The sequence below is a fragment of the Passer montanus genome, unplaced genomic scaffold (assembly GCF_014805655.1).
Source record: "Passer montanus isolate IOZ18808 unplaced genomic scaffold, ASM1480565v1 scaffold7, whole genome shotgun sequence".
Classification (NCBI taxonomy): Eukaryota; Metazoa; Chordata; class Aves; order Passeriformes; family Passeridae; genus Passer; species Passer montanus.
The window spans coordinates 1476886-1548974 of NW_024372147.1; the positions used below are offsets into that span (position 1 = coordinate 1476886).

Consider the following 72089-nt stretch of genomic DNA (forward strand, 5'->3'; position numbering starts at 1 on the left):
TTTTCTCATTACTGAAGAGGATGATTAAATTATTAAATATTAAATTCTTATTTTAACTTTTTCATTACATAAGCAATAGTAAGTCAAACTTTACACTTTTAAGTGACATCCTACCACTTCTATTTCTTTTAGTAAAGTGAAATTTACAAAGATAATTCCTTAATATATTCAGAAATGTTTCAAGAGAAATACTACAGTTTAGACCAAGCTAAAAATAGACTGCACAGTCTAAGAATGAAGTAAGAGACTGCACATTCTCTTCTGTACAGTTTACAAAGAATCAGAGAGAGGAATGGCACTGAATTCAGGTATTTCTGATGTTATAAATTTTCACTGGTTTCTCATCTGCCTAAGGTTTGACATAGAAGACTATCAAATAGCAAATTACCCAGTTACAATTTGAAAGAACCATGCAATTCTAAACCACTAAATTATTCTATGTTTCCAAGGTTCAAACAGCAGTATGCCAAATATTAAGATAAAATACCTAATATTTCTTTAGCGTCAGGCATAAAATACTTATTTCATAATCTTAGTTTCTTGAACTCTATGCTAGAATTTTATTATATTGTATAATTCTAATTTATATATACATAGGTATGTATACTACATAATATACAGTACATAAATAAGTACATATATATTAAATATATATCATCTACCTCTAATGATTAGGGCACATAGTAATGTACAGAAAATGTCCATTACAAAGAACACAGGTTCTTTTTTTTTCTAAATAGTGCAGAGTGACTGCATCAGAAGGAGAACAGGACCTCAATATTTTACTAATGAGGAGATATTCCTCAAGACTCCCTCCAAGTGTGAGACTCTTAAATTAGAATTAGCATATTGTAATTACAGCAATATATATAACCACAACTACAAAACAGTGAGGGCAGAGAGGTAAGATAAGCATAAATGCCTCTAGTTATGATATTACAGTATACATATATTGAGGGACCAAGCCAAGCTAATCTTTGAGTCTGCTGTGGAGGGGAAGAGACAAAAGCACAAAAGAGATGTTTTAAGAGAACAGCCTCCTCAGGGGTAATTAAATTTCATTTCCAATCAGACCACAGTATGAATGTTTTCTTTGCTGCAGAATTATGTATCAGAACAAGCAGAAACTGTCACAGAAGTTCCATCATAGTCTGAATCATGGAGAGGCAAGTGCTGATGACAGTTGTGAGCAATTACCTCAAGCAATATAAACAAACATATGGTATTTACTTTTAAAGTACGTAGCATAGAATAATTTTCAGGATGATACAGTAGATCATGCTTACTTGAGCATTCACATGATGGAAACAACTCAATACAAAGGGAAATAAAACCTCTCTAGTATAAACAGTTCTGTTGAACAAAAAACAGATTCACTCTGAGGTTAGCTGATACTTGTTTAGCATCCCAGATATCCCCACTGATAAGTCACTGTCTTCACCGGGTACAGTGTTAAGGACTGAGAATGCTGCTATTAAATATACAAATAACATTCAGCCATAGTGACATGCTCCAATGTAGTGAATTGTAACATAATTAAACTGTCTCTGCATATTTTCAGAAAACAATGCTTTACTGCAACTGGGCCTGCTTATGCTCCAGCTTGTGCAAGTTGTGTGTACAGTCTCAATTCAGTCATACTGTGTGTTGACACAGACAGTAGATCAGGTTCTGACCACTCAATTCCATCCTCTCAGCTCTCGAAAACCTCAGAGAACTAGAACAATCTGTCCTCAAGTATCATGCATATACGTCATGCTTACATTCAATTACATCTTTTGTTTCAGAGCACAGTCTTCACTTGGTCATTGAAAAGGAAATTCAGCTTTTGATGCCAACTAAACGAAGGCTGGTATGCCACGCAAACAAATCTGAAGTCCTCCTAAATCATCTGTTTAGATACATTTTCTTCCTCTTTCAGAATTAGCTGCCAGAATTACACACTTGTCCTTGTGAGATACAGACTCACAAGGACATTGCTATGATCCACATATGATCTACAGGACAAGAGGTATGTCTCTTAAATGCTCTGAATCACTGCCTACCTCTCTCATCTGCAATCTAGACATCCAGTTTCAACAGCAGAAATTGCATCTCCTTAGCCACCCCTAGCCAATTATCTACTTTTCAGGTACCCTCATAAGGAGGGTAGATTCTGACATGTTATCTACCTAAGTGGTCATTACCCTTTTTTTATAGAATGGACCAAGTCAAGATGTACTGAATCGGGGAATGCACAAACACAAGGAGAGAATATTTGTAACAGTATTACATCATTTGTTGCATAAGCTGGAAGGTATGCAGTGAGATACGCAGGACACTGCAGGAATAGAAAAATACATAACAGCAAAGGCAGTTAAATGCTTCCTTGGAAGAACAAAATCTGCAGTTAAGATATCTAAGGAAGTAACTTAAGTAATTTTTTCTTACATAGTAACTGTATTATCACCCTTGAATTACCCTGTGATACTCTGATTATGTTATTACTATTCACCCTTTCCTCTTTGTAATGCTGGTTTTTACTCCCTGTACTGAAGCCATGGCACTGGCACCAATCTGCCTTCTGGTGCTCAGTCATGACCTGCTAAAGCTAAGCAAATGTATCCTTTCAAGCTGTCTGAATATGTTGACAAATGTTTGCATCCACAGCCTGACCTTCTCAAACATATTACCTGAAATTTTCCAGTCTCCCTCCCCAGATCAAATACGGAACCACAGTACCACACAGCTACTGTCAAATACAGCTCTAAGTATAGCCTCAGTTGCAAAACAACTTACGATCCAAACTACACTGCAAATCAGACTCAGAACACACAGCGTCTTTAACTGGGTCTAGTAAGGTTGTTGTTGGGACAGCTGCATTTGTTAGTATAGTCAGGGCCAATTTTTTTACTATTTCACTGGCAACCTGGTTTTCTTTCCGGTCAAAGAATTCCTATTGAAGGCAATACTGGAAGTACTGGTACCAAATGCAAGGTCAGGGACCCACAGCCAAACCAAAATATTTTACTGACAGATCCCTAGGGCACTAAGTTGCAATATTTTTGGCTTAGGTGATATTTCCTTGTAAAATACATCAGATTTGCAGAGTGACATAAATCTTACCTCAAGACATGTTCCCATAGCTCAATTCAATTGCATATAACAAATAGATTTCCACAAATATACTGTCAGTATTACATGTGAATGTAATGTCAGGCATACATGTGAATGAAACATGCACATTTATGGAAGTTTTGATTTATGCATATCATCACCTTGTAAGAGAAACATAATCTCCTGATTACTTCAGGAAAATGACGACAGCGTTGTACTTGGTCATCAATACAAATTTTACCTACCCAAATCAGATTTTGCTCTATCTAGCACCTACTGATTCACAGCATGACCAACAAACATGGTGCTATGGTGAAGCCTTCCTTCAGTACACCAGTATCAGCTGAAATGAAACAAGGTTATCTAGCCCCTTCTGGCCCTCAGGTGGAGATTATCAATCCCTCCTTCTGGCCTAAAACAAGGACAGTTTTATCCATGCAATTTTAGCATATACTTTTCTCTCCTACTTCTGATTATGTCAAATACTGGCTCTACACAACCTATTAACTCCCTACAGGGGTTCTTTCTCTATTATCTGTTGGTGCAATTTAAGCCACTTACCTCCTCTTTTTGCTGTAGACACAATGGGGTTATTCCCTTCCTGTTCTTTAACGTATTTGATGACGACAGTTTTTATTCCACCAAACTTTCTAACCTAAGAAGCAGTTTGCCTCTCTAAGATAAGAACACTACCTGTAAAGAAAATCAATATTGATGCCATGAACAAAAGGCCTTAATTTATCTCATATTTATTAACATCAATGAGGGTGTAGATATTACCTAGCTGAGGCTGACTTTCTTTAGCTGTACATTATTCCAATGTACCAATGTGTAAGAGCGTACAGCTTCTCCTTTTACTTTCTTAGTTCATACTTCTTGAAAAGCTATTCCAACTGACCATTATACCATTTGGTATAATAAAGTGGTAACAGCATAGACTCAGAGTAAGAAAAGTTAGGGAACACATTAATCTTACTTATGTTAGCTACCTGTAAAACCCAAAGCTTTTATTACTTAACATTTATATTAAATACACAGCTCCCTGTTTCAGGTAGTTAAGTCAGATTTCACAATCAGGATTTCAGATGGTTTCCACTTATAATATGTGCACAATGGTTACCACAAAGACAGAGTATAGTCCACAACACCTTCCCATGATCTAAAGTAGAAGCTGCCCCAGATCAAATTTAAGCTTATTTTCCAGTGGGCAGTCTTCCAGACCACAAAAACTACCACAATTCACAGACTGCTGCTGTGCAGGTTCAGTGTCCAGGGTTTCAAAATTTTGTAACATTTACCCTTCACATAAAACAATTTATAAAGTATATTGAATGCAAACCTGTATACTAATGCTTACAAAAATCAAAAATTAGGGTTAAGGTTTCCAGAGCAACATGAAACTCTGGTATCTTCTAGTTATGTGTTACAAGGTACTCTTCACATGGTCCCGTAGCACTGAAAAATGTGACATACTACTTGGCAAATGAGATATGACACTGAGTATCTTACATCCTTCCAATCTGTGCAGTATAGTTTTCATCTGGAAGTTCTATTACTTCCAGTATTCTACATGTAAGATGATAACCTGTCAAAATGTTGAAATTCCTTACCACATATACACTGTACTGCGCATTTCCAACACATATACTGTGCTGCATATTCCCTGACAAAGACATGACAGAAGTCTACAGAAAAAGGGAAATGAAAGTGTAATGAGACGAAATTTGACACCTAACATGACTTAATGAGAAAGATCAAATAAAAAAACTTGGTGGTTCTTTACATCAACCAAGCTGAGAAACTCACTTATATAGGATACTGTGAAGATTTCAAAGGTCCACAGCTTCAGAGACTGAGCAAAATCACGGAGGATGGGAATCCATCAAAAGCTACTAGACATTAAGACATCATCCCTTTCTCAGGAAGTCCTCCAGTCTCCAGCACTTCAGAAAATATATGCAGTATCATTGTCAAATCCTGTTATCTCTAAATTGTGTTGAGATGACTGCTGATGTCCAAATTTTACTAAAGGGAAAAAATTACTTAGTACTTCTGTTGAGCCTAGGAATATAATCAGAATTAAAGAAAGTAGAGTGCACTCAAAAATTCTAAAAAATTTTAATATAAAATCATTATATACCACAGGTTACAACATACAGTACATATGCATGACTATGCACATATGTACTATACACTGCATATGAAATTGCATACATATTCACTTGTAAATAACTACAAGTAAATAATTACTTGTATAATGTAATTCTGTATCACTATAAATATAAAATCATCATTTTACCTTTAATTTCATGGAATTACCATATTTTGTGGCAAAACGCTGTCAAAGTTCAAATAAAACAGTTATAGTGCAAGTTGCATAGAAAACTTTCATCTTACTACACTACAATATTTAGCAGTGATGGTTCATCTCAATCATCTGCACTGTATTTTTTCCACAAAAAAGTTTCATTTCTTTTCCAAAGAGAACTTTCACACACTTCTCTCTCTTCTGTCACCGTGGAATGAGGGGCTCTTTCACAAAGCTTCTCTATGACTGCTATATCTGTGAGCTTTCTGAGGCTGTCCTCATTCTGTTCATTCAGCATATCCCAGAAATCTTTTGGTCTCCCCTTTGATTTTTCTGCTTGTCCTGAAGAGAATCTCCTTGGTGATCCTGCAGACCCATTTCCATCATTTCTGAAGATTTCATTGAGAATAGAGGTATCTCCAAGTAAGTCCACAAAAGAATTTTCTTTGCAAATCTGAGCTTTTTTGTCTCCATTTTCTGACTGAGACATGGATCTTTGCTTTGGCATCTGCGTTTCTTCTGAATCTTGCTGTCCTTCACAACCTTTGACAGGCAGCACCTCAATTATTTCTGATTTACTGCTTAATGAACCAGATGCCATAAAATCCTTGAATGCCAGACTGTTTCTTTTTTGGATATGTTGAGCAGCAATAGCGGGTGCTTGTTTATATTTTGCATCAACAAACATATCTTGCAAGTAGGAGTCCTTGTGAAGCTGTTCTGCTTCTCCTTTATGGCCCTCCTGAGTCTGTGTTTCTGTAGCTCCACTCAGAAGTAGTCCTTTAGCTGATGATGGTCTAGACTCAGATCTTCCAAAATTAACAATGGATTTTCTTTTTCTGGAGCGTGTTGTACCTAGCTGACTTTCCTCACAGTTATGTGAAGCTTCTGCTGGTATTTCAAGTGAGAAGAAAGACTCCATCTCTGGATGCTTGGAAACATAGAATTCCTTCAACATTTTCTGCCTGGTTTCTGATGTAGCTTTTACAATGTGTTCTGCAAGGTCCTTCACTGATCCCATATTAAAGTGAGATACCATTTGCTCAAATTGTCTCCTGTAATTATCAAGAAGAAATATGTGTTATGCTGACACCCTTAATACGGGGGTGGGGAAAATGGGAAGAAATAGTTGTTCCAAGTCCTTTAAAAGAAGACTTGCTAAACAAAAACTGGATAAATGCATGTGGAGGAGACACTGTCCACATCATCCTACCCAGTGAATTATGGAATATTTGTTTCTGCTAAAAAGCCAAGTTCTAATTGAAATCGATCACTCTAGTTGAGTGATCAACAATCCCAAGTTGGAGAAAAGATACGAAACATGTCGCCTTTCCTGTTATGAGGTCTCTGAAAGGCAGTAAGATTTAACCCTGTTTGCCTCAAATACCACTTGACTGGATAGCTCCAATCACTTGAGTGTGGTGACTGCAGGCACCTTCCCACTCTGCCCTACAACTACAACAAACTGAGGCATGTAATCATCCTCATTCACTTTGTGGCACATCCACATGTACTACAAAGTCTAACTGCATGCCAGGTGCTAACAAACAACCTGCTCAATGCTCAGGAGTGAATTGTTTCAGCTTTTTGCTGGATATGGCTTTAGGATCTTGGAATAACAGCCTTAGTCACTTCACTGCCTTTGAAAATTTTACCTCAATAGGTTTTTCATAACTAATTACAATTTTGAACATTTTTAGAATGAAAGATTCTCCTTTACCTGCATAATAAATATTTATAATTTTCAGTGTCTATAATAGTAAAAAAACCTGAAAATTATTGGCACTTTGACAATAACAGTAAGGATAACTGAAGCTAGCTAGCAGATATGACAGCTTCTGAATGCTTACAGGTATTACCTAGATACCAACTTTCATATAGTAATTTACTTGTCTCAAGGCAAATTGAAAATATATAACAAACACCTGTTCTGTAGGTTTGCTTAGCTAGCTACAGCTTTCCACTTTCTATTTCCACAAACCACCAGGCTATTTTTATGGAATTTCTATCTACGTAACAATGGAAATTAATATTCATATTAATAACAGCAATCATTTGGGAAAACAGAAAACAAGGAAACAAAAAATTATTATCCCTCCAAAAATACCAGGGGGGGAAGCATTAAAAGAGATATTGAAAAATACTGAGCCCCATGCTAAAAAAGAAATATGAAGCCCATTTTTTTAAACAGCCATTCAATGCAAGTGATGAGATCTGGGCAAAATCAGTAGGCAGTCAGAAGCTAACGTTATAAAATGCCTCCCTTCTATACAGTTCAAACAGTGTTTTGCAGTAGCCCATGATGCACGTAATATGAACGCTCATAGTGATGACATCTACAGAGTTATGTAATATATGACCACTGAATCAACACATTCAAGTAATTTGTGGATTCAATTAATTTTATCAATCAATTACAGTACTCATGGAGTAGTGTGAGTCGAAGTTTCCCATTAATTCCACTCTTGCCATAGAAAATAACAATACTGCCTGAGCAGGGTTGAAACAAAGCCAAATGCAACTATTCAAAAAGTTTGTTTCAACCTTAGAATTTTACTTCCAACTCACCAAAACAGTCTCACCTGCGTATTCCTTTGGGTGTCCTTCCAATCAAGAATGTGGCTGAACCTACTCTGTGTACTTTTTTGCTTCTCTGGGTCACAGGATGTGTAACATACAGATGATGCTTACTGTTCTTCAACATTTCTTGCCTTTCCTTAACAAATTTCTTCTCTGAAGTATTGTCTTCTGGAACTTCATAATTTTTCTAATAAAAGGAGACATTGAAGTCATTAGAACAGCTGTGCCTCTGATGTAACAATGCACCCAACTGAACCCAATTCTGCCCCTTGTAACTAACATTACTAGACTGAACACTAGGATTGGGATTTAGAGCTGAAATGCAGATTCCCTGCTCAGTCACAAAATTCCAGGGACATTGAAGGGAAGTCTTGGTTCTCTGATATCTTGCAAAAAATATGATCCTATTTAAACCTGAGTTATGTTTCTGAAATTCTCAAAAATTCTCACCAAAATTTCCCCTTTGCCAAAACACAGCTGCTTAGTGATATCCTCAGTCTCCCTACAAGCACTGCTTTAGAGATTAAATCACAAATTGCATTCACACCTTGTTATCTGCTGTTCAAAGTCTGGTTTCAGATCTACACTGTTTCTTCTCAATGTTTTTCTATGCGATCCATGTCCATTTCCTTTATTTTCATGGGCTGTTCACAATGTTCTTGTGCTTTAGGATCTTACATGTGTTCTCACTCCACTACTTTGGTAACTAAACTCAAACTAGCATACAGAGAGAGATGTTAATATTACAGAACCTACAGGCATACATTTTCACTGTAAGACAAATGTACAGCTCCAAAGACCAAAATTTTACTTCACCATTATGTTACTCCACACAACACTGAAATCCTACCTCAATTAAGATAAAAACCCTATTCTCCCAACAATAGTATAACTAGTAACAAAATTAAGAATTAGTAGATGTTATCTACAGCATAACTATTCTACAGTTCTCTTGTTGGTTCTGTATACATTTGTTAACTTTTTTACTTGGAAAATGTACTGTCAGAGAAGAAAGCAACCACAGTTTAAAAAATACTTATTTTGATGGATTTTTTGCATGAAAAATACTTACAGTATTCTGACCTCACTATGATAAGACAGCCCATTTTTCACTCTGTTAGGAAACCAGGGCTGTATAATTTAATTCAAGAAAGTATAACTTGAATTGAATACAAGACAAACCATGTAAATGCCTGCCTTTAAGTTATGTTAAACCCCCATAAATGTGCATCAATCTACCTCTCATTAAACAAGACTGAAGTATATAAGGCAGTGATACTTTGGTTAACACATCTGTTCAAACACAGAAGATTTTTAATATCTTTGGGAAAAAAGCCAAATGTTGTAAACACACTGAAAGTCGTAAAATTGCTTGTCTTTGCAAAGAACCACATTTAGTGTTAGAAGTATTACTAATTGCATATAAATGCACAAAAGGCAATATTTAGTTCTGGAAGCATAAAATTTTAGGAACATTGCACCACCCAAAATAACATAATCAAAATACCACCAAATACATACAAAGAGCATGTCTTCTTCTACTTAAATAAGTTGTTTAAAGGTGGGGTTTTTTTTAACTCATGGCAGAAAAAGTTACTCTAAAAAAAAGTTATTGCAAGAACTGCAGGAGCGAATTCCAGTGAAAGTCTGCAGCCATTGTGAGTTATTCCCAAAAAACTTGCCAGCTCCCTAGAGCAAAGGCAATTGGTTACATGATACCCAGCAAGGCTGAAACACAACAACTTACTGCTGAACAGGCAAACGTTTCAGAAAGCCTAATACCGAGCTCCTAAATCCAGGAACTTATTGAAAAAAAAAATAAACATTTTTAAAATAAACCTAAAACACATAGGTTTTTTTTACATGTCTCCATGTTTGTTAATGGTGAAATCTGATGTTTATTACTCTTAATGACACAATGTGTGACAGGGTCTATGTATAAGCAAGATTTGAAAAATGAGATGAAAATATTCTCTCCTTCTATTAGCATTACTATCAAAAAGTGAAAGCTTCAGTCAATATTGCAGTACTGTCAATATTCTACACTATTTTGCTTTCTTTTGAATTTGACTTCCTATATTGCCCTCCTAAATTCATTCATCTCATGGCCAGTATCTTTTCAATTATCTTTCAATATTTGCCCTCTGAATCACTGACCTCATAATGAACATTTCAACAGCTTTCTGTATTTTTCTGTTCCTCAAGCCCTTTCATTGACAAATTACTGTGTCTACACTCCTCGCTTCTACATGAAACGTCATGTATAGTGCTTGTCATGTTCACACAAATTATCAAGCTTATCACATGCGTAAGACAATCTCACAAAGCAAGACTGAAATCAAGACAACTTGATTCAACTAGAAGCCTCTGACTCTTGCTCTTCTACAGACACTAGCACATTTAATCTGTTTCTACTATTGAATGTAGAAACTCTGTATGACATTCAATATGTCATATTTGGATTCTGTATGATGGAATAATAAAGGAAACAAAAATCCTTCTCCATGCTGAATGTTAAAAGAATACTGACAGAGAAAATGACAGCAGTTAGGGAAGTACTTACTAAATATTTAAATACATTAAACACAATATGCCTTTGCAGTGCATGTTATAAAATTTCTATGGATCAAAGTGGAAAATTTCACTTGAACTTGACCAATACTTGTTTGTCATCTGACAAATTATGTTTGTCTATATTGAATTATCTGTAACACCATTATATATTTCTGTTTTCACAAACGTGAGGGGGAGGGACACGAGATGCAGCAAAATAATTACACGGACATCAATGATAAAATATTTTGATTGAATTACTGAATGCACTATTTTTACTACTTTATTAAACTTTGTGCACTTCCATTATATCAGGAAAACCTCCACAGAAAGTTCAAAAGAAATGCACACTTTATTTACTTTCAAAGGCATATATATAAGACAAAGACCATGCAAGTGGTTTAGTAGAAGGCAGTGGTTTTTAATTGAAAAAACAAAATGAGAAAAAGATAAACTCCAGAAATATCCAACTAAACGCAATGACAACGTTAATGAAAGTACAATAAAATGAAATTATGAAGTGCTACTGTGAACTATGGAAAAACCTACAAAACTGTAGTCAGTCCTTCCTGTCTTATCCTTGTTTTCTTCTCCTATTCCCCCTTGATCTACTGCACTTAAGACACTTTTTATATATTGCAATGGGAAAGAAGATTAAGTAGTTGTTCAGAAAATGGTTTCTAAAGTCTTCAAAAAACCCAGGGATTCTTACTACAATGGTAAAATACTTTGAAGAAAGCATATATTGACCCTTTTCATGTTCCATTAGTCTATGATTGTTTTGATCCCTTCTTCTTCTTAGTTGTGTAATTCTCTTATTCTTGAAATTATATATCAAGTTTTGGATACCAATAATAAGTTTTTGATTCCCTTAAATTATATACTACCTAATGCAGCAAAGAAGAGTGTAGCAAAAATGCTAGACTATCTGCACATTAAGTGTCACACAACCCAGTTAAGGGTAACACTCTTCAAGAAGCAAGAACACAGGCATCAAACAAAAAATTTAAGTGCTACAATGCAGCAGTAATACCTATTTCAAGTTTCCATCTTAATCTACAGCTCTTGGACCTGTTAGCTCTGTATGGCAATCTGTCTCCCGCTGCCTATTTACAGCAGTTATTTAAAAACAGTATGCACCTACCAAATCAAGTTCTGGTAAAAAATTTCAGTATCTGTCCTTCTGTCCTTCTTGTAACATGAATAAAGAGGCAGCTCTATACTCTGGAGCAATGAATGCTAGTCCATGTATAAGCATCATCTGACAGGACTGAGATAATTGGCACCTTAAGTAAATTCCTTTTCTTTAGTCCCTTCAAGCAAGGCCAAGGACAACAATGTTTCACTTTTTAAAATACAGCAAGATGAAAAGGCATGGTAGAGTAAGTGGGCAGAAGCCGGGAGTAAAATCAAGTAGAGAAAAAAAGAGAAACAGAGATACTTGTTTTTTAAACTGTCTCATGCCTGTGGAAATTTGTTAAGAAATCTGACTTGGAGGACAATGAACATCCTTCAGAAGCCTGAAGCTGAAAATGTTTGCATCATTATTCTTTAGGCATAGTTGTACCATGTTCAAGTACCTTCCTCTCTTTTAATGCCTTACTACCCAAAGTAACCCTGCAGTAACTATTTTGCTAGATACTGACTTCCAGTAATCAATAAACCCTCTGACTTGCCCCCAGTGTTATAAGACTTTTCTCCTTAGGTGTGCATGAAACCACTGCTGCCAGATATCTGGGACACTTATCACTGCAGCTTCATTATTTACATTTCTATAATAAACAAGAATAGCCTTCTAAAATGTCTAGTTGCAGTCACCAAAAAACAGAAAAGAAACAGTAAATTCAGTATGACCAACCTCTTCAAATACATCTTATGACAAATAACAAACCATTATGCCACATCTTAATTTACATTTTCCCACTTCCCTTAAAACTTGGGAAAACACATGACTTTCCCAATACATTGTGAGTTTAAGTTGGTTTTGGATAATTGCTATTAATTTGATGATTTGATACTGCATTCCAGTGACTCTATCTACACAAACTACAATTCTAAATTATTTCAACTAATCTGCTTCCCCTCTGCAGTTCTTCTTTCTGGTTTTTTGGTCTGGTTTGGAGGTTTTTGTTGGTTTGGGGTTTTTCCCCCTGGCAGTTTTTCTGATTATATGTGTATATATATATGTATGTGTGTGTGTGTGTATATATATAAACACACACATATATAATATATTAATAATTAATACAGATACAGATCATTTTATATGCTTTTACTGAACATATGCTATTGCTACATATTATTTTTATTTCACCAAGGTCTCTCTGCTGTCAGGACATACACAAAGTACCAAGAAATGTTTGATACCTGACTGTCCATTCTTGGTCTTTTTTCCTTCTCTCTTCTACACAGGCTGATAGATTAGTCTGATTTGGCAGGGACCTTTTAAAGCCAATCTAGTACATGTACATGTCATACAAGAATTTCTTCCTAAATTATTCTGTATGTCAAGGAAGATAAATTATAATAGTGTCTACACAAAATTTCATGCAGTTTCTTTAAAAACTGATGTCCACATGGTGAAGACAAAAAATACAATTACCAAAAAAAAATAGGATCTACTTTCACATGATTGTTAAATAAACTAGAATTACTTTTCTACTTGGCAAGCACACACTACTAAACCAACTGTACTTCAGAGATTTACAGTGAGTTATAAATTCCAATTTGAAATGAGCCTGAATCTTACAATATTTCAGAATTATTTTTGATGTGGGCATAAGTTTTTCCTTTGAATTTAGCTTTCTTAATAGAAAAGCAGTCTCTGAATGAATGCATCTGCTGTTCTAACAAAATAAGGTTGTAGAATGAGAATTACAAGTAATGTATAGTCAACAGTCAATACCTTAATTGTCTTAGAAAATGAAGCTAACCTACCTTGAAATTTCAGAACACTTTAGGATAACTGTATTTATATCAAGCTTTCTGAGTTAAACAAAGTATGCTGGCTACGATTACAAGTGTATCTAATATTTGAATGTATCCCAGCAGACCAACAGCAGAAATATTTTTCAAGTTCTAAAAATTGTTAAGATTTATTAAAGATCCAAATTACTCCTCCAAAATATTTTGCCAGCACCAACACATCAGAAGAATTAAAGCGGATAAAATTACACAAATTTTAGAGTAATACTCGGTGATTTCCCCATGTATGTCACATGTAGCTTTAGTGCATAAACAAACTGAGACAAGGACATTCCATAAACTCTAATCTTTTACTTGGTACCAGAGAATTGACTACTCTATCAATTGAGAACAGATTGCGTCCTCTCTATTGCACATTTACTTGAGTCTGTTTCTTCTACAAACAGGTAACAGAGCAAGAATTTCTCATTAGGACCAATCTTAGTTAAGTTTTTGAAACTTTACCTAAAGTAACTCCTATAAGACACATTACTGTCTTTCTTCAAAAAGGTGACCTTGAATCAATATAGTTATTACTGTTGAGAATGAGAGTACATGCTCAGCCAGTCTCAGAATTCAAAGCCTAAGGTAGTTGCTTATTCCAGCAGAAGCTGTGGACTCGTACCCATCTTCCTTCACCCTCTTATCCTTCCATCAAAGAGGAGCAAAACCAAAGGCCATGCACATACATCATAATGAAAACTCCACTACAAGCTTCAAAGAATGCCACCTATTAACTCACTACATTATAAAAACACAACCAAAAGAAGAATAGTGGAATGGTTAATTCCATTGCAAACTGAACCAGTAAACTCAATAAAGCAGCATTACAGGCCAATCATTTGGGAACCATTACTTTAAAGCTGAATATTTCCCATCCTAGAAGAGCAAGGACAAAGCTATGTTATCTCTCAAAAGCCTACTTTTTGTAAACAACTATCTAAACTTGTTGAATCTGAAAGCTGTGCAAACACACTGCAATCAGAGTTCCTACAACTGATAGAAAGTCTTTGTTTAAATAATCTACAAAATGTCAGTGTAATACAAATAAGATAAAGTAGAGTTCTTAATGACACAACTTTTGTATTTACAGTATTCTCAAGAGTACTTAAATCTGCATTGGAGATACAAAGGGCATGTTTTTTCCTAGGCTGACAGCATGCTTAGTTTTCTCATTTACACCACATTGCAATAACATAAAGAGGGGTTTACCATTAATCCAGGTTTTACTACAAAGCATCTCGTTATTTCTCTGTCAAACACCAGCAATAGTGCCAAATGTCTGTCATCCAATTCAGGGGATTAAGTCTTCCTTTATAGTGCAATTCTTGTACAAATTTATAAAAATACAGATAAAGTTTCTTAGAGCTGGTCACAGTCTATATTTTGGCCTGAATTCATGCTGCAGAGGTTGAATATGACAGCTGGCAGGAAGCTGAGGGGAGAATACATCCTCCCCCTTTTCAGTCACCACATTTCTGTTGCCATAGTGATTAATCCTCAATTGAATGGCTGTCTTTGTACACTTCTTTTCAGTAAAACTTTAAGTAAACTTAAGTTGAAAACATGCAGTTGACAGAAAAAAAGACTTTACATATTTAACAGGTATAGTACAAGTTCTTGTGACTAATACTTTTCCATATATTAATAAGTGCAAACTCACTCTAACATGAGGTATCATCAGTTTTTCAAATTAGTTAGTATGTCCTGTTCCCATCTTCTGTCTTTATTGTCCAAAGACTTCCCCATGCTCACACACCCCCCCTCTCCACACCCTGGGTTGCTACTGAAGAAATACTACACAAATTCAGCTGTATAACAACTAGAGAAAGCTATACCAGACTTCCATACTGTGCAAAACATTTAACATAAGCTGGTTTTGCCCAATTAACACAAAAATTAATTAGGAAATTCATTATGAAATGCAGTCATTTAATTAAAAAAATACTAGAGACATTAGAAGAAGATATTTAAATCTTGCCCCTGGGAGGTTTCTCTTTCTTATGGTAGTTTCACAAACAGGAAGTTTCAGTGCAAGTTACCACAAACACAAGGACATAAAAAGCTTCTGCACTGAAATTAGGTTGCTTTGGAACCCGGAGACCACTAAGAAAATAAAACCACTAAAAATACTTAGTAGATGACTAGGGCCTTACAGAGTTTGTTAATACTTCCTTTCTTTCCTCAAAATTAATGTCAGCATAATTTTGAGCAAAGTATCACATTAATTACTCAAGACTTTTCTTTCTCTCTGAAAGGTTGAAATAAATGTAGATCTGTTCTGAAAATTACAGTCTGCCTTTGCAAGTAAACCATGTACAATCTACAAGTTCGTTTCACATGTTTACTTTAAGAAGCTTTTGTTTTCCATTATTCTTTCTGTGGTTACACAAGATAGTTATTTTTGGTTTTCATCTATGTTCTTACCATATAGTGATGTGATAATAGAAAGCAATCTTCAATTTGTTTAATGAAAACACAATGTTTAAGAAGCCTATTTGCAAGACTTGAATTTCAAGACTTGAAGTTCAACTCAAGTGCAGAACAGAGTGCTCAATGCCATCAAATCAGGCTAAACCGAACAAAATAATCCCAGAAAAAAAAAAGTTATTTATTCCAGTAGATTAATTTGCAATATAATCTTCCTCCTTCACACTTGTATATAATAGACTGGAAAAGCCCTCCTATGAATAATCTTCAGTGAAGCAGCACATCAAGTGTGTTTTGTTGTCATACTGAGAGCTGTTCTTCTCTTCAGTAATCTTTACTGGAGTGGCCATGTGTAACAATGAACAATATGAATTTCCTCCCTCAAGGTGTTTACTATAGCCACCCTGCATCATGGCATCACAATCAGAAATGAAACTCACGTTTTAACACTCATGACTTCTTAGCAAAGATTATGAGTAGCATGAGATCCTGAACTGCACAGAAACACACCTATCTATTTCTGTGACACTTAGGTTCTGGGACATGCAAGCAAATGTAACCATAAAGGAAGATGAAATGTACTATTAACCCATTATACAGTGAAATCCATATCTCCAATTTTTTTTCAGAAACAGCTGTCTGCCATACTTCTGCATTGAACAGAAATTCCTGGCTTTGTTTTGATTACTGAGGCTCTAAACACCTCCTGGTATTGACACATCAGTTCCTTCTGCATAAGCAGCACTATAAGAAACATCAACTCTTTGAGGGAAAATTGTCATACTGTTCTGTGCTTCATCAAAAGAAGTGTGGCCACAGGTCAAGGCAGGCAATCCTGTCCCTCTGCTCTTAGTGCAGAGAAAAGCCAAAAAAATGAGTGGAGGGATGGAACACCTCTCCTATCAGGAAAGGCTGAGAGATTGCAGTTATTTAGCCAGGAGAAGAGAAGACTCTGGAGAGAACTTACCTTGACACTTCAGTACTTAACAGGGGTCTGTAATAAAGATGGAAGAAGACTTTTAACAGGGCCTGGCTTTGATCTAGATGAGACATAAGGAAGAAGGCTTTTTGACAGTGAAGATCGTAAGATACCGGAGCTGGTTGTCCAGAGTGGATGCCCCCATCCCATTCAAGGTCAGGTTGGATATGGCTCTAAGCAATCTGTTCTAATTGAAGATGTCCCTGCTGACTGCAGGGAGTTTGAACTAGATGAACTTTAAGGGTCATACTCTACAGGTCTTACGTATTTTCTTCTCAAAATCTACAGCAATTGTATACTGACAGTGGCGGGCCAGGGTCAGAATACAGATAATCTTCAAACAACAGATAATTAATTCAAATAATGGGTATTAGTACTACAATATTTTTTTATTATAATTCTAATTCTAAGCACTCTACATTTAAAATATATCATGCCACATCTGTAAAAAAACACCAGTTAATCTTAGTCTTTAAAGTACTTCGCACATCATACTCGCAAAACAAACTATAAATGAATCTCCACTGCTATGACTATGAAAACTCATTCTGTAACAACTTCTTCACTGAGAACACTGCTTCAACTCATCTAACACCTAGAGGATCTTCTTCTATTTTTATGCAATCCCATGGACTTCTGTGATACAAGGAACAAGTTCCAAAATGGATCACGTGATAAAATACCTTTCCACATATGTTCATTGCTACTATTGTCATACACAGACTTTCTTTTATTCACGTGCTGGACAGGATTTATTTTGACTGATGATATTCAATCAAATTATGGTTTATTCTATTGCTTGTACAATTAATGCATAGTTTACATTGTTACATTTATTACTTCTTAATTTTATCTCACCTTTCACAGTTGCTAGGTTATGAGAGAGGTATCATGATGTCTTGTTTTTGTTTCTTGATGGTATACTTTTATATTCTGGTTGCCACTACCAAACTGTGTTTTTCAGAACTTACAGAAATACAGACCAAACAAGCATTCAGTACTACAAATGTGAACATTCTAGCTAAACTAGTCAGTTGGCAAAATGCCTTTAAAAACCATATATAGACAATATGACAACACTCCCCCATCAGCTCTGGGGAAAGAAGTGTAAAAGGTTCTGCAGTCTTGAATCCAGGACTGTTATGGAACCTGGAGAACAAAGACAGCAAGAAAAAAAAATAGTAGCGAGATCTATTTCTCATAAAAAGAACTGAAGTTTTGTACCAGTTTGCTGTACATGGCAATAGCAGATTAAAATAATATGTTCTACGTGCAGAAAAGGTAGCTAGGATGCACAAATACCAGGTCAGGTAAAATTAAGGACAGACTGGTAATAGGCATCTTAGTGGATTAAAAAATAAAGTTAATTGAAGCACACTAGTGCCAACTGTGCAGATTTAACACTGGCCTTCTAAACTCAAGGAAAGAAAATATCACCAAGATGAAATTTGAAGTAAGAAAAAGTGTTCAAGTCTTACACTTGCTTTATAACCTATTTAAATACAAGCTTGTTAGTTCAAGTCTTACACTTTTTTTATAACCAATTTAAATACAAGCTTGGTAGTTACTTATGTTCTTAGGATGTTCTACATACCTTCAGATATTTTCTGAGGGAACAAGACTTGCTGCCTCCTATCCCTTCTAACTTGGCTCTCAAGGATCTTCTTCCCATGCCACCTCTCTCACTTTCAAAGAGACCTCACAGGTTTTGCAGCCTGCTCCAGCTTTAAGCAGTTACTACAACTTAAGAAAGCACATTAGTCTCCATGACTCAACAATAAATGAAGCACTAATAAACCAAATTTATACTTTTAGCTACTACAGGTAGACAACCAGGAAGAAGACATTGTTTTATAGTGCTTTCTAGCAACTTATTTTTTTCTGTTACTTGTACTCACATAATTTCCATAAATTGGCTACTGAAACTAAAGATCTTAACCTAGGTTCTAAAAGTTCCAGAGAAGTACTGATTCCAAAATGGCTATCAATAGCAGGAAGTCAACATGTCAATGTTCTTGTAAGGGGTTTTCTTTATTAATTGCTTTACTTATTATAACATTGCTTATTATCCCTGTCATTCCAGATTTCTATGTAAGCATGAAACAAAAGTGTCACTCTTCCACCAAGATTTGTAGGATTATCTATTTCTCAATCTACAACTCATCCACTTCAACAGAATACTTACAGTTTTTCAAAATTCTTGAACCCCTTTTACAGAGATATAAGTCGTTGCTTGGAAAATATATTTAAAATTTGTTACGCCAGAGAAGTATTATTACAGACTGCTTACTGAGTGAAATTGTAAAGCAGGAAGACAGAGCTGGCATAGGTAAAATGAACACAAGGGGCACAAATGAGCACAAAGGACTTTTTGGTCTTGAGCAGAATACCTGTCTGTGAAACGAAAATAACCTTTCTTGATTGCTTCTACTTCAAAATAAAACAATTTGATTAGCTATGCTAAGAAGGGACATAAATATTATCAGAGCATAAATATTATTCTTGAGGATGTCTTCATGATGCTATCACATAAAGCTTCAGCCTAAATACACTGTAATAAAGCTTCTAATTAAGAATCTAATATCATTGATACCCACAGCCAACAGAAAGAGCTACACAACAGTTTCTGAGAAACTATGACACTTGAAATCTATATTAATAAGGAATTTCAAAATTTCTGACAAAACTCTGTTTTTTCTTCAATAATTATCAGTTTCCAATTAACATTCCAATATTCAAAACTGTAATTTTATTTACTTAAAACAATTATGGAAATTTAAATGACTCAGCTGTATTTTTAATATTACACATGATGCTACTTTAATCTACTGAAAAACATTTTTATTAAGTAGCATTATTTATGATAAAACAGGTAGATGCTCAGACAGTGAATGTCCTAACTTCAACTGATGGCAAATAAGTGAAAAATTACCAGCAAAGCCCGATGGCCAGAAACACAACTGTGACCATGTTTTTCCACAAAATGCCTTCTAAGGAAATACAAAGTAACGAAGAAAAAAAAACAGTAGCAGTAAAATTCTAAGTAGAGAACCTTTCAAAGTTGTCTAGGAAGCTCACTTGTAATCAGACCACAAAAAGGTCAAAATGCCACCTCTAAGAATAGGCAGTCATCTATATTTTATTTCTACATTAGTGCCTTTACATAAATGAATAACAGGAAGTGAAAAAAGAGGCAGCCTTCTCCATAATTTTGATGTTCTCCTTCCTACTTAGATCTCCAAGAGAAGTGATAGTACTGTTGCTTCCCAGTGAAAAGTGCATACCTTAAAAAATCTGACTAGTTAATCGAGGTAAGTTAATTTGCAATACTTGTACTCACATAACTCTACATAATAAGTTCTAAGTTACATGAACACCACAAACTAGTTTTGAACAGAGGTGGATCAACAGACATTTAGTCAAAATACTCTCTTCAAAGTTTTCTTTCATTTTTATTTGGTTTTAATAATGTTGTCAGCCTTTGCCAATTAATAAGTACCTTCCTACCATACTCTTGAGTATTTTTGACCAACTTTTCTGCTAATGAGGAGCATTCTAATGCAAATGTGTTACAATTGAAAAGGCCTTACTTTTACTGATTCTCCTGGTTTGATCTTCCCAGTATAAAAATTCTTGGCAACTCTACTAATGGCTTAATTAAATACAGTACAACAGCACTGGAAGAAACTCTTCTAGCCACTACGGATGTTCAACACCCCAGAACAACACAGTTGTATATCTACAATTTCTGTAAGGATAGCTAATGTGTCTGTGAAAACTAAGCTGCACATTCATAAAAGACTTATTCTGTGCTTATTTTATCTTAAAAATCACTCTAGGAAATTGCAAATGTTTATTACAAAGCAAGCAACCAAATACCTAAATAATCAGAGCAGATGAAAAACACTGTGCAGTAAGAATAAAAAATATGAAAGATGTACATGAATTTATTCCAAATTTGTGTGTGTTTTAATTAAACAAGCTACAGAGCCAACAAAAACCATTAAACATATCCATTGCTGCAAATAAGAACTCCCAGTAAACTCTACTTCTATGTTTAAGACATTAAACGTGGACAGTTCGACTTAACTATAGCAACTGCATATGTTCACCTCCCCACGAGAGTCTGCAAACTGATATATGTTCAAACTCCTATGCTACATGGTGTCCAGAATGTACCGTGGCAACTGGATTTTTGTTAACTGGATCCAGAACAAACTGAAGATTTTTCAAGGCTCAAATCAGAAAAACATGGCACAGAATTTGATTTCAAAAACCCTATCTTTAATCTTAACATTTCTCCCACAGAAAAAATCCCACGGAGGGTGCTGTGCTGTTTAATTCCCAACTCTTTCAAAGCTGGCTAATGTAAAAGCCACCCCAAAAAAACAAAGTAATTTATTAGACTTCCAACTGAGCATTCTCTTACTCCCATCCTCAGTGTCTTTGATCATTCATGGTGGCCAGTAACAGAAAAACAAGTTTTTTAGAGCTTTTTAAGATGAAAAATGAGGATAAAGAAAAGTTAAAATGACATTTCCAAAAATATCTCTTTACCTTGGCACTACAGACAGCTACATTAGCAGGGAGCTGGGAAAACTGCTTCAACTCAAATACATCGTGCACCGCCCATCGGCTCAAGTGATTTTCAGCCTTGCTGGATCCAACCACATTCTGATTTGAATGAATATATGCCACTTCTTGAACGCCATCTGATACATTATGAGAAAAATACAAGGATGTTGGTTATTCCAAAACTCTAAAGGTACAGATTTGCATTGAAGGATACTGTAATTTAAAAAAAAAATACATTGAAGCTGTAAAATTTGTTACTATTTCACTCAGCACCAAGTTTCTCAGTTCTATGAAATTAACAATAATCATTAGACTTAATTTGATTTATCCAGATAGTTTAACACTACTGCAATTTCAGTGTGGTTATTTTCAGATGGACAAAGAAGTTTCAAAGCATCTATGGCTTAATAGCTGCAACCATCAGTGCTTAAAATTAAATCTTTAGGAATCAAGTCTTCCACATGGTGTTTAAAACTCCCACACCACTTTTTTTTCTGTACATTTTATTTAATAGTCCTGTCAAGACTCATAAGATTTTACAGTGCAAATATTTAGTTTCTGAATTTTTAATAACTCTTCGATCTCAGCATATTTCAAAAGATAGAAAGAGTTTAACCAACAATTACAAAGCAGCCTGTCACCCCATTAGACAAAAAATAAGACTAATAAAGAGTAAGATACAGAAAGATGTTTCTGAATAACTTTGCAGAACATTTACTACATCTTAAAACAAAAAAGGCAAAAAAATGTACTACATCTTAAAATGTACTACATCTTAAAACAAAAAAGGAACTTAAAATCTGCTGACAACGGTAAATTATACATATGTTATTACTTTCGTTGAAATAAAATGGAACAAATTAACTCAGTAGTTACCTAAATATTTGTCCATTGATTCCATTATTTTCACTTGATGCTCAAATACAGTTTTACTTGCACAAGTTCTATGCATAGCATAATTGCTAGACTTCATTTCTGCAACAGAGGTATCTTGAATAGGACACACCATTTTAGACCCAAACTGAACTCTGCTGCTCTGCTGTTTTCTCCTATAACTTTTCTTCCTGGCAGGAATCTTCTCAACTGGAAAGTTATCTTCAGAGGACGAGAATTCATCTATATTTTGAGAACCACTTTCCTTTCCTTTTCTATAGGGCATCTTTGCTTGTGGTAGAGATTTCTTCCGCTTTGGAAAACTCAGAAATCCTAGCTTTCTTGATTCAGAATTATAGGGAACTTCAATATCATCAGACTCATCACTTATGTCACTCGTTCCTTTCAAATCTATGTCATTCTTGACATCTTCAAAAGACATGGTGAAATTAGTCTCAGTACTGTGGAATCCAAATTGTCTACTGTTTTCCTTAAATACACACCCAGCTTTTTCTTTTGCTAACTCTTCACAATTCTCAGATGTTGACCTATGTATTTCAACTTCTTTAGTAAGCACTGGTTGGTGGCAAACTTGACCTTGGGTAGGAAAGATGACATCATCATCTGCTTCAGAACTACTTTCAGTTTCCATGACTGTGTCACATTGCTTTAAAATGCTTTGATCCTCATTTTTACTTTCTTCTTCCTCCTCAGAGCCTGATAAACCAAGCCACTCTGTACTATGCATACCTTGTTTATCACTTCCATTTGGAGACCTAACAACTTTCCCATGCTCCCAAACAGGCACACTGGTTTGAGATTTCTGAAAACCACCATGCTTGCTATCTACATTTTTTCTTATAGTGTGATCATCAGAACTTGAATGATGAGAATCATAATTGTGATCCCCTTCTTTGGTAGTCTCAATTTCTCTCTGCAACAACTTAGAGAATCCACATTGCATTAAGGAAAGCTGTTCTTTTGTTACCATTAAACTATTTTCATTGCATGGCTTTCTTCTGACAGATTTTTTCACAGAACTCTCCAGAATATCATCATCACTCAAATCATCCCAAAAATCATTTTCTTCTTTTTTTAATTGTGCCTGAATGCTTTGGGGCTCTCCATCTTCTTGACAGGCTGGTTGTTCATACTAAAAAAAAGAAAATACTGTTAAGTTAAGTAACATTTATAGTATACACAACATGCTTAATTCCAAAGCAGTGTAAAAAAAGTGGATTTTCACTGTTACTCAAGCAAAAAATACACAAAATAGTATTACAAAATGCAAAATAATTCATAATGAGAAATTACTGAAGTCTCTGGCAGAATATTTTTAGCAGAAAAACACTGAAAATAACCAACAGTATTATGTACTTGAGACAATATATGCTGTACACCGCTAAAACTCCTTATGCCTTCCCAATCCACATCCATATTTTTTAAGTTTATACTAAGTATTATGTACTTGAGACAATAAATGCTGTACACCGTTAAACTCCTTATGCCTTCCCAATCCACATCCATATTTTTTAAGTTTATACTAATCTCATTGCTACTTTTCATCTTTCAAGAGTGCTTTGGAAGGTCACTTCATTATTCAAACCTTAATATTATGTGTAATGACATTCACAACAAAAATAAATCTCAGTTCTGTGGTTTACTTCCTGGTATATGAGTGCTAACATTCCACTCTAAAATTCACCGAGGCCTGCTGTAATCAAACAAAATTATGCCCGGCAATCTTTAAACGTTTTTTAGATGAAAGTCCAGAACACCGCTCCGAAACTGCATACTACTGAGGTAAGAATTATGACCGTCTGTAAATGGAAATCAGATCAATACATACCAAAATGCTGTACTCAGAGACATTTTAAAATTAATATATTAATCCTGATATAATTCTGCTCATCAAAAAGCATTTAACATAAGCTTGAAAAGTTGCTGTTTGTCAGCAAGTCATACGTGAGATCATGACCATCCAGTTATGAGACTGAGATCAATGTAAAGGCACATTAAATACTGACATATACTCATAGAAATCTCCAGCAGGCGTAAGAGACAGTGGCTAATTTATAATATAATTCAGTGCAATCTAATCTAATGATTAACTTTACTCACAGTACTTAAACATAGCATTCAGTCAAAACATTCCTACAAACACAATGCTCCTATTAAAACTGGCCTTTGTTGGAAAAAATTGAAAAAAAAAAAATCTTATCCCAGAAGGAAACCATTAGATAATTACATACATTAAAAATAAAAAAGACAGTATTGAACAGACCACTGGTTTGGTGGGAATCAGGTCTTCTATAGTTCCACAAAACCTGAAGCTTTCAATCATCTAAACCACCTGAACTCCTTTCCACAATTCCCTAAACAAAATCTTCCTAACAACATGGTAAATGTATTATCACCCTAATCATATATTGCCCACGTTTGCCACTGCAATATGGGGAACTAGAGGCCTGTCATGCTCTGGTGTACAGTCCACAAAGACATCTCACCTTTTCTGAGCTGCATGAATGATTCTCTTCCTTTAGCCATGTAGTTGCCGTCATGACTCCTGCTTCTACCCGTCCTTCCCTCTAAGACAGTCAAATATGTTAACATAAACAGATATAGTTTTTATTACACACAAAGACAAGCACAGGAAAAAGAAGTTTTCTTCTTTTTTTCAGAAGTGTAAGTACCAGAAGTAGAATCAGCAAGGTCCAGAGTAAATTCTTAGCAGAGGAAAAATAACAAAATAAAGGGAAGGATGGAAAGAAAAAGAAACATGGAATAAAGCTGCAGTAAATATGAAGATGTAACCTAGCTGCAGCAAACTTTTTTTAACATCCCAAAAAGTACTCTGAAGAGGTTAATGTGATCATAAAAAATATTTTTATGATAAGAATTCCGACTTAAAAGGTCAGTATGAGTTATTGATGAATAAAAGGTATCTGTGCACAAAGCTGCATGAAAGTATAAAAAAAAGTTATGTAGTTTTTATTTTAAAAAAAGTAAATACTAGGAAATTTATGAAAATTATAAACCAAGCTTTTACCATTCTTGGATTTAAAGAAATTTATCTGGTCTATATCAGAATGAGAAATTAGCATGCCTATTTCATTTAAGTCATTGCACAGATAAGTATTGATTAAGTTTCATCATTCTGTTTTATAGTGCTTCCATTCAAAACAATGACCAAAAAGTCTCATGAAGAAAGGAAAAATGTAAAACTAATATCCAAAAGTGAAAGGGTAGTACTTCATACCTCCAGTATGTCTTTGGTAAGACAGGACCCATGAGTCCTAAGTTTGAAAAGATTATGAATACCAAAAAGCTCTCCTTGATGTTCCTTTGATCCTTGCACTGCCTCGAAATACCGCCTGGCATTTTCAGTTCCAATCACTGCACAGTGAAGTTGCTAAAACAGAACAACACAAGAGATTTCAGAAGTGTTTGCAACAACAACACGTCAGAATTTCCTGGCACCCAGATTATATACACAGCTTTAGCTGGAACAAGCAGAAATTCCTAAGCAAGGATATTTTGTTTTAGTTTCCCTGGCAGATGATGGTATAATAGATTGTGGTATAATATGAACCTGCTTGGCTTAACTGAATTTAAAAAAACTAGAACATTCGAAGACTTCTACTGCATTGTTGCCTATTATCAGACAGCTATCATACATGTTACTGGCATTCCTCTGTATCTTGACAGCCCAGCTTCCAATATACTAAATTATTAGCATTTTTTTCACCTTCCTTTGCACTGTATATTTACTTACTAAGGGAAAGCAATCCAAGGATAGCTGAAAAAACCCCAACACTCAGACTTACAATTACTCTTGTTCATTACTACTTATTCGACTTGAAAAATACAAGTTTATTGGAAAAAAAAGAAAAGAAAAAAAATTATACATCCTTTCAAGACTTATACAAGCTTTTTGGAAAACCAAACAGACAATATCCAGGTCTTTTTCTAGGAGATCATCAACTTCTCTTCTATAGCATCAGCAAGATTTCTCCTTTACTTTCTCCAGACTTTCATGAGAAAAAGCTGCGTGAATTAGATTGCTGCGCAAATACTTCCTATAACTATCACTTGTACTTCATAAGCCTTCAAATAAAAACAGTTCTCTGTATAACCTGAATAATGTACACTGCATAATTAAATTGTCAATAGTTACAGAAAAACACTTGAGTAGAAATATAATTCTGTTCCATTCTTTAACAGCTGCTAAATGATACACCTTGGCTTAGTACGTTAAGATAACATCATACACCATAAACACAAGGTAAACTACAATTTTACTACAGGCTAGATTAGCTTTCAGTCCCTGAAACTGCTGGGAATAGCTCCCCATTTAAACAGTTTGTGAGCTTTACCTGTTTATAAACTTGTCTCAAGTACATAATCTCTTCCACAGTTCCCAAGGATATCAATCTAAACACTTTAACAGCTCTGTGTTGGCCAATTCTATAAGCTCTGCAAAGACATGGCACATTAAAAACATTTGAAGAAACGAGAGCTCTTAGGGGTAGTAATAAACAGTGAACAAACTAAATATATAAGAGCATTCTAATAAAACAGAACTATTGAAAATCATGCATATTTTGATTGCCTTGTTTTCCTTACTTTTCTAAATTTTCCTCAGTAATTGATTTCCTTTTCCTTTACCTTTAATATTTTATATTTCTCTCCAGGCCTATCCAGTTTAAAAAGCTTTCTCCTCATTTTATATCACAAGAACTGTCACCTACCTCTCCACAAAACAAAGCCACTCTGTCTATCTCAGGTTTGTTGGTTTTGTTTTCCTTTTGTGTCTCCATCTACTTTTGCTCAAAGTATACTCCTATTTCCATTACACAGGAATTAACTCATGGATTACTTGGAGCAGTCGGTTCTTTCTTAACTTCATAAATTACTTTACAAGATACAGCATCATAAAAACAGCTAATGAACTGGAAGTGTTCTATTCAGAAGTCTCAGAATTTATCATTTAATAGATTATATTACACAAAATTCACAGGAGGCTAAAACAATTCACAGTAATGTGATATTAGAAAAATTCTTTAAAGATAGTCCCCAACACATCTTTCTGATATATTTCTCTAGAAGAGGTGCAAATAAACACATCCTAGAAATCAGAAAGACCCTTAAAACAGGATTACATAATTGCATGAGATAACAGAAACAAGTGTATTTCTGATCATGAAAATATATAAATATATATATATGTAATATATATAAATCTACCGAATTTTAAATATTCTTTTATAGTTTTCTAGTATTCTTTTTAAGTTTTTAATATTCTTTACTTCAGTTACTACAAGGTCTGCCTCAGATTCCTAGGGAAATATCCTACATTCAAAAAAGTCATTGAAGAAAAATCTGCATTACTGGAAATACTCCAACACCATAATATCAGAGACAGATACTAAGTATCACAGATAGTGCTAAAAAGACACTAATCTCCACAATGGTGAAGCAGAAGAGAACATAAAGAGCCCCTGTCTTTTGGGTTTGGGAATTCAAAACACCATTTAAACTAAGGTCAACTACAAAGTATTCTTCATGAAGAACAAACAAAAAATGCCAGCTACACACATATATTCTAGATATCACAAAAAATTATAGTGACCACAAGGAGTTTTTTGTTGAATTTTTGTTTGGCCCACTGCTAAAAAAAAAAAAAAAAAGGAAAATATATTGAACTAAGGTCAACTACAACGTATTCTTCATGAAGAACAAACGAAAAATGCCAACTACACACATATATTCTAGATATCACAAAAAATTATAGTGACCACAAGGAGTTTTTTGTTGAATTTTTGTTCGGCCCACTGCTGAAAAAAAAAAAAAAAAAAAAAAGGAAAATATATTGTAAAATTTAGGTTAAAATAATCACATCAAAGTTAAAAACAAATTTAGCTGGACTTTTCCTGTTGTCTTGTGGATTAATCAGACGATGTAAAAAACTTCTTACCTGAGGGAAAAAAATTAGTTGGACAATCAGATTACAGAATCAATGCAAGAGTGCAACATGGATCAAGTTATGTATTTTGAGAGTGTACCTGTCAATTGCTTGAAGATCATTTGCTGGATTCCATGTAGGATCAAACAGTATAACAACATTGGCACCAACAAAATTAAGACCCAGTCCACCAGCCCTGAAAACATAAAAAAGAAAAACCAAAACTATATGATAGTAAGAAAAGAACTGCAACTAGATTGCTCTGTATTAGGTCCATACTTGCCTACCCTTCCCCAACTTAAAAAAAAAAAGAACACACGCAGGATACTGAAACAGTGCAGGACAGCTTTGTGTTACTGTTGTACTAACAATGACCAAGTACTCAAATAACCATAACCACTGTCATTAATTTCCCATTAAATCCTGCACAGGGCAACACCACCAAATACTATAATGAAATTCATAACCAGTTTTATGCCAGTTAACATTATGTATTTGTACAGTAATTTATTCAGCTGTTAAAAACACAGTTGGCCACACAGCTGCATATGAGCAACATTTGTACCAGCCATTAAAAGGAAAAATGTCACAGTCAGAAATTTGTCTGCTCTGTGGGTTAGGAGTCACAGGGGTACCACCTGCATCATCTTACAACACTCAGCAGCTGTAGAGTGTTTTCAGGTAAAACCTGCAAGCCAGAGAAGAAATTGAGCACACATCTAAGCTGATACAGCTAACTACTGAACCCTGCAAAACCGCTCAGTTACTCAGAGTTTAGCATGTGCATAGATGAATGATTTGATAGGAGCAAAAGTGAGGAAAGCAAATATTGAAAGTTTTTTTTGACTGGCTCAACCAACTATCATACAAAAGATACAAGTTCTCAGACAAGTACAAGCTAAATACTATTATTAAATAAACCATTAAAACAATTATTCACATTAGCATAGGCATCACTAATTCCAAGTGTGCTATTTTTCTGAAAGAGGTACTGCAAAATTAAAAAAGCCAATCCCATTTAACTTATCAAGCACCTGGTGTAACAGATTACTTTAAATTTTGCTTGCTGAAGCAGATAAGAAATATGAGAAAGGTAAAGTTTTCAAGTGTAAGAGTGAATGGAGTCAGAAACCAAAAACTTATGGAGCCCCACCACTTTTTGGTTTTCATGGAATCCATATCAATGTAAATGCAGCTGTGGCCTTTCACTTTAAATATGGTGTAGCTTTGGGTTAGTTATATGTGGAAAGGGAGGGGATATAGAAACTTGCCAATATTAATGGATGTTTCCAGAGAACTTGCATTCTCAAACTGTGAACTACTGAATAACAATATTTGGGTTGGGTTTTTCTTTCAGAATACATTAGGGTATTTTTCAAATTTAGTGTGTTTCTTTTTAATGAAAAAAACTTTTTAGCAAGAGTTCAGCCTCTCCTGTTTCCAAACCAGCCCTGCAGTTGGACTGAAACATAAGTCAAGATGTAAAACCAACTGTCTATAAAAATTAACAGAACAGGATATCTAGCTTTATACTGATTTTACCTTTCAGTGTTTTTAGGTATGCCCGAAAAATTCAGTTAGTCCAAAACAGAAAAGAATGGTTCCTATATCTTTCATATATAGAACAAATGCGAAGTTTGTGTGTTGTGAGTTATGTACTCCATTTTACCTTTCATTTTAACTAGCAGTTAGTCACTATCGCAATTTAGTGATATTGCATACTAATGAAAATTAGTATGATATGGCTTAAATAAAGAGTTTTGTTAAAAAGGACAGTTTACAGATCATCTTACTTAAAACTGAACAACTTAGTAGCTCAAAAGGTGCAGAACAATACTACATTATGAAAGGTTCTATGAAAGTTTTGATTATGTAATTCTGTTTATCAAGATAGGTTTTCCATAGTTTCTGTGCTCTTTGTTTCAGAGGGATATTTGTGGCTGAAAGTTCTTTGGATGCTATCATACGCACTGTAAAAGTTGTTCAAAACATTGCTGTGAAAGAATTAAAGCTAAATGAAGCCCTGTAAAAGTAAAAAGTAACTAACAGCAGTCTGGTAATGGACAGTAGTAGAGAATGCTGCAGGTAGAATGGAAGTGGACATGTAACCTTACATGATAAAAACTACCTACAAAATTCTCTAGACACTTCTCTTTAAATAAAAAGAAAGCTGAGAAGCAGAAATGGATTTTCATTAACAATTTTGACAGAACTAACCTAGAGAAAGAGTAGCACAAAAAATCCAGAAACAGTGATTTAAAGGCAGGCATACTTGCTGCTTTTATTTATTCCAGCAAACTAGGACAGAACAGAACTGTACTGACTTCGGTATTGTACATATACAGTTTCTCTTCTTTTGGCACCACCTCTTTCCAGCACCACTGGAACTGAAAGCTTTTACATTTACTATCAAGTTACAGCAACTCTAGCACTTATTTTATTGTTACTAAGCATGTCTAAAAATTCTCTTCTCTTTTTCTAAATAATAACATATTTTCCCAGCAACACCAGTGCAAGACTGAAGTATTCTCAAACAGGTATTACTTCACGAGACTTAGAAGTTCCAACAGGTATATACCTATTTTTCCCTAGTGCTCAACCTGAAATTCATGATCTAATGGTTTGATGAAATGTACAAGCTCTGAAGAAATCAATTACACTTTCTCTCAACACCTATAAAATATATTTACCCATAAAGCTGTATTAGTCACAGCTGTCAATAAAAGCATTAGGGATAGCCATGTGACTGTGCTTGGTACCAATATTAACCTCAAGGCTTGAGGTCAAATCTACAGTTAGACAAACTATTTTTTTTAAATTATTTTCCTTTTTAAGGTCCCATTTCTCAAAAAATTTCACTGATCAGTTAAAACCAGGATTTTCAAATCTAAATGTGATCTTTGGCAGAAACAGCATTTTGAAAAAAATAGGAATATTAAATACAAACACTGCAAATTTAATAGTGAAAGTTATCATCAGTACTGCACTGTAATTCTCCAATTAGTGTTTTATGTTTTGCAAGTTGCATATTAATTGTGGCAGTGAACATAATTGCAGTCTCAAGATTACTATGCAGAGAATTCATCCTTTGCAGAATGCACTTACACATCCAAAAGATCATGCAAGTACTTTCAGTGAAAATCAACATTTGGTTCTCTGTGCAATGAGACCTTCACAACACAGAGCAGAGCAGTCAGAAACTTTGCAAGAAAGTACAGACAGAAGAGTATGAACCAATTCTGTCAATGAAAAATACAGAATATGCTCTAAAGCCCATTATTATTTTATATCTGCCTGAAATCTGAGTGAGAGAAAAGATCAATCTCTTGTACGGCAGAAATAGGATAAATTTCCAAAGGATTACAAACATGCAAGTATTTTCAGTGAAAATCAACATTCGGTTCTCTGATCAATGAGACCTTCACAACACAGAGCAGAGCAGTCAGAAACTTTGCAAGAAAGTACAGACAGAAGAGTATGAACCAATTCTGTCAATGTACTCTGCAATGAAAAATACAGAATATACTCTAAAGCCCATTATTATTTTATATCTGCCTGAAATCTGAGTGAGAGAAAAGATCAATCTCTTGTACGGCAGAAATAGGATAAATCAATTCATCCTTTGCAGAATGCACTTACGCATCCAAAAGATCATGCAAGTATTTTCAGTGAAAATCAACATTCGGTTCTCTGATCAATGAGACCTTCACAACACAGAGCAGAGCAGTCAGAAACTTTGCAAGAAAGTACAGACAGAAGAGTATGAACCAATTCTGTCAATGTACTCTGCAATGAAAAATACAGAATATACTCTAAAGCCCATTATTATTTTATATCTGCCTGAAATCTGAGTGAGAGAAAAGATCAATCTCTTGTACGGCAGAAATAGGATAAATCGCTTTTTAATTTCCAAAGGATTACCAATGTAAAGATGCTTCCATTACTGTGCATCAAGCAAGAAAAAAGATCACTTTCTGTTATCTGTAATAAACTAGGCAAACCACTGCACCTTCTGTTTTGCTTACAACACAATCTTATACTGACTGTAATTCCATTATGGTTTGTTCCTTTCAGTTGTTTCATAAGATAAGTAAAACTACAAACAACAGAATCAAGCCTTTTCTCCAGCACCATCAGCAGGAGAAGGCTCACTAGTCTCTACATGCAAGCTCTCAAAACAGAGACAAGAAAGTCCATCTCTGTTTAGTTAAACTTCATTTTTATTTTGATTTAAATTAATGAAAGAGAACTTACATGTCCATGATTACAGTACTTCCAAAGGATTACAAATGTAAAGATGCTTCCATTACTGTGCATCAAGCAAGAAAAAAGATCACTTCCTGTTATCTATAATAAACCAGGCAAACCACTGCACCCTCTGTTTTGCTTACAACACAATCTTATACTGACTGTAATTCCATTATGGTTTGTTCCTTTCAGTTGTTTCATAAGATAAGTAAAACTACAAACAACAGAATCAAGCCCATTCTCCAGCACCATCAGCAGGAGAAGGCTCACTAGTCTCTACATGCAAGCTCTCAAAACAGAGACAAGAAAGTCCATCTCTGTTTAGTTAAACTTCATTTTTATTTTGATTTAAATTAATGAAAGAGAACTTACATGTCCATGATTACAGTACTGACTGAAGCAAAAATTAGTCCTTCATAATGCTACAGATTCTGAAATTTCCCTCTGTCTTCAGTGACAAGGGGAAGAAGACGATGGCATATTTCACAGCTGACAGAGATTACAAGCCAATGTACATGACCAGCGTCACAAATCTCTTCAATGACTAGTATCACGAATCTCTTCACAACCCTATACAAAAGCACCAGAGTATTTGAAGACTGCTCTGACATTCACTTGCAACAGCCTTTAAGATGACGTCTGCTCTAGTTATACAGAGATAGCTTGGATCCTCCTAACTCCAACATATCTCCTTCCAGTAAAAACCACAGCGAGCATATACTCATATTTCATTAAGTTTCACTGAGTTGTCCCCTCTGGGTAGGAGGCAAAAGGAGAAAAGCTTCTCTTTGCTCCTTTTCTGCCCTTCCCCAGTAAAAAATTTCATCCAAGATGAAGAAAGGAAGTAACCTGAATAAAGCAAATAAACAGTCACTGTAGTAACAATAATTTTAGTTGAACATAATAATCTATTTCAAAACAATCTGCTATCCATCATAAATTGATAAGCAAATCTGATAGGTAAGTGCATTTTAAAAAGACAATAAAAGATCTTGTTGAAATATTTTAAATAGACATGCTAGCTAATTAATGTGATTAATAAATTGCAGTAATAGTGAGAGAATTTTTCAGTTCAATATGGCACTTCATGTTCACACTCATTTGCTAGTTAGTTCTACTAGTGTAAAACAAAAAAATTAGTCTGTCTACAATAAAATGAAAAGCCTTTTGTAGATAATGACATAATCATAATTTTTTTAACAGTAGTGTTTAAAACTGCTTCTTCAATCCTACAACTTTAAACTTGGATCCAGAACACCCACTTCTTTCTGATCTTAGAAATCCTCATGAAGCAGGAAGGGGGGAGGGAAAAGGTGTCTATATATTTTAAGAAGCATCAGACCAAAGCAGTAAGTCTATACTTACTCTCACCTTCTCAAAAAGTAATGCCTCACAAGATCAGCAAGAAAAATGCAGAGTAACTGATTTGCTAACACTAGAGAGACATATTGAAGCAAACTACAAGTAAAATTTTCTTACATTGTAGATACAAGACACAAGTTAATTTCCTGAAGGCTGTTGAACTCTCTTACAATTCTGATCCTATCTTCTGATTTTGTATTTCCATCAAGTCTTCGGTAATCTAGCCCAGATGCCATGCAGTACTGTTCTAGCACATCTAGCAACTAAGTGGAAAAATGAAGAAAAAAGGAAAATAAAAGTTAAGTACTTAATAGTATCTTTTAAATTAAACATTATCACAGGGACCATGTTTATCAAATATTTTTAGTACATCACTTTGGTGTACTAAAAATATTTTATATTTGATGCCACTTTGGTATCAACATTTGTGACTCTCTTTAGTTGTGATTCTACAGCACTCATGGTGATTAATATTGTGTGCTGTGTTCTGATTCCATGAGCCCACCCTGGCTGCCTGTTTCATCGCTACTATCACTCAATCCAACCCAATCAGCAGGCAATCCATTTAAGCAGCTACCTCCCATCTTAGCAAGCTGCAATTACTTGAAATACAGTAAATGAGCATTACAGCCAGCACAGAGTGCACAGAGTTCAGGAGTGAAATACACTGCAGTAACCAGCAGTCAGTCTGGTACTAGACACCATAAAACACAACCTAAGACACATGAGTACTCTGCTACTGCATCTGAATGTTAAACTTGGATTCTTCCTTCAAGTAAAAAAAAAAAAAAAGAAAAAAAAGATAAAAAAAAAGAGGTATTTAAGACTCCTGAACTACCATTCAAATTACTATTTTTAAAAATACTTTTTAGTGTTATCATTACAAATATTTAAATAAAAGCCCCAATACAATATAGAGCGTTATTTCAGGAAACACATTGCTCCCTAATAATAAGGAAACCAAGGAGCAAGTACCTTAAAACTAAAATGTACAGGTAAGTCTTGCTCCAATTAGAGAGTTTTAACTTCAAATCAACTAGTGTAGCAAGAACTGAAGTTTCATTGCTGCTGATGATGAAAAGTCAGCAGAATGAGGAAACTTAACTTTCAGTGATAACACAAAAGTTTTATGGTACGGCAGTCATACTGAGCTATGACAGTGCTCTAACCCAAGAAAGACATACCAGCTGAACTTAGCTATCGGCACCTGAAGTAATACAACTATTTCAAAAAGCTCTAGGGACAGCAGAAGAGTGCTACACTTGTTTTGCTGTGACCATTTTTATCATGAGGTAACATAAGGTTTCAATATGCTTGTGGAGTATGGCACACTGTTCTCATAATTACTCCTAACAGCAGAAGCAATAGCGAAATGTGATTGACAAGGTGTCAACTTTCAGATTCATGCTTCAGAACTTACTGCTGCAGTTAATTGATAAAAATCACATGGAGCTCACCTTTGTGGAAAAGGAGAAAAGAAGAACTTTATCCTTATTTTTTTGGAAGTGATTTAAAAGCTGTTGAAGGACCTGTAAAAAAAGCACAGCAGAAAAATCAATACATTTTTATCTAAAATGTAAATTTTTAATCTAAATTTTTATCAGCTCATCTTACACACACTTAACTCACATTTTCAATCTTCAAACAGGCTACACTGAAATTGACTTATTTGCAAAGCCAAGCAGAGCCAGAACAAAATAATTACTAACATAATAAATGGGCCAAGGGCAATGGAGATGCTGGAACTTTGCATTTTTCAATGATCTACATAGAAATCCTACTGTGAAAAGGTCATCAGACCACTAAGAGGTAGATTCAGAAGTCACTGCAACAAAAAGTTACTTATGTCACACACTAGCTCAGATTCCAAGTTTTTTCATTTAAAAAATGCACACATTTATCCTGAAAATTCCAAGGTCTGTTTAAACTTTCTGTCTTGCATCTGAGTTCACAGCTTCTTGGAACTTGTCTTCTTAAAATAATCAGTGAGATGTATGCCCCTCCCCGTTCCCACTCTCATCTGTTGCTCTGTTTACAGTAGAATCCAGCTTCCCAGACTCTGCACAGACCTTGAAATGCCAATAATCCGCCCACACACAACGTTCTTCTGGTGGGGAAGCAAATAACCCAGAGCCTTGTGTATAATACTGATACTGTTATTTTCAAAAGAACCATGTCCACATCTGGCAATGGCAGCTCCAGAGCACTGTGCTGAAGCCATACACAATGGGAAATGAGGAATTTTCTGTACCATGGCTGTAGCTTTTTTCTACTGGGCAATAAATATTTTTGAAATTGTATTTGTTCACTGATAAGTAGATAAACTATTAAGAATTTTTTCACCACAAGGCCAACAGATCTTTGACAATCAAATAATGATGAATGTTTGTATTAATGTTACAATTCTGGACAATGTCTAGAGCATAAAAAAGGTCAATTATGAGCTCCTTAGTAAATGTTAGCCAGCTTGTTACAAGTGAAAATAAGGTATAAATGACAGATTTTTTTGGTCTCATTTCATTGTACATGAACATATAAACTAGGATTTATTTTACTGGGGGAAAAAATACACAACAGGCCCTTTAGCAGGAGCTATACTACTCACATTTGCATTTTATTTAGCCACATTAAGAAAAGAAACAGAAGTTACATTCTTTTAAACGAGAAGGAATTGGCTTCTGTGTTATTGTTGCTATTATTAAAGTAGAGGTCAAATAGTGAATTTCCTATAGGAGAATACAAAAATAAATCCACGCAATTCGCTTAAATGAAATGGATCAATTTCATCCCCATTGGGAATTTAAGTATTCTGGAGTACAAAACAACTCTAACAGGGAAAAGTAATGGAAGTTTTTGCATCAAAGAGAAGTGAATTCTACACGTGATCAGCAGAATGTTATCCTGTATGTTTTTAGCCCAAAACATACTTTACCATACTCAAGCAGAAGTCACCTGTTCTTTGCATGAGTCCACATGGATTTAAACATACATCTCCCCATTGCTACACATCGTGAGTTAGCTGTATGTGATGATTTTACCTCTTGCTCTTGAGAACTTTTTTCTATAGTGATGTTCAAGCTAGCCTACAGTATTTTTTAAGCCTTCAAAGCCAGCCCTGCTTGGGTCAGTGTTATTTTAATGGTAGAGGTTACCATTTCTTGCCAAGTGCTCCAGTAGACTTCCATTTTCCTACTGAATGATGATATCCCAAGCAAAAATAATCAATACAACAATTATTCCTAAGAGATTTGTATTAAGAACAGTATTCCAAATGCCACAAATGGCATTTCTCTCTGTGGAAATGTATGCAGTTAAAAAAAATTTCCAAAAAGTATTTCAACTGCCCAGACATTTAATAACCCTTTGGACCTAGAAAGAGTGTACCTTATAGAGTCTCTCTGAGACACAATTTTAATAAAACTGTAGCAATAATCAAACAAGGTAGTCTGCAGGATTGCAAAGCTATCCTCCCTCATCTTCTTTTCCAAACAGTCCCCTATACTTCTGCATGGACAGTCTGAAATCATTGCATTCCAAAAGCAATGAACTATTTGTCATTAAACTTTGCAGGTCCCCAATATTTTACAACATCATGACAGAAAAACAGTGGTTTCCAAACAAAGCAGGACACTCCTTTCACTCAGTTCTCTTATACTGAACTACTTCTACTTAAAAATCTAAGCATGAAATTTACCTTGTAACAAAACATGTCAGCAAAGCTTGCAAACCGTACCTTCTGCAGTACAAGAGAAAAGGAGGGGATAATTTCACCAAAAAAAAGCTGAAGCTTTTAATCACTGCATATTACCCACCTCCCACTGTAACAGATATATTAGTGTTCTTGTTATACCGTATGAGGTACACCATCAATGATTATACATGTTGTACATTTGGACTGTAGGGCTTATTTTTTCCAGGCTCTTGTAATCCAAAATTCAGAACAGAAAACTTGGGGTGACATGTTAATGCTACAGCTTGCAAAATACAGAGAGATGACTCACAACAACAGGTAGCACACAAACACTACATATAGGCCACTCTCTAACCTTTGCGTACAAGCAAATCTAGTTTTACTGGTGGAAGTAATTCATATCCCGTAACAGGGAAACATAATGTTTCCCTGTGTGTTTTATCTCTGTTTGGTTGGAGAACAGATAGGCTGAGCAGATGGAACCTTTTCAATTCTGCAAAACACAGCTGCTTAGCTAATAAACTTTATTTTTAAAAAAATCACAGCCTTTCCCCCTTCCCTGAATAACTTTTTAAAAAATGCCACAAACTATTCCCTTGCAACTATGCTGATCTATAAAAGAATAATCACCTGTACCAAAATTTCTGTGTAGTCTCTAGTGGATTTTAAGTTAAAAGATAAAGTAATGCTTATTCAGTCTACACTACCAGATTAAAGTTACAAAAGAATGCCACTTAGTTTCTAGAATTTATTTATTAAATGAATTATGAATTTATTTATTTAGGAAATACAAACTACTACAGTGCAACAATGTTATTAAAAACATTTTACTACCATTTGTCTCAGTTATTTCCAAATAAACATGTTAAAAATTTATAAAGCCATTTCCAAGCTCTAGTACCAGTAGACTCCTCTGTGATTACTTTCTTATGGTACAACAACTTTCTAAATTATATAATTCCTGAATGACTTTGCTTTCACAGTATAAAATATAAAATCATCACAAATAGCTTTCATTCTATAATTTATTTAAAAAAAAGGCAACTCACTACACCAAAAAGGTATGAACCAGTTTTTGGCACCATGAAGTTAAAATTAACAGACCCAAAACCCAGCTTGTTTTCAATGATAGCTACACAACCCATTATCTTCCTTCCAGGCACAAAGATCATCAAATCATACAACAGTTTGGGTAAAAGATAATTTCATTTCAAACCATGCCACCATGGGCAGGCATGCCACCTACTAGATTCCAAGTCCCTTCCTAGCTGACCTTGAATACTTCCAGGGGCAGTGCATACATAGCTTCTACAGGCAACCTGCTCCAGTGCCTTCCTACCCTCACAGTGAAGAATTTCTTTCTAGTATCCAAACTAAACTTACTCTCCCTCATTTTGAAGCTGTTATCCCTTGTCCTATCACTGTAAAAAGTCCCCCTCCAGATTTTCTTCATCAGTGAAAGGTGGCAATAAGATTCCTCAAGAGCCTCCTCTTCTCCAGACTCAGTAACTTCAATTCCCTCAGCCTTTCCTCAGAGAAGAAGTGTTCCACCCATCTAATAATCTTCATGGCCCCTCTGGACTTGTTCCAACATATCCATATACTTTTGTACTGAGAAAGTTGAATACAGTACACTGCATGAGTGGAGCAGAAGAGGAAAATCACCTCCCTTGCTCTGCCGGCCACACCGCCTTTGATGCATTCCAGGACACCTCTGGCTTTCTGGGCTGTACAGAATAACCCTTTGGCCACACCTGCACCACTTCAGGCACCATCCCCTCACAGCTACTGCACAAAATTAACTCTGGCCAGAGTCAGGACCGCATTTCACCACAACCTCATTTCAGATAGTTGTACAGAGTAATAAGGAGGCTCAGGGGAGACCTTTTTTCCAGGCTAAACACATCTCAGCTCTCTCAGCTGTTTCTCATAAGCCTGACACTCCAGACCCTTCACCAGGTCCTTCATCCTTCTCTGAACATGCTCCAGCAGCATCTCAGTGTCCTTCTTGCCCAGAGGGGCCCAGAACTGAATACAGTGCTCAAGATGTGGCCTCACTAATGCCAAACACAGAAGAAGAATCACCTCCCTGATCCTGCTGGACACAAAATCTGATACAAGCCACTGGCCTTCCTGGCAACCGGGGCAAAATGCTGGCTCATGTCCAGCCGCTGCTGACCAGCACCTCCAGGTCCTTTCTCACCTGGCAGCTTTCCAGCCACTCTGCCTGTGGTATTGCAGGGGGCTGTTGTGGCCAAATGCGGGACCTGGCATTGCCTCTTGATGAAACTCATACCATTGGTCTCAGCCTACTGATTCTTCTGCAGAGCCCTCTTAACCTCCAGCAGACCAACAATCACACCCATCTTGAGTTTACAAACCTAGTGAGGGTGCACTTGATCCCCTCATCCAGATCATCAGTAAAGATGTTGAACAGGACTGGCCTCAAAACTGAACCCTAGGAGACACCACTGGTGACTGGATGTCAACTGGATGTGACACCACCCATCACCATTCTCTGGGTTCAGCTACCCAGTCAGTTTTTAATCTGGCAAAGGGTGTACAAGTCCAAGCCATGGGCTGCAAGCTTTTCCAGGATAATGCAATGGGAAAAAAATAAATATAATAAAATAATAACAAAAATGTAAAATAGTAACGTGAATAATGTCATGGTAAATAATCAGTAACAGAACTGCTTCTTAAGAAATTCTTCAACTCCTGAAGATGATGGATTTAGTTGTTAAAGCTATGTATTAGTTTAAGAGCTAAATTCACCTTCTCAAAATAATCAATTGTATACAACAAAGTTAGTATGTAGGCATTTCATACATATGTATTAACAATAAAGGAAGATATTGCTTGCATAACAGCCATTCCTGCTATAGCAACACAGTCCTCCCACTGCCACCAGTCCCAAGAAGAAAATGTTCATATCCAGGTTTACGGAGAGCCAAAATTCTGCACAGCTTCTAACCCTCCCAGCTTCTCTCAGCTCCAGAGTACTACTAGAACTAGTATGGTTTTCTTTTTAATTAGTTATATTAGACATACTTTCCATTTACATTAAACAACATCATAATAATCTACACTATAGGTCATCTAATCATCTTTAGTTCCTCTCTGAAACCAGAGAAACGTTTCCGACACGAGGGGTTCGCAGATTCATTCTAGACACATTTATTTTGGTCATCTTCAGCACGACTACTATTATTTTCATCTAATGTCCTAAGGGTTCAAGAAATCAGTAAGCACTCAGTACATTTTCACCAGCTCCATGCTATTCATGATTGTGTAGGTCCCACTCACATTTATGCTAAGACATTCTTTACAGTCTGGAAGGTCCCAGCCTAGCTGGCTGCTTCTGATACAGTTACTAATCATGCTTGTGGCCCTTCTCTGAACTGTCCTCTGAACATTTTCAAAGTCTAACATCTGCTTTTTGAGAGGAGAGATTGGAACTACACACAAAATTGAAGCTGTGCACAAACCATTAAGCCCATAATGATTTTGTTTTGCTTCCTTTTCTTCGCCAAATATTTCTGACTGCCACCAGAATCCATGGTTTCGTGAAACAATAGTTCTGTTGACTATAAGGGTCATTTCCATGCCCACTATCAAACAGCTGAAGCTAAAATATCAGAAAATTTTAGCATCATTCTTATCCAGTCTTTGCCCAGATAAATACTGATCCATGACAGGAGATTCCTGCTGCTGTATGATGAACAATAAACAGAATAATTAAAACACCCAAACTATTATGTGTATATTTTCTTATATCCATATAATACAGGCCAATTCTAGGCCAATTCTATTACTATAAATAAAAATTATTTTTCTTCTAAGGAAGGGGTTTACCTTCATTTTTCCACTGTATTTTGGATCTGAAATAGTTTCAAAGGCTGCATCTTTGCTTAACTGCACAAAATCTGGAAAACTGGAAAATACCTGGCTGCAAACTCGTTTGATATGTGCTTCCTGGAAGAAAAGCAGAAAGATTGAACAGGTGTTAAAAATCAGATCTATATTAAGGCATGCAAGGAGTTAAACAGATTGAAACATGATCTGCCGAAGTATCTCAAGCAGAGTTATGTGGTTTTTAATTTAGTTCACTACAAAACTGCTGGATAAAACATATCCTGTGTGTTTTGCTTTGCTTCATTTAAAAACAAAAGAGATTCTTAATCTGAAATCATGGATCGTAATCAGAATTTCTCCTCCTGACCAGAATCATCAGTTTCAAAAAATTCTCTTGCCTTGACGTTTGCATTACGCACGGGTTGTGCACCAACATTTCTCTTGACTCTCTTGGGTAACAGGCTAGTACGGGAATTACATATTGTTCCACAACAAAAACTGTACAGGAAATGGACTTAAGGTGTTCAAAAGCCACATAAAGCTCCATTGGTAAATTTAGCTCCAAACTTAAAACACGACCTTACACTTTAAGTCCACTTTGCTCCAGAGAGAAAGAAAAGATCACACCTCTCACCTACAAATAGCACACATAAGGACCTTCAATACTCAAGGTAAGAAACACTACAAAGTATTAGTTTCTTTAGCAGACGTTGGTAAAATTAATAATTATGCAGGACACAGAAGACTGTAAGTCACAAAATAATTGTATTCTGTTATTTCAGAGGTTATTTAAATATCAGATGTTATTACAACAAAAACTACACATGCAATACATAAAAAAGCCCACTAAAAACATCTGGGTATATGCTGTGTGTAATGTGCTGGACACTAAAAGTAACATATATGAAAAAGCAAAACTGCTTTAATGGAACAAGCTCGCAAAATTAAGTAGGACATTGTGATTTCTCTTCCTTGATAGATTCTAAGAAAAAGTTGCAATGTCCCTAAATCCCTTTCCTCATTCCTGGATCTTAAGGCTCACAAACAAGCATTACTGAAACTGCCATTTGTGGGTCTGCTGCTTGCCATAGTAACAAGATAAGCTGATACTGATCTTTCATTGAGCAATTTCTTCTAAAACATGTTTCTCATTATTTAAAGAAACTCAGCTCTTAACATAAAGTACTAGAGAAAAAAACCATTCCAATTATCTATTATTTATTTGCACAAAGACATTACTCTTCATAAATGTAACAAAAATAGCACTTAGAAATTATTAAAAATTACTCTCCTAACCTCTTTGATGTTTTATAACCCTTACTTTCAGATATGAATCAACTAAATGAACATGTTGTTTTGTATAACATATTTATAAGGTATGCATTCTATATGACTGAATGGAAAAGGAATTTTACAAAATATCTTAATTGCAGTTAGTTAAGACTCATAAGGAGACCAGCAGCAATTTTCATTCAAGAGTTTTCATCCTATACATTTTCCAAAAGTCCATTTTCTAGATACTTCTGAAACTAACCTGCAGCTTGCTAGTGTTGTCTGTCTGCAGCAGTGCAGCATGATTTGCAACCTTTTGTAGGATCATTAGGTAACTGAAGCGCAATGACTTAATTGTTTCACCATGTGCATTTACCTACAAAAAAAACCCAGTTTATGCAAATAAATACTATTGAAAGTAAGTAATAATCTCAAATAAATACTATTCTTATGAGGTTTAATGCATTAACAATTCTTAATACTATAACTGATTTTGAAGAGATGAATACTGTATTTCTGATAAAAATGAATCAAGTTTTGTTTTTCCTTCATCTTTGTCACCCTATTAATAGAAACACCTTGTCAACAAGAAAAAAAACCCTACAGCTCTGCTCATTACTTGCTAAACATTTCAGACAGTAACTTCTAAAGACAACCCATGGAGATAACCAAGAATTCTTCAGTAAACAAGAAGATGGTAACTTTATAAACAATTAAATCAAGCAAGAGCAGTTTGAATGACTTCTTACCTTTCAAATGTTAACTTTACTTTTCTCTCCAGCAAAAGCCTATAAAGCTTTACAAACATCTCAAATAGCATAATTCAAGCTTCAGACACTCTACAGTGCAACACCAACTGTGCAACAGCATCAGCTATCTTCCTAGTTATAGCTGGCTGGCTTGATCAATATTTGTTTTCCTTTGCCTTCTCAAGTTACACAAGTTTCACAGTTAACTTTGGAATAAAAGAGCTCATAAGAGCACTCAACTATCTGCAGGCCTGCCTACTGCCCTTCTGTGAATCAAGTCCACCAGCATTTCTTTTTTTTTTTACAAAACATCACTAGAAACAAAAGCCTGCAAAGAGGGCTAGTATCCATGGAATATTAAACAAAATTAATAAGGGGATTGGTTGTAAAGAAAGATGCAGAGGACTGAAGAAGCTACATCATTTGAAAAAAAAACCTCTACACAAGCATCAGAGCAGGCCAGAGAGATAAAAGGGAGAAAGAAGCATGTAACATACACTTCTAAATGTTTAAAAGGTGTGCTTAATCTGAGCCTCCTGACTGAGGTAAGGAAAACAAATTCAAAACTAGACTGATCAAGGTTTAAAGAAGTCCAGAGAAGATTAAAGAAATCTGCAAAAGTGTTACTTATGGATAAAGTTCGGCTTGTGCTCTGCAGCTGCTGTTACAGTTCTCCCCTCATGAAGCAAGTCAAAGTGAACAGCACAGAAAGGTACGACTGCAGTTAGAACACAACCAACTACCCAGGCAACCTGCTAGGTTCAGCATGCTTCCCGTTCGCAGCTCCTGCACAAACCGCCTGAGGCACCCGGGAGCAGCATGGCTGACACATACTGAACATCTCAATGCAGTACCCTTGCCAGTATCAACTAAATCAGAGGTGCATTTATTAGTAAAAGATCCAGAATTTACTGCATAGGGAACAATCACCTGCTCAGGGCATGCAAAGCAGCTTTGCAGTAACCCCAAAGTACTTAACTTTATCATGCTGGTGATGCAGCTCCCCATGTTTCCAGCTGGGATATCCCAAACAGATGAGCTAAACTAGGCAAACATTTCAATCAGCTCTTCATCAGCAGAGAGTCTTTTGAGAAATTCAGAAGACTATGCACTAAAATCCAAACAGTGCCAAGCTCTTACTTTGTAACAACAGTTCTTCCTCTTCCTTCCACTGCTGCAGCTACAGGGCTCTCCTGCTCTCAACACTAAGGTAACATCATCTGTCTCTAGCACAGCCTGGTACACAGCTTTCTGGAATTCAGTGAGGGAACAAAACACCATCTGCCAAAGAGAAAACACAACAAACACTATCATGTGCATCATACAATGAAAGGCAAAAGACCACTGCATCAAAAAACACAAATGACAGATTACTGAAAACAGAAATTAATTCTACACTTGCTCAAATAGTTACAGGAAATTATTCTACCACCAAATAAAAAAAAGTGGATCTTGACACCAAAAGAGCATGAAACTGTAGCAAAAATGTATGCATACTTATTTTATTCCACCCCAAAAATCTACAAAGAATACTAATATCATTCTACAAGAACCTGCCATTACTTTGCTCAAAACCTTCAAACACTGCTTTTGTGAAGGAATAGGAGGAGGGAGGAAAAGTGAGAGAAGTAAACGCATAATGTTAATTACAAATTCCTCTCTGTTTTGCAAGGTGCTTAATTTGCCCTTTCTTTCCCCTTTTTAGGCATTAGCTGTTGTAGGGCACTATCATAAGCAGGACAAACAGAATAAACAATGAGAAGGCAAGGATCTACAAAGTGCTATGGCAAAAACTCTGATCCGTCTTCTGAAAGACCATGGGTGGCATCTCCATGACATCTTTAGTCTTAAGCAGCAGGAGACAGAAATCCCAAGATCATTCCTTAACCTACACTATCCACATAGCAGCAGCACCATGCTGAGCTATAATAATACAGCAGTAACTTGAACATATACTCACATTAACAAGATAATGAAAAGAGTAAAACCTGCTAGATTCAGAAAGGAAACTGATTCATATTTGTGTTAATCTGTCCTTCAGAAGACTGCCTAGATGACATTATTATAAACTAAGGATGAAGAAAAACCACCAAATTTTGAAAATAAAATCAGATGCAAACTTACATATTTGTCAACTCAGAATAAAAGATTTAGCAGAACTCTTAGCTATACCTTTATTTAGATAATATAAAGTATTATTACTTCATGTAATATTTACAATTGCATCAGATGAACAGGACCACAGGCCTATCACAGAATCAGTTTGCCTGAGATTTTTCTTCTCTTTTGGGATGGGAGGGAGTTAAAAGCATACTGTTCTATACACAAAGTGTCAAGATGCAAATTCAGAAGTTCGGCATAGAATTTCAAGACATTTAAATACATTGCTTTGAGCTTGCAGAGATAAGGACAAAAACATACATAAAATAGATGTGTAAATCACTAGTCAGAAGACTAGCTGAGCATTTTCATGCTTGATTACTCCATTTCAATGTGCAATCATAGTAATTATGTGAACAAAGCACACTACTTCAAGTGCACTTTTTCCAAGACTACGGATTCTTCTTAAGTTAAAAAGATGAAGAGAGAACCAAACTACAGACATGATGCAAGAGAGAAAATACAACAAGAAAACAAAAAAGAAGAGATACATTCATTAGCATTCTATTTGAAATGTGAAGGCATTCTTACTCTGTCTTCCTTTTTTGGCAACTGATCACTGATAAGCGCTTTGGTACGTCTCAGAAACCAGCCAGACATTATTCTTGCTAGCTTCACCATGGCCTTACGACCTGTTGCTAGCTCTCTTTTAGTTGCAGTGTGCCTCTGGCCATGCTCCACTGGATCAGAAAATTTCTTCTTGAAATGTCCTCTGCTACCTAGAAGTCCTGGTACAGCCCTATTAAAAAACAAAAGGGGATGGGGGATTGATTCACTGATTTAAAGCATACCATAAATTTTTTTTCTGACCAACAGCAAGATCTCTTAAAGCAGCAGTCACTAGAGAAACTACTGAAAATTTTAAATACAAATAGAAACATATATTATTTTAAGACATGCCGTTTTTCCTTTGTTTTCTGTGATTCTCAAATGCTAAGACATACCCCTCAGGAAAAGGGTTCCAATCTCAAGAAAAGAAAAAGTTTAGCAGAACAACAGAAATCACAATTATATAGAAGCTCTAAACTACAAGGCTGCTAGTGTTAAGGAGCCTAAACTGGAAGCTAAGCACTCATGTTTTCAATTTTTACTGGTTTTATGAAATCAGAATATACAATTAACAGATATTACAATTAACTAAATAAAATCTCGAGAAACCAAATAGTAGAAAGAATTCAGTAACTGTTGGCAGCATTACATATTGGAACAATTTACTAAGAACACCAGCATAGTTTTAATGCACCAGATGCAACACTAAGCTTAGAATATTCTTCCTGCTATTTCTGTTCTATATATCCTTATATTTAAAGTATATTTGCTTTGTTCTTCCTCTGCAAAGCATTCCCAGGAGATTTAGATTTGTAACTATGGTCAGCTGTACCTCTACTTGACCATTAAAAGTTTTTCAGAACAAGACTGTAACTTTTCAAATACGTGCACTTGTGTATTTTGGGAAAAAAAAAGGCAAAATATTATTATTTTCATCCTCCAAGTAGGTCAGAATGACCTGCGCATACTGGACAGAGCAAAGGCACTATCATGGTCAAGGTTGTGTAATGATTTCCTATCTACTGGGTGAAGGACAGAAGAAAAAAAGAGTGTCCCTACAGGAAAAGGAAAAAAAAAAAAAAGAAAAAGAAACAAAAAAAGGGTAATATGGTAAAATTTTGACTACTTCCCAAATTCCCCAAAGAAGCCAGCTGGGATGAACTCCAAATGTATTAAGTAACTGTAAAATACCTCCCCAGTAAGTTACATTCTCAAAAAAAAGCAGGTGTTTTGAAGTTCAGGGTTGTATTTTGTTGTTGTTTTTTTATAACACAGATGGATCCATACCATCCAGTCCTGCCCCAACCCCACTGCACAGTCAACACACAGAAGTGCTTAAACATAAAAAATAATATTTACCAGTCCATAACACACCAAAGTTCCTTCATATTGTTTTGAAGAATGGTTCCAGTAAGACCTATGCGAACACTGCATTTTAATGACTTCATGGTTTGAGTTATTTGAGCCTTTGGATTCTTGATTCTATGTGCTTCGTCCACTATCACAGCAGACCACTCTATACTGCAGATCAAAAAAAGATTTCATTAATTGACTTCTCCCATCACCCCACATACATACAAAAAGTGAAGTCAGCCACACAACTAGCTGTGATTGTATTATAACACATTATTACTTTTTGATTTCCCTGGTTTTTTATATTATATCACTTCACTTCCCTATATGGTTTCTTTAGTAAATTCCATTAACATAGTTGAACATCACGGCTAAACTACATCATCAAATAAATGAGCTACTGTTACCTGTATCAAATCCTTTCTGTGAACAAAGAAGCTTTCAATCCGTGGACCAATGAATCCAGCATATCTCACTAAAATTGACTCTACTCATAATTAAGATTTATAAAAAATAAGTAAGTCTCTGAAGGTAAACTATGCTTAACATAGGTATACTTCATTTTACCAACAAAAATTATCCAAGGCAAGCACCAGTGAACTGAAAACATTTTAATCTGCACAGTTTTCTATAATGAGGTATCACTCAAGAATACACATACAATACCAATATAGCAGAGGAATTTTAATTTTTTGGGATTGTGATGACAAGGAATGTAGCTATAAGCAATGACCAAAAGATATTTTGCAGTCAGTTCAAGAAAAAAACTTAGGAGTAGAATGACCTGTATACTGAGATAATAATAAAGTCTTCAAGTTCCTAGGAAGAGATTTACTACCTCTATGATTCACTTTATATACATTAATATTTCAGAACACAACCATATCCAAATTGATATGCTGCAAAAAGCTGAAACAGACATATTTAGAGATGTTTAGTAGAAAGCATGTCTCCTGAGCAAGCTGCATTTAGTTCATTAATGAAGGCTGATCTTGTGGCATTTTTGCTAATCACTAAATACATTCATTCATATTCAAGTTCCTATATTCCCAAAATATGCTAAAAATTGGAGTTTCTTGTAAGTCTAACAGATGCTCATATCCTAGCTCCTGTCAATTAAATCTCTTATACTGATTTACATGCACAAATGAGCATATTCTTTATTCTTATTCCTGACAGCTAATTACTCAAGAGCAGCTTTTGAAGCCAATCCATTACTGTAGTGAAGCAAGAGTCAAAGCTTCTTCTGGTGTTGAGATCACAGGCCCATCCAGTCACATCCTCTGCAGAAACAGTTTGATAATCTGCGCACTGAAGAAATGTATTTGCAGGCAGTCACACATTAGATCTGCTCCACACAGGCACCTATTTCCTGACCACAGTCTATTCCATGATCAAGCATGAGAAGTTCCTCAGAAAGAACACATATAGTGATAACAACTTTTCTATCTGTACTTCTCTACTCTCTGTACTTCAGACCTAAGCACAGAAATTAAGATGTGATTCTCTTGATGATGGATCTCCAGGCAGCTAAGGTACTCTCTGGGGCCTGGACCTTTCCCGACACCTGAAATGCCAACATCTGCAGATCCACTTATATCAGCTGCTGAGGGCAGGCTGCTACCACCAGCCATAGACACAATTCGTACCCTACTTCCAAAATAACATAGGGGAAAAGGACCTTTAGGATTGGATGACAAATGTGTGGTTTTAAATCTCAAAGCTTTTAAGGTTCAATAATCTCATCAAGCTGGTGAAAAGAGCAAATAACAAGGAAAATACCTTTTTGAGCATTTGCTAAAAATTCCAGGTGATTGTTCTCCTTACACTGACAGACAGAAATACCCTCTATATATCTTTTAGAAGTCATCAGGTTTCAGGCAGGAAATTCCTCTATCTTTCAGAGAACATTTCATAACTCTGTTACCAACAAAGACTGGCTTTACGAGAACTATTCAAGCACTTACTGCTACCAAGTGTCCCCATTACAAAGACAGTTGTATTGAGTTTGGCTGAGATGGATAATTTTCCCACAGCAGCTCTCACTGGTCTGTGGGTAGTAGGAAAGGTGTTTTTAACACACCAGTGCTTTGGCTACTGCTGAGCAGTGCTGGCAGAGCATCAGCACTGTCTCTCAACATTCCCCCCACATCAGTAGATGTGGAATAGGTAAGATCCTGGGAGGAACAAAATTTGGCCAGTTGACACAAACCCACCAAGGGATAACTGATCTTACATTTATCAGCTCAGATATAAAGCTAAGGAAAGGAGGAAGAATGGGGCATTTGCTATTTATGATGTTTGCCTTCCAGAGCAACTGCTACGTGTGTGAAAGTACCATCTCCTGGGAAGTGGCTCAACACTTCTGGGAAGCAGAAAATAAATCTTTTCTTCTCTTTGTTTGTGCATACATAAACTTTTGCTTTTGCTTTAATAAACTGCCTTATCTCAACTAAAGACGTGTTAATTTCTCTTCCCTGTCCAGCTGGGAAGGGACTGATAGAGTGGCTTGGTGAGAACCTGGTGTCCAGCCAAGGTCAACCCACCAGAACTGGACAGGTTAAATTCAGTAGTGCACAATAAATTCAATAGTACAGGGATTCTTCTCTGCCGCACGTGAGTCAATGGATTTAACAGCACATATGTTGTATAGAAAAAAGTCCTTGAAGAGAACAATGCACAATTAGACAGTTAAAATTCAGTGTGTACAAAAACATATTAAAACTATTACCTGTTAAATTCATCCAAATACAGGCGAAGTATCTCATAAGTTGTGAGAGCAACTTCAAACTTCCCTTGCTTGATGCGATTCATGTCATCATCTTTTTTGCTGCCATGTAAGACAGAGACTTTAAAGTATCCCCATGTGTCCAATTCATCCTTCCAGTTATAAAGCACTGAAAGAGGGGCCACTATGAGGAAAATCTGAAAACAAATATATATTATAGTATCACTAGAAAAACCACAACACAGCAATTTCTCAATAACACAAGTCAAGATCTTGGCTATTTTACTGGTCTGAGCAGTCTCACTGTTTAATTCTGCCATTTCAAAGGATATATGGAAAATATCTAAAGTTAATATAAATTCAAAAGTAATCAGTTTACCCTGAGTATGTATATAATACAGCAGAAAAATACTGTCATACAAAAATTAAATACTAAAAGCACTACTTACTTAAATTATACTTTTAACAAATGCAGTAAGATGTGAAACACTATCATTTTGCATTGTCATAGCATCTGTATACCATAAAATGTTTTACAAATGGAAAAAAATAAAAGGATTAAGAGGGTAAGCAGCTTCCTCAAATCTATTTAGTCAAGTCATCATGTGACTTGAAAACAGATAGTCCTGAAAAGAGTTAAAAAAATCAGGACAGCTCATACAATTCACTTAGTATGACAGGATAATAAAATCAAAGAGGTACAAAGTGACCTTGGGACATTTTCAGTCCAACTTTATAGTCAAAGCAGTGGCAACACTGACTTCAAACCCAGGCTTAGCCAACTGAAGTCTTCAAAACAGTATAAGGATGGATGGGGTCTACAACCTCTCTGTGACCTCTTTCAACATTAAATGTCCTCAAAGCGACATTCTTCCCTCACACACAGTCAGAGTCAGAACCTTTCCTGTTTCTTTGCACAAAAAGTGCCATCCCTTTACCAGTTCCTCTGTATTTCCTGAGGAACATATATCCATTATTTACACAGCTACAGTCATAGCTGGCTGTATGACTGTCATATGCCAGTCAAATTCTCTTAGTATTGCAGCAAAATAAAAATAACAATGGAAAATAGAAATCACATGATTTCTGTAATGGGTAAAATTAAAACAATCTTCAGATTTATCTTATTCACACAAAACTTTTACATGTATCTTTTATTTGCTGTCACTATATTCCATTACCTATATTATCAGACTTACTTCTAACACAACAGTCAATCAAGAAAACACAGGACATCACAAGGATATTAGCAATACTTTCCAAACATATGGATTCGTCTTAATTAAATAAATACCCTGTTATTACAGGCACAGATGCTTTTTTTACTTTAAAAATATCATCACACAACACTAATTTTCTACTCACTGACATGGGCTTTTCAATGTACTCTAGTCACAAATCTAACCCAGACACCTCCAAATGTTTTCCATTAGTGCAGATGAACAGTAGTAAGAGATTAGACAGTAAAAACTAGAGAGAGCACTATGGCAGTCTGGAAAACTGAAGGCTTCTCAAACACTACTACTAGGAAAGGCATGAAATCCTACTTCAGCAGCTGAATTTTAAAAATTAATGTACGTAAACTCCTAGAACAAACAAACAAATCCAAGTACTGCCTTTCATCAAAATCTTTAAGCTAGTATCACTAAAAGTTGTACCTTCCTGGGGTTACAATCTGAGCCCTTTTTCATTGTCCGCAGTAAAAACTCCGGCATATTATTTTCAATATCCTCACGTGTTCCCTTTTTGTGCAACACTGCAGCCAAAAATGAAATGACCTTGAAAAAGAAAACAATTCTCAGTGACTATGTACAATAAGAAATTGAATGAATTCCACAAAAAATAAACATTTAGGACAAAATCCTGGATAGGACTCTGGAAGGTGGTTTGATTTGGTGGGGGGGGAGAGATTTTTTCTAAGGGGTGCAGGCAGGGGGTGTTTATTGGCTTTAAATAAATCTGGTTTTAAAATGGGACCCTCCCTCCCTTGGATTTCCAAGAACTCCTTGAACTAATAAGAGCAATTAATTGCTCTATCTCACTTTTATTCTTTAAGTGGAAATGTCACAAAAATACACAGGAGAGTATGAATGAGTCAGAAAAAAAATGGATGAGGCTTGTCTTGCAACACTGCTCCTTTTCAGGGTACTTGAATTTCAGATGAGAAAACAGAAGGAACAGATATCCTCTAACTATCCTCTCAATGTTATTTCAGCAAAAGGAAGAAGAGGCTTATCCTACAGGTTTGTTTTTTACTAATATATCTTTTTCTGTATGTTTCATTCCTTCAAATTCCTGTTGTTGACATCAAAACAATTTTTCTTCTTTTGTGCTATATTCTCTCATCTGCCTCAAACCAGTCAAGGTAATTAAAAGAACACATTTATTACAATACACCACAGCAAGGACAAACATCCCAGCACAAGCTATTCCAAACTGCTCCTATCATAATCCAAAACAGGAAGAAGGCAGAGAAAGATCTGTCGAGAACATGCAAATTCAAAATTTGCTTTGGATAAATGGTATCCAAGGACTAAGTAGCAGCAAGGATCAGTTGCATCATCAGAGAGGTGCGCTTCTTTTGAAATCCCAACAGACCCCTTTTACTCAGAGCAGCTAGCTCCAGCCACTTCCTTTTTGCAGCTGCTACACAGCTGCTCATAGCAGGACAGAGGTAAAGCTACCAACTGCTGATGTCCAAAAAAAGAACTTACTCCCTCTAATTATGGAGAGAAGGAGCTAGCCAGGAGAGCAGAGTGCAGAAAAAATACCTCCCTGAAAAGAGTAGTTGGATGGACAGAGGAGAGAAGAAATCTATCATAGGTAGGGCCACAGAGTGAAAGAAAGGTATGTAGAATAAAAGTAACCCAAACATTTTTATAGATAATATCTCATAAACTGAGGTTGAGATGAACTGACAGTTTGTACATGTTGTCTAACTAATCCCTTTTACTTTTAAATCCTTTGAAAATTAGAATCAAATTCAACTGAACAATAAATCTCTATGTCTTTTCCACATTCTCTATTCTTGGTAGAATTTGCATCACAAATTTCTAAGAGTAGATAAGGCAGTGAAACAGCAACTCATAATCAAAAATCTTTGGCTCTTATAGATAAAGCAAGAAGCGACCTAAATGCCTTGAGCGTAAACTAGTTTACTGTAACCACACTAAGGAACAACATTATTTTATTTGCCTTCACCTAAACTTCAACTTGATATGAAGGAACCATATGGTTGGGATATTTAAAGCAAAAATCAGTTCAGAAATACAAAGAACATTAAAATTCAAAGGATTTCTAGAAAAGCTTTTATCTCATGAACCATCCTATAATTCAAAAACAGTAAGCTTCAGCCAACTGACAATCATGAGATAACTTTTTTCTATGACTATATAAGTTATTCAATGAAGTTTTTAGATTTATTTTCTCGTATGTACTAACCTTTTCTAAACAAGTGAATTCTACCATTTTACTTCATATCCACTGAACTACCCTTCCCAAGCTGAACTTGAACACAAACACTGGGTTTAATAAAAAATACACAAGATCACAGAATCATAAAACAGTAAGGGTTGGAAGGAACCTTAAAGATCACCTAGTTCCAATCTATGCCAAAGGCAATGATGCCATTCATTAGACCATATTGCTCAGGCCCCCATCCAACCTGGTTTGAACACAAAGGTTACTGGAAGGTCGTAATGAGTCCTCCAAGAGCCTTCTCTTCTCTGGGCAGAACTGCCTAAAAGAGTAGTTGGATGGACAGAGGAGAGAAGAAATCTATCATAGGTAGGGCCACAGAGTGAAAGAAAGGTATGTAGAATAAAAGTAACCCAAACATTTTTATACATAATATCTCATAAACTGAGGTTGAGATGAACTGCCAGTTTGTACATGTTGTTTAACTAATCACTTTTACTTTTAAATCCTTTGAAAATTAGAATCAAATTCAACTGAACAATAAATCTCTATGTCTTTTCCACATTCTCTATTCTTGGTAGAATTTGCATCACAAATTTCTAAGAGTAGATAAGGCAGTGAAACAGCAACTCATAATCAAAAATCTTTGGCTCTTATAGATAAAGCAAGAAGCGACCTAAATGCCTTGAGCGTAAACTAGTTTACTGTAACCACACTAAGGAACAACATTATTTTATTTGCCTTCACCTAAACTTCAACTTGATATGAAGGAACCATATGGTTGGGATATTTAAAGCAAAAATCAGTTCAGAAATACAAAGAACATTAAAATTCAAAGGATTTCTAGAAAAGCTTTTATCTCATGAACCATCCTATAATTCAAAAACAGTAAGCTTCAGCCAACTGACAATCATGAGATAACTTTTTTCTATGACTATATAAGTTATTCAATGAAGTTTTTAGATTTATTTTCTCGTATGTACTAACCTTTTCTAAACAAGTGAATTCTACCATTTTACTTCATATCCACTGAACTACCCTTCCCAAGCTGAACTTGAACACAAACACTGGGTTTAATAAAAAATACACAAGATCACAGAATCATAAAACAGTAAGGGTTAGAAGGAACCTTAAAGATCACCTAGTTCCAATCTATGCCAAAGGCAATGATGCCATTCATTAGACCATATTGCTCAGGCCCCCATCCAACCTGGTTTGAACACAAAGGTTACTGGAAGGTCGTAATGAGTCCTCCAAGAGCCTTCTCTTCTCTGGGCAGAACTGCCTCAAATCTCTCCACCTGTCTTCATAGGAGAGGTGCTCAATCCCTTGGAACACGTAGTGGCTTCCTCTGGACCTACTCTAACTAGTCCATATCCTTCCTGTGCTAGGAACCCTAGAGTTGGATGCACTCCTCCAGGTGGGGTCTCAGAAGAGTGGAGCAGAGGGGCGAAAAGAGGGATGGAAGTAGCATGGAATATGAAAGCACTATTTCCAGAGATGAGAGTGAAAGTGTCAGCTCTTTTGCATTCCCAGAACAGTGAAACTATTTGTTTACAGGAAAAAAAGAAAAAGGTATTTTAAAAGCAAGAGTCAGATAAGGGTGTCAAGTTATTTTAGTGTTCTCCAGTGCAAATTGCTTTCATGATAGGCAGGTAGCAATCCTCAAAGTAAATTTAACCACCAACATTTTAACTATCATAATTACTCATGCTTATACTAAAAGGAGTCACATCCCAATTTTATGGCCTGTAAGGAATGAGTCTTAAATCAGCAACGCACTCCTGGCTCTGAGTGCTGTCCTGGACATCATGTCCTGCTCAACCATCTCTGCAAGAGCAGAGGGAGGTCTAAACTTCATATATACAATGCTTTTCAAAAAAGATTTACAGATCCCAGAAAATACTATATTCTCCCACTGTAACAAACAAAAAGAATACCTGTATTGTCTTTCCAAGGCCCATATCATCTCCAAGAATACACCCTCTTTTATTAGCATAGTGTCTATACAGAAACTGGGCTCCTTCCCTTTGATAATCACGCAGGTATCTGTTAATTGTATACGGGATAAAATCACCATTGTCCGATAATTTAAAAGCAACTCCAGGAGATGGAAGATTTTTGTCAGGAAAATATGGCTTTTCCAGATCACCCTCATCAAATATTAAGCTTTTCCAGGGTCCTCTACTGTCTTTGACTTTACAAAGTTTTGTTATTAGTATTTTCCTTTCTTCAGACTCCAAGAATGATACAACAGCAAATGATTTTCCATTCTTGTCCGTTTCAAGAGAAGTTATTGTTCCTTCATGAAGTTTTCCATTTTCAAAACAAGGAGCAAGGCATTTCTCCCCAATACGCCAATGATCTACTGAAAAGAAAACCAAAACCACACGTAGTGATAAACTGGCCTGATAGACAAAGTATTTAACTTCTTCACTATTCAAGCAATGGATAAAAATTTAGTTTACAGAATGCATACAACTACATACAAACACTTTATTGAAGGTAGAATCAAAATAGCAGTTACTGTTTACAGCAAGACATAAAATGATAGTTGCTCTAACACCACTATTTGAGAAATAACAGAAGGTGTATAGAAAAAAAAAAGCAAAATACAGATTCCAATGCATTAAGTTAACACAGTGGCTTCACAGATGCAAACACAGCAGTATATATCAAAGTGGAAAGACCCCACATCACACTGGCAATGAAAAATAATACAATACCTCTACTAAAAAAAAAAACAACAAGGTCTTCACTCTTCACAGTAAAAAGACCTCACAAATAATGGCTGCACACAAAGTTTTCCAAATCTGAACTCGGAGAAAAAGGGCTGTTCTTTTCAAGTTTGCAGAAACAATTTCTAATCTTCCCCTGCTCAGTCATCCCAAAACAAAGGGATACATGATTCATTTCAGAACCTTTATTGTTTCTTATCTATTATCAATTACTGTGAGATGCACTTTTTTTATAGGAAGGAGTGATCCAGGGAGAATCTTCCACCAGAGCAAGTATTCATTATTCTGTGAGCAGTGGTGGTATACATTCCTGGACACATGAACCCAGACACTTTTCAGAGGTAAGGAAAAAAGCTCTGAAGGCAAGAAACTCCACCTTCACCTATTTTAATGTCTCTGTGTAAAAACTGCAAGAAGACTGGCTCTCCTCACCAAGTTCTGAGCACCTGGAAGCATATGCTTAAGGACTGATGTTCACAATAAATTAGTTAAACCAATGATAACCATAATTCATTTACTAAATTGATTTAATGTACACGCATAATGTATTTAACTCACATACATAATAACATACACTTAGAGAAAACAAAAGCAGCCATTTAGCCAAGCCCACTATTCTGCAGCCAGCATTGGCCCTAAGCTGATGTGCAGGTAACAATAAAAACAGTACAAGCCTTATTCCAAAATTATTTGGCCTCTACTCTTTTAGTTACAGAGATTTCATAGGCCACAGGTGGTTTGTTTGTTTAGTAAATATCAGCAGACTGCTCTCTTTCAAGTAACTCCACTCACCCTTCAATGCATGCAGATTTCCAGATTTTGGTTACTTCTGACTAAAAATATTGTGGGTCTGCTCTGGATAGATGTCATACTTTTTGCCTGACATGAACTTCGATCCAAAGACCCAAACTGATGGCCCACTAGGTCTCATACTAACAAGGTCATAAACCCAAGCCTCCCCATTCGGTTCACCATTTTGCAGATCTCTTTAATAAAGGCCCCATCATCCTTACTTGGTGTTCAGCCCCACACCCCGTGACCTGCTACATAAGCTGCTCCAAGACCCTCAGCCACTCCCTCAGATCTTCTCAAAGACTTGAAGCTCAAATGTACCTTCCTGAGGCAAAGGGTGAAGTACAGGCTGTCTATTCAACAAATCATACATAAATAATCCATAAAGTTCATGGCATTTGTACACATCTCTCATCTCAACACAAAAAGATGAGTAAATTAACTTCTTTCTGCAACTTCATAAGAACAGGAACCAAAACTGAAAAACTGAAACCAGCTATATACAGCACACTGTTATATATGCAAATCAAAGTTAAAATAGCAGAACACTTCTGTAATTCCTTTTTTTCTACAGTAGTGAAGGGACATGCAACATGTTCAGAAACTCACAAGTTAAAACCATGATTTAAAATGACAGTTTTGTTTTTAACTAAGTTTTATTTGAGGCTAAGGAGTTGCATATGGGTCCTCACAACTAGAGTTCAGGTGCAAGTTGGAATAAATTATACTAAACTCCGAACTTAGTGAGAAGAAGGGAACAGAATGAGAAAAAGGCTGAGGCATAAAATGGTATTAAGGACACCATTGCTGCAAAAGGCTAGAAAATAATGCTATTAAAGCCAAAGCATGCACTGCTTAGTTTAACTAGCCTGATTCACCAAGTTCTGACTTTTGAATTAGAACCATAATTCATTTGGAACAGTCTTTAAAAACAAAGAAAATTATCTCACATAGCTTCCTAGAATGGATATAGTACACTTGCCACCAATGATGAAAACTGGTATTTAAGATGCTTACCTGTACTTACGCCTTTTACTACAGGTGGAAAAGAATGTGCTACTGCCAACATTAACTGCACTAAAGCATGGTGGTAATGGCCTCCTGTCACACAGTAGTTCCCTTCGACCGCTACTCCTCTATGAAATTATGTCGAATTTTTTCTAACACTTTCTAACTAGTGAGGGTTGACCACTTAATTTAGAGTGAAAGGCTTCGTTTCCCTTTCGGTTTTTTTGGGTTTTTTTTTTTATTTTTTTATTTTTATTTTACGCTCTAACAAATTACTGTAAAAACAGAATTCGAGGATATTGTAGAGGAGGAAGACGCTTACCTGGGACACCATCACCACCCATTTTAACTTTTGGCCGTGCAAAGCCCGACGGTGCCCGCGGGCGGAGGCACCGGGGGCGGACCGGCGCCGGCAGGCTGGGGACCCTCCGCCGGGCGGGTCACGGCGGTGCGGGCGCCGAGGGAGCCCCCGGGGCNCTCGGGCCCCGCGGCCGTGCCTCGGCCTGGCCCCGCCCCGCCTGGCGCCGGCAGCGGCCGCGCCGGTATCGCGAGATGTGCGTTGCCGCGGCGCTCTGTGCTCAGCGGCGCCGGCGGGAAGTATCGCGAGATGTCGCGGCGGCCGGGCTGCGCGGTGGTGCTGCGTGCGGTGCCGGCCGCCTCAGGAGGAGGGAGGGTGCTTGGAGCTCTTGGAGCTCCAGCGCAGGGCTGGGGGGCAGGTGAGGGGCCTTGAGGGCGTTTCTTTTGTGAGGGCAGGCTGAGGGAGCTGGGCCTGTTCAATGCCGAGAAGAGATGACTGACAGGGGACCGTATCAATGTGTATAAATACCTGAAGGGAAGGCGTCAGAGGATGGAACCAGGTGGTGCCGAGCAATAGAACAGGAGGCAATGGGCACAAACTGATGCACAGGACTTCCACCTTAACATGAGGAAGAACTCCTTTGCTGTGGGCAGGTGAGCAGGTTGTCCAGAGAGGTTGTGGGGTCTCCTTCACTGAAGATATTCAAGAACTGACTGGACACATCCATGTGGAATGTGCACAAGGATAACCCTGCTTGAACAGGGAAGTTCCCTGTGGTCCCATCTAACTTTATCTGTTCTGTGATTCTGGACAGCAGGGGGAAAGAGATCTAAAGTTATTCTCTGTAAAAAAAAAAATGGAGAGGTGAGGAAGCAGGGCCAAGAGCTGATGCAATGGAAGGGACAGCTGGCACAGTACAGAGCAGCCAGCGGCACAGAGATGATGGGTGCTGGGAGCCAAGGAGCTGACATTTGGGAAGAAAAAAATCAAGAGAGTCCCACTTGTTTCCACCTCCATCCATGAAAACCACACTTACTTTTAGGAGAGCTGAACTGGACACAGTTACGTTTTGCAGATTGTGAAGGTAGTCAGTACTCATTACTCTGTTCTTTCCGAAAAAAAAAACGGGCCCCACCAAGAAATGTATTCAGATTGACTCATATCTCAGTAGCAATGCAGTGCAGTATTACTGAAAGGTATGGCTTCCCAGATCCTTGCTATTACTTTGACAAAATGCTTTCACATGCATTTAATTGTGCTATACTAATTTCACTTCTGAAAGTTAAACACATATATGTAAGGAGCGTGTAAGATCTGTTTTTAAATCAGCTTTGATTTTTACTGCAGAAGACAACAAATTTGGGGTTATTTCTCCATTCCTTTTAATTATCTTTCAGCTCATATAATTTTGGTGAATTTTTAGAAGGGATTGAACATTCACAGTAAAAAACCTGTATTCTTTTGGCATATGACACAAAATTCTGTACAATGAAGATGGATAATTAGACTACCTAATCAAAATTCTGCATCCTACAGTGTTTTCAGAATCAAGGCAAGGCAGTAGATATGGGTCTTCATGCTGTTTCTGCTTGCAAAAAATGTGCAAAAGGCTGCCTGTTTGCTGTAAGAGTAATATAGACTTGTGCAGCTGAGAGCAGCATTAAGTTGCTTCTTTAAGTTGTCTGCTATCAGGCAGAATTTTGTTCTAAAAGAGGTTAATGAAAGACGGGTTGTGGTTGCTCAGCCAGTTAAACTAGACTGACAGGAAAACAGCAAGCATGAAAGCACTATGTTTGTGCTATGTAAGAAAGTTCAGCTATGAGCTACATGATTATTGAGCACCACATACTCTGCAGGACGTTGCTCAGCAATAGAAAATAATATACTACCAATGTTGCATTATTCTTAAAAAGTGTGTAGTCATGCACTCATTCGAAAGGCAGATGAAAGGAACTCTGCCAACCACGAAAATATCCTAAAATTGAAAGGAGTGGCATGCCAGATTTTAAAATTCTCACTGAAGAAACACATGTAAACTGTACAAGACCTCAGGTACCAACAGACCTTGATCCCGCGAGCATCTTTGAAAAGGGAGGAAGAATATGGCTTCTGATTCTCAGGAAGCTTTTAAAATGTATCATGTTGCAAGATAAATGTGTGTTTATTCTACAAAGTTGCATTTGATTCTTATAAAACTGTGCTTAATAAAGACTCTGATGTAGGCTTGAGCTGCTGTTTTACAGTGACAAATTTGATATTCTGACTTCACAATATAAAAAATGAGAAACGTGAAATTCTTTCTTAAGCACTTAAATTTCTCTGATTAAAAAAGACAGAAAATTTCTGCATTAAAAAAAAGTGGCAAAAAATTGCAAAATTCTGCGCTTCAAGGATCCATTGTGCTTCTATGTCAGTGATAAGACCGCAGTGGCTTAGCTGGAAACAGAATTTCACCTGGAAATCCTGATGAAGTCATTAGGATGAGTCTCCCTTACATTTAGGGACACTTGAAGTTTTTGCATTTAGGAGGGAGAACAAAGAGAGGAAAGTACCCTTAACAGGAACAGTTGGTTGGCTGTGTGTCAACAGGTAGTTTTCTTTTTACCTTTAAAGTTTCTCTTGCCAGCTACGAGTGGTTTCTGTATCTTTACTTCACTTTGAAGAAGAACCTGGAAATCAAGCTGTCCCACTGAGATTAGGACTTCTTTCATGCAGTACCTTGTTTGGACTGGGCCCACAATGAAAATGTTTTCCAAGGCCAGAGAATAGCTTTTAAAGTTTTTGGAATATGTAAGTCCTTTCTGGAATCTTTCTAGCACAAGTTAGAAGTTATTTTCTGGGATGTCAAAAATATCTCACATCATGTTTCTTCAGGAAAAGATTTGTAAAAGATTTCATTTTGAAAAGCTGTTGCCGTTACTGAAAAGTTGAATATATCCAAACTCCATATTAAAATTTGAACTCTCTTCACATCTGCCTTAGTTTAGATTTCATAAGAGAAGTGTTAGATTCAGATAACAACCAGAGTGAATACCATAATGGGGATAAGCACTTTTTAAATATGTGCTATATCCCTGAAAGCATTTCACATGTAACATTGTGGCCTTCCTGTTCACTCTTCTTTGACAGAGAGAGGAGACAAATTAACTGATGTGCATCTGAAAAGGGCAGCTTAGTTACATTTACAGCATCCTCCACATCAGTAGGTCTGAAAACAAAGCAAGACTGATTCTCAGATACACTCAACATTTGAGTGCCTAGCTAAAATCCACAGAAAGTACAGGCACCTAGAATTCTTTTAAATGTCGGTTGTTTAATTCTATATTAGGAGAAAGACGAGGTGGTTCAATTAATTGGCATTAATGAGTCATGACAGCATTGAAAGTGCCACAAAGAGGAACTTCACGATATGATATTCACCAAATTAATATATTGGAAATCCTTTTGTATCTTCAACAGTTTATTTGCTACAGTTTTTTAGACATTACCCATCAACAGTATTCAAGAAGCTCTCAAAATTCTTTATGTAAATGAGCCTGACTGAGTGCTCTGAATCACATCCATACAGAGCAAAGAGAAGGCATTAGAGCCCTGGTGTGCAGCTGCAGGGCCACAGTTCTTCCTTGGGATCACAGAGATGTGGAAGGATAGCTCACACAGCTGAATGCAGATGTGTGCAGAGAAAGGACAGGTCAGGACCGTAGGGAGCAGGTTTGGCCTTTTTTCTCAGACAGCAGCAGGGATATGCGGAGCTCTGCCTGGTCTGTAGAGGCCATGAGATGTTGGAGTCCAGGATCTTGAGAGAAGGGAACAAGGCAAATCTAGCAGTAGGATCAAGCAGTACATGTTATTTATCTTGATTTCAGCTATGCCTTCACTGTTTTCTCCTGCGGCATCCTCAATATGCAGACTGATGAAAAATGGACTATGTAGATGAGCAGTGAGGTGACTGAAAGCAGGCTGATCTTGTGCACTTAAACAAGTGTCATCAGCAGCACAAAGTCCAGCTGCAGTCTCATTACTAGTGGATTATTTTGGAGTATGATACTGAGGCTAGTACTGGCCATTAATGACTTTGGTGGTGGGACAGAGTGCATCCTCAGCAAGCTAACAGATGATACTCTGTCGGGGAGAGTGGTTAACAACCCAAATATTTGTGGTCCCATGCAAGGGGGGCAGTGACGTGCTAGAAAATGGGTAGATAGTAATCTCATTAAATTCAACAAAGCCACGCACCAGCAGTCAAATAATACTGTGCAGCACTATAGACTGGAGGTTGACTGGTTGGAAAGCAGCTTTGCAAAAAAGGGCTTAAGGGTCCTGGTGGACATCAAATTGTCCATGAACCAGCAGTGCATCCAACCGCATGAAAAGCCAACAGTGTCTTGGGCTATGTCAGGGAGAGCACTGCTCAGCAGCCCAAGGGAGGTGAGCTTTCTGCTCTGTTCAGCCCAGGTTAGACCACATCTGAAGTGCTGTCTACAGTTCATAGCTCCCCACAACAAGAAAGACATGAAGATAGTGGAGAAAGTCCAAGGCTTAATGAAGTTTAATTGATTGTAGTTGGAATTGTTTAGCCTTGAGAAAAGTCTTGGGAGATCTTGTCTGTGCACAAACACTTGATGAGAGGGTATTAAGAGGGATGCATTGCTCAATGGTCCCCACAGCAAGAGGCAACAGGTGCAAACTGAAACAGGAAATTCCATTTAAAGATAAGGAAAAGCTTTTCAGCTGTGGGAGTGGCCAAACACTGCCACAGTTTGCTGAGATAGGTAGAATCCACATCCTTGAAGAGGATCAAACTCATCTGGACACAAGCCTGAGCAACCTGCTTGAGGTGACCCTACCTGGAGTCCATAGTTGGGCTAGATGTTCTTTAGGGCCTTCCATCCTTGGTCATTCTGTGAGTGAGGAATTGTGTAGGTTAAACTGAGTTTGGGCTAACTGCTTGTGCTATTATTTAAAAATTAAGAGCTGTAGATACCAGGCTGATTGTTCAGACAGAATCCAGCTTGTCCTGTTGCCCAGTGCTGTAAGATACAGCACCATTTCTCATCTACTTCTTTGTATATTTTTCATCCTATCTTCTGGTTATTCTTAATAACTTCAAGATGTTCAAGTCATTTCTGTCGTTTGTACCCTCAATTGTAAAATAAAAGCCTGAAAATGCTAACTAAGGTTGTTTGGAAATGCTGCACACTTAAACATGGGCACAACCCATAAAAAGATAACACCTTGAAAGTTTGACTTAGTGAGTCAGATATTCCTTGTATTGTTAACTCATTTTCCCTCAAATTATACTCTGGCTAGTGCTAAATCTTACTAACTCTTAGAAGCCAGGGTAGTATAATTCTTATAACTGCTACAAAGTTGTCTTTTAAAGTTTTCTGCCAGATTATGTGCTGCTCAACTGGAATAAACCTGAGAGACTGCTTCCACAAGTGTTACGAAGTATTGATTCATTTCCTTTGAGTGTCTGGCTAAAGGGTGACTTGAGGAAAATGTCAAGTTTTGTTCTTAAATAAATATTGTATATAAATGGATCATGTCAGCAACACTCCGATTTCATGATTGCCTGGAGTGGGAACTGGATAATGAGACTTGTCAACTCCACTGGATTTGTAGCAGGTATTTGTATAGAGCAGTTTTGAATGTTTCAGAAAAATCTGTGAAACATTTGAAAGGCTCGTGGACCAGTCTCAGTTATTCTCTGGGTATGGTTAAATGAAATCAGCATAATTGTTCTGCAGAGAATCTTTTATTACATGTTACACATTTCACTTTACAAATAAAAATTATTTTAGAAAGGGAACATATCTTTCCATCAGGACTAATAGTTATAGAAATACTTGGTGCTTAATTACACTTGAGTTTAGTTCCTGTAATCTCTTTTTTCCTTGAGGAAAAAATAAAAAGTGCTTGCTTCCTCAGGTTAAATTTCACTATTTTTTGAGGTCTGATTGACAGTAAAGCATGAAGGGGTGATTTAAAAGCAGTGCACACAGAAAGAAAACAAAAAAACTAAATGGTAGGGGTCAGGTAGGGCGACATGGCAAATTATTCTCAAGAGATAACAAAATCTTCATTTAAATCTCCTAAGAAGAGGCATCTTTCATAACTAAAATCATAAACCTGTAATACACAGCCCTTGTAAGCAGCTATCTGACTCAATCATAAGGTCAAACCTACCAAAATATCTCTAAAAAAATAAAAGTATAGGAAATGTGAATGCCCACTGTAAATTGCTAGGCTGCTGTGAGGATCCAGAAATAAAGAAAAACTGTATAGTGATTTTCTTAAAGATAAAACTTGTTTTCCTCTCTGACCTGTTTTAAGCAGTTTACATCATTAATTTTGCAAACCGTAACCTGATGTGTTACACTTTTGAGGAAACGAGCAGAGACATACATGCAGTACTCACAAAAAAGCATATTAGGAAACAACTCTGGAGCTCCATTAAGTATAGGATTCCTGTTTAAACACAAAAAAAAATTATATTTCAATACTGTGAGTAGAATCTGGTGCTTTTTACAAGTTATTTCCTGTGTTTCTTCTTTGCGCTGTCTATATGTCTAGCAAAGTAGGGTAGCTTGATGAATTGGCAGTTTTTAGGGGCATATTGTAGCTGTGTACAAATATGCTAGCGATGTAAACTAGAGACAGGCTAAACTGGGGTCTTGTCAAACAATTCAACAGTCAGCTCCCCTAAAACATGTAAGAATGCTGGGGTTTTGTGTGGAAGGCAGGGATATTTTTACTGCATCCCTGAGGGTATTTTTCTCTAACTCTGAAATCATTTAACCTCTTTTAGTAGGGGAATCAGACTGCTGGTGGTGCCAGAAACCACAAATGTCTAAGACCAGTATGTCAGAGATTATTTCTGCTGAATCAGCTCTCAATATAACAAATGTATTGTCAGTAACCTAAGCACATTTTATAATAAAATGGTAACTACACTGCAAAGTATATCTTTGATTTAGACAAATGTTGAGCCTCTATTCAACGATTTGCAAAAGTAAATGTGTTACAAAAGTATGAAACCTTTTGTGACACAGGCAATAGATTATAATGCAAGTAAGCTGTGGTAGATCTTTTTCAAGTATTTGCTCATAAATAAAATGGAAGATAAAGCAGGAGAAATACCATGATATGATTTCTAAAGCATCAAAGGACTTACCAAGCCAGCTACCTTAAAAGTTACTTTAACTGGAATTAATCAAGAGCAATACATTCTATATTAAAAATTAAGTTGCCATACACACCTTTTAATTCATAGATGTTTTTCTTTTTCCTTGGTCCACGAGGGACTTCTCACAACATTCAAGATTATTGCCAGTCCAGATCTTACCAGCCTTTCTTCAAATTTGGCTGTCTGTTGTGATTGAACCTCCATGTGGTTCTCTCCATGTGGGTCTTTGGGTAGAATGAACTAGTAACTGACTACCTAGGCTAAATATAAAAAGTGGTCCATTGACTTTGACCAAAAAGGGATGTGGTAAAACTCCAGACCTGCAGTCATAGGTTTAATGAACTGGAAAAAAAAGTAGCAGAACAAAATGTTCCCAAGAACCACTTACTCATTGCATGTCTTTTTTCTTCTCTTTCTTAAAGAAAATATCAACCTGGCTTTGTATTTGCAGCTGTGAGGGAATAATTCTGGTTTTTGTTATCATGAATTCTTTGATATTTATCATCTAAATACTATGACTACGGAGGCATAAAAATAAATGGAGTAGCAGTTGTCACCGTAGATACTGTGTCAAAGAAGTCACCTTCTAAACCAGATAGTTGAGGTTACATTTCATCTACATGATATAAAAAATATTTGAATTCAGTTACATTCATGTAAATGTTTTCTTAGAATATTTTAGGCAAGCTGTAGGAAGATTAAAATATCTCAATTAGTATGTGGCTGTGTTCATTTCGCTTGTGTGCATATAATGTTTATGTGACTAGTACAAACTATCACAGGCAAGTAAGTTTTCTACAGAGTATGGGGTGTTAATTTACAACACAAAATTTGTATAAATATACCAAAGAAAGAAGTGTTCAAACTTTTGGTTAATGCAAATTTTTGGATCATTACCATCCTTTCACAACAAAGACGGAACATCAGATTCTTTTAGCTGAGTGATGCTCCAATTGTTTTCTAAACAGAATGAGATTAGTCAGTACTTATTTGTAGAACAAATTAGACCCTCAGTTATTATGCCATCTCAGAAAGAAAACAGAATCCAGAAAGAATTTCACCTTGTTTCTAAGAAGCCATGTCATCTTGATTGCTTAAAAAAAAAAGAAGGCAAGCTACTATTAACTCTTGTAGGGTAATAGGTTGTTTTGACAATGATGTCATTATGCAGATTTATGGATGTATCTTTCAGCTTCACTCAAGTTCTAATTTACCTCAATAACTCCCAAGGCTTGAGAATTCAAAGGCTGCTGGAACCCTTTATGTATTGCCCCTTATCCTCAAGGACATTACAGCAATTACAAAGTAACTTCCAAACACATTTATTTAAACTGCATATCCCACCTTGGAAAGAATAATCTACAACATTTACACATTTACATATACACAGAACCTTTAAATATGCAACAGATGTTTCATTTTTTGAAAAGCTCTTGCATTCATTGACAGGCCTTTGGCTAAACTGATGAATTAATTTGTTCAGGACAGATTTCATAAGTCCTCTAATAATTCATACCCTTACACATCTTGACTTGATTTCTGAGGTCTACAGCATGTGTTTTAAATGTTTTAACCTTTACTACTTTAATCAGGTAACATTTATTTCAGGGCTGGATGATGATCGGTCATTGAAAGATACAGTTGACTAGGAAATAAAATTCAATTTGTCAGTTAAACAAACCTCTGCATCTGAAATAAGAAATAATCACTCTGTATTACTGGATCTCTGAAATGCTTAGTGGTTTTGATGTCACTCTCCATTTCAAGAATATATGGTACTGGATTGCTAAGTATAGTTGGATGAAGTGCTCGTATGCACAAACAACAGTTGCCATGGTTATTTATAACCAGTGTCTCAGGTTGATTTTAATGTAAGCCTTTAGCTCTAAAATGAGCTTTATTTCTATAATTTTAAACCATTTTTCTTTAATACTTTGAGGCTAGATACCAATTTAAACAACAACAAAATCAGTCTGGAAAACAAATTTTGCCTAAGCTGTTTGCTTTGCAGACATTTTCAGCTTTGTTGCTGCCTCTAATGTAATGTACAAAATTATGTAAAATTGGGGGGGGGGGTTTATTGGTGTGTCTGATCAAATGCAATAAAATGTTCAAGTAAAAGTGCATAAAAAAAGCTTTTGTCTTCCATTGCTAGACATAACAGCCACCCACACAATAAAACATATCTTTTCTTAGTATACTGGGTCATTAAAAGGTCCAGAAATCTAAAATCACTCGGTTATTATAAGAATATATTCTATTCAGAATATTTTTATTTCAGTTGAAAACCATAAACAGTACAAATGGCCACATTTTGCCATTCATCTTCAATGATGTTGACTCATAAATTGAGGTTTTGGATATTGAAGTCTGAGTACATCAGTGTTGGCTGAATATTTCTAGTCCCCATCTGTAGGAATGTGCAGAATTATGACTGTTACAACTGTATTTCAGATACTGATATTAATTCTGTAATATTTGATACCTTTTTACTCTTATGAATTTCTAAAAAACTAAAATGTACTTATCAAGTACATTCTTGGACTTGTGAAAGAAGTTCAGGATTAGACAATACATAACAGATCTGCCAGTCTTTCAACCAATTCTTTCAATTCTTTCAGCCTTCCAAAACAAACTGAATACTGCTTAAAATGCATCTAAGTGATTTACATTTATTTGAAACAGGTTTGCAAATAAAATTTCTTAATCTGGGCTAGTTATGTATATTTGCTTTTTAAAGCTCTAATGTAAAATGCTGTTAAGGCAGTGGGACTACATTACATAGGTGACAAAAATAGTTGAAAAATGAAAATTCTGCTTTCCATCATGTGTTTATTAATTTTCCAATATATTCTGGAAACAGCAGAGTTTAAAAAGTTTATTTTTTATTCTTGATGTGTACACCAGTTTCCTTCTTGACAATTTCTTTGTGTGCCATAAAAACCTCAGCCATGAGCTAAGAAGCTAACTAGAGAAAGTCAAGCAAAATGTGTATTGCCTTCTGTGTGCCATTTCTTTGACAATGACACTTTTATTGACCTCTTTACCCAGAAGACAGGTTTTATTAAATTTTAGAAATATAGTATAACAAGCGATTTTTTTAAAGAAATAGATAATCAGATATTTTATTTTTGGATATTTTTAAAGCTTGATTGAACAAAATGCTAAGCTTCTAAACTGAAATTAAGTTTCTAGCTTGAAATTAGGTTTCAGGCTTGAAATTAGGTTTTGATCTTGAAATCCTTCAAGCTCCTCTGTTGAAATTCTAATGTGAAATTTGTCCTGTTTTTAGCAAGAAGGTGAATGTGCAATCACACAAAACTTCTTCTGACAAGACTTGTCAAAGATTCTCCTCCTTTTTTTTGAAATTGGTTTAAAATTTAAGAATTACAAGAGGAGACTAGTAGATAATATAATCACATCTGGTTTGCTGAGTTACTTGAAAGATTGCAATATGTATGATACAATATCCAATAAAAGATCCAAAGTACAGAGTGTACATAGTTAAATAACAATTCATCCTGTGAACCACCATGCAGTGCTCATTGGATATTTCAGAATTCATTGTTATCAGAATTCTTTAAATTATACATTCTGTAGAAGACTGTCAAAATCTCCTGGTTTACAATTTATTAAATACGTCACATTTAACAATCTGATCTGTAAGAAATTATTATATCTGTGGAATGAATTGCTTTAATCTTGTTCACTAGATGGAGTTTTCTTCAGGATAAATGCAGATGACCATATTCTCAGGGATCAGGATTGATATTAATGTGCTATTCAGATTGCAGTCAGAAAGCAAACAGATCTTATGCCTTTGAGTTGCTCACTAGAAACAAACCAAGCCACTGCAGAAAAGGCTAGATGCATTTTCAAATTGTTGTCACTGTAGCTTGCAAATGCAAAACAAACTACAGTATGTTATAGAAACAGCAGTGTGACAACATACTAGTGCAAAACATTTGACAAGGATAAACCTGTATCTGAAGAACGAATAAACCATAAACTGTGTGAAGTTGTTGCTAATTAATTTTCTTCAAATATTTTACTTAACAGTAAGAATACTTTCTGCCACAGCATCTCTGCTACCTAATCAGTAACATATTGTGGCATATACAGAGGACAGCAAAGTATTCCACAGCTAAGCAATCAAACATGAGGAGGCTGAGTGACTTGCCACAGAGCAAAAAAGAATCACAGCATCTCTGCTACCTAATCAGTATGCCACATATTGTGGCATATACAGAGGACAGCAAAGTATTCCACAGCTAAGCAATCAAACATGAGGAGGCTGAGTGACTTGCCACAGAGCAAAAAAGAATTCTTACAGTATTCAGAGAAAAGCGTCCTTTGATTTTTAGTTTCGCATTTCTACGCTATAGATCTGCACTGCTAAACTCAAATTCTGAGGTTTTACCGAAGTATGTTATTTTCTACTTTAAAAAAAAAGTAGTAAAGTCGCCTCCAGATTTAGCTGCAAAAATACAAAATATACAAATCTGCAGTGAAACAGCATTGTTCATGCAAGAAAACAATCTTATATAAACACAGAAGTAATTCTTGTACATCAACTAAAATGGATGAGGCCATTTTTTCAGGGTAGCCAGAAAATACTATGTTGTTCCATGCTTGACTTCACTCTCTACTGAAGTCCAAGCAGACAGTGGCCAAAGTCCTTCTCATCCACCAAATGAGCCACTTTGTCTTAGAAGGGAGATCATGTTGGTCAAGCAGGATCTGCCTCTCATAAACCCTTGCTGGCTAAGCCTGGTACCCTTGCTGTCCTGCATGTGCCATGTGATGGTACTCCAGAAAATCTGCTCCATGACCTTCCCCAGCAGCAAGATGAAGCTGACGGGCGTGCAGTGCCCTCTGTGCTTCTCCCAGCATTTATTGTAGTTGGGCTAACTTCAAACAAAATTCAAATGCTTAAGGTGCAGGAACTAAATGTGAAAAGTGTTTTCCAATCACTTTGCAAACCTGTATCTTACAAAAGTTTTTTCTAAACTTTGAGTAATATAAACCATTTCAGTGAATTTGGATGAAGACAGAGATCTTACTTAGGGGTTTGTTTGGGTTTTTTTACTTTATCTTCCCTTTCACTTGTTTTCCTTCTGAAACAAGAAACACAAGAAATCACTTTCTAATACTGGAAACCACAAGGCTGATGGATATATACCTATGTATATTTAATGACTCACAAAATTATTTATGTCCAAACATCCTACAGATGGAGCTATAATGCAGTTTGTAAGGGCCTGATTACTTTTACAGAAAGGAAAGGGGTGGCATCTTCACAGATGGGCTTCTTGTTTAGATGCCTTGTATTGTGTTTCCAATTAACTTGTCTTTTCTAGAGTATTTTTCAGAAAAGGTTAATTTAAAAGGTACTGATCTGCTAGGTTGAGTTTTATACAAAACCCCCGCAAACTTATGAGATTAAAGAGCTTCATTTTCTAACTGTTTAATGCTAATGGATTTCGTTTATTCCTTCTTTAAATCCTTTCTTCAACATGGCGGTTAATATAGAAAGGAAAAATCATGAAGATGATATTTGAAGAAAACAATGTTTTCTTGCTGTATCGTTCTACTCTCATTGCATGCTTTTTGCCATTTTGCCTTTCCTGTTATCTACTGTAATGTAGACTTTTGGAACCAAAGCTGCTTCCTCCATGTGTGGGGTTACATGGATAACAGTCTTCAGCCTTAGTTTTAGAAAAAGGATGAATTGCTGCAATTTGATTTTTCACGGGGTTGTCCAGGGAGTTAGAGAGATATCTTAAACTGTGTCTTTCAGACTCTTCAGACACTTTCTTCCAAAGCATTCTTGTTTTCGGATCTTCCATTCTGCCACGTAAGTAGCACATAGAGAGTAAGAGCCTTGTCTGGCACCATGGACAGAGGCTCCTTATGAAATGGCTGGAGTAGTGGACAATATTTTCCTGACAAATATTTGTCATGGGTGGAACTAAAATATTTAAAATATTTAATTAAGTTAACAGAATTAACTGCATTAGCAGATTTTGAGTGTGGATAATTCTTCACTCAAAATTGGACAAAACTAACAATACCTTTTCTCTGAAATATCTGCAGTTTGAGAGATTTTGGAACTGAGTGGAGGCAGAAAGATTTGACAGTTGTATTCCATTCCATATATTCCAAGGGTAATAGCAAAGGCCATGATGAATCTATGGTCTAATCTTATAGCATACACTTCCAGGCTGCTCTTTACTAGTGGTCTTTTGTCCTCCAAAATACATTTTTGCTCCCTGCAGTATTTTCCTTTGCTTGTATCTAAGAAATACATAAAGCTCTAGCCCTATGAGAATACAATTCAGCAACAAGAACTGTGGC

At 36.1% G+C, this 72089-nt stretch overlaps 1 protein-coding gene across 7 annotated transcripts; it reads right to left on the bottom strand.

Annotated features, from left to right (window-relative positions):
- Positions 1–5197: 5197 nt before the first annotated feature.
- On the bottom strand, positions 5198–58737 carry ERCC6L2 (ERCC excision repair 6 like 2). Of its 7 annotated transcripts, none has more exons than XM_039729735.1 (19): positions 58568–58737; positions 55648–56075; positions 51949–52068; positions 50294–50487; positions 47569–47730; positions 46192–46399; positions 44641–44781; positions 43014–43127; positions 41480–41599; positions 35391–35462; positions 34051–34196; positions 28424–28519; positions 26735–26834; positions 25618–25770; positions 24866–24946; positions 22362–23511; positions 21468–21622; positions 7987–8171; positions 5198–6459 (listed from the first exon to the last, which is right to left on the bottom strand). In XM_039729735.1, exons 1-19 carry the CDS (start codon positions 58587–58589, stop codon positions 5526–5528), a joined length of 4581 nt encoding a protein of 1526 aa, XP_039585669.1. In that variant the 5' UTR covers positions 58590–58737; the 3' UTR covers positions 5198–5525. The 7 variants fall into 7 exon arrangements, 4 of the variants coding, with proteins under 4 accessions (XP_039585669.1, XP_039585670.1, XP_039585671.1 ...); XR_005629890.1 differs by lacking the exon at positions 5198–6459 and adding an exon at positions 16899–16971 and having other exon boundaries at positions 8114–8171; XR_005629891.1 differs by lacking the exons at positions 5198–6459; positions 7987–8171 and adding exons at positions 16923–16971; positions 18505–18653.
- Positions 58738–72089: the final 13352 nt, after the last annotated feature.

Excerpts from the sequence above, each read along its gene's own strand:
- ERCC6L2 (XM_039729735.1), bottom strand. The coding sequence starts at position 58,589 with ATGGGTGGTGATGGTGTCCCAG. Across the intron at positions 46,400-47,568 it reads CTTTGGTGTGTTATGGACTG|GGCTGTACCAGGACTTCTAG; the intron begins GTAAATATTATT and ends GTTTTTTAATAG. Across the intron at positions 41,600-43,013 it reads ACAACACTAGCAAGCTGCAG|GAAGCACATATCAAACGAGT; the intron begins GTTAGTTTCAGA and ends CTTTTCTTCCAG.